General features: G+C 44.1%; 1 non-coding gene and 1 pseudogene across 1 annotated transcript; both read right to left on the bottom strand.

Moving 5' to 3' along the window:
• Positions 1–14,191: 14,191 nt before the first annotated feature.
• On the bottom strand, positions 14,192–14,309 carry LOC126102184 (5S ribosomal RNA; annotated as a pseudogene).
• Positions 14,310–44,838: 30,529 nt separating this feature from the next.
• Trnat-agu (transfer RNA threonine (anticodon AGU)) lies at positions 44,839–44,911 on the bottom strand. Its single transcript has one exon. It is a non-coding gene; the product is annotated as a tRNA-Thr (tRNA).
• Between the last annotated feature and the right edge of the window lie 27,178 nt (positions 44,912–72,089).

Here is a 72,089-nt window from a genome sequence, read left to right as displayed (position 1 = left end):
CAAAGACAGTAATTAAAAAGAAGGGTTGCCAACTTGCTGCCCACGAACACGGAAGCACACTTGATGAAGCTTAGGAAGGTTGTAACCTGTGTACAGTAATTGGACAAAAATACGGGAACACCGCGAGAAATGTATGGTTGAAAACAAATGCAGAACGAGGCCCAGCCTGCAGGTTGCGCCGTTGTATTGGACCACGAATGGCACCTGTACAGTGTGCTGGAAACCTTGCAAGTATCAGTCGTGGTCACAGCAGTATTGTGTAGGAGCTAAGTGAATTCTAATGTGGGCAAATTGTTGGTGCTAGTATGGTGGGTGGTTTCGTAATCAAAGTAGTCGATATGTTTGGCGTTTCAAGAGGCGCCGTATCTAAGATTTAAAGCGCATACTGGTAATTGCGGAAACAGTATCCCCTAAGTCAAAACGCAGACGAAAGTGTATAGTGAGTGATCGTCAGGGACGGTCATACAAAAGCATTGTGACGGAAAGTAAGCGAATGATGTCTGCACCAATCATTTTAGAACTAATTGTCTTATTCACGAATCGCGCCAGCACAAAAACTACACTAAGGGAGCTCCATAAGCTGGGACTTGCATGGCGAACTTTAATTCCTAAACCACTCACCACTGATGGAAAAAATTTGGGAATTTATGGTAAGTTCCTGTGGGACCAAACTGTTGAGATCATCAGTCCCTCGGCTTACACACTGCTTAATCTAACTCAAACTTACTCACACACCCATGCCCGAGGGAGGACTCGAGCCTCCAACGGGGGGACGCCGCGCGAAGCGTGGTAAGGCGCCTCAGACCGCGCGGCTACCACGTGCGGCTCACTGATGGAAATGCCCTTGGCAGTAAAACGTGGTGCCGAAGCCATAAAACGAGGACTATGAAGCAATGGAAGAGAGACATTTGGTCGAATGTTGGATGATGATTTGGGCAGCCATATCTTTCCATTCCATGGTCCCATGGGTACTCTACAAGTGTGCATTACTGTCAAAGATGTAGATGTAGATGTAGATGTAGACCGTGCTGCCACATAAGGCTGCCGTGAGGGGAGGGGGAGGGAGAAGCGGTGAGGAGAAGGTAGCGTCGGCTGCTTGCAGCAATGCTGGCACAACTCACCACCTGTGTTTCGGACTTCCCAGGTTTCACTTGCAGAAGTACAGCCCGCTTAAGTAGGAAATTTTATGTCCTATGCCGCTAATGTTAAATTATCGAATTTTGTGACCCATTATCTTCGAAACTTTACAAGTTACCTACTTTCAATTTTCCATAATTATTGAATGCACCTTTCTACATACATTGAACTAGAACCATTAGAAAAATTGTATTATGGGGCATGTTATCTTTTTTTTCAAACACTCAATTTTTTGACAGAATTTTGTAAATAAATGAACATAAAAACAAAACAACTCAGGATATTTTAATTATTTTAGTTCCATATGTGTTGAACCTCGCACTTGGCATCCTGTGAAACTTCATGTCTCTACCATCAGTACTTTTTTTTAGAAAACGGGTCATTTATTCGAAAAATGCAATTAAGAGATATTGAGGTTTAAAACTTTATTACAAATTCTCATACAGACTTACATTTCTGCGTCTTTTATGCACTAGAATTGCTCTGGCTCATTGTCTGTGTCTACTCCAGTGTCACAACAGCCCAGTGCTTGCCGCCTCCTTTTCTTTCTTGCTTCTTTTGTCATTTGCTGAGCAGCTAACTCTGCTTCATGTACACGAAGCTCATCTAGTTCCCACAGTCCTTTAGCTGTGTTCTGTCCAAATCTTACCCCTAACTTCTTTCATAGTTCCCACCACTAAAAGTTATTACAGCATCAGAAACCGCTAACTTCAGAGTCATAAGGCCAACAAATACATTTTTAAGTAGACAACATTATTGAATGACTCATTCAAATTCTGGGTCTTCCTATGTAAACACTTCTTTAGTAGCTCAGGATTTGCCAAATCTCTAAATAGGTTTCATTGCCTCCATTACTGCCAAAGGAAGAGAATGTTTATATGTAAATTCATGCAGGGTGCCAAAAAACTCAGCTTGTCTATATTTACACCGGTGTTTGTTGGAGGAAGACACAAAGAGTGACATGGCTGTTCATCGGTGTTTTCAAGGTCTCACATATCTGTTACCCACAAATTTGTGTTTCTTGAAGCTATTTTTCCACTTAGTCATTTTATTTACGTATAAAAAGCAATAGAAGTTAGCTTACTACAAAAATAGCCAATAATCACACTACTTTCAACAAAAACTAGTATCACAAATGACTGATTTGTTTATTCGTAATGCAAACTTCTGAGCCGTAGCAGTACGTACAAAACAAAGCAATCCACTGCCTTCTAGACTGTGTTGTTCACAAGATATCACTGCTCAACTGCAGCAGTATATGCATAATAGCAAAATTTGACAGTCACACATCAACATTCTAAATATTATTTGAAGGCCTCACAATTGTCTGATTTTAATGTATTATATACGAAATCGTTCAGGAAAGTCCAAAGTACATTATGAGGTGGAATACAGAAAATATCCCCTTACGTGACACTTTCGTTGGATCGGAAATCATCTTATTTGTTGACATATTCATACTGGAGAGTTTTAGCTACAACTGTTGTATTTATTATTTATGTGCCGAAAACAATGAAAAATGAATGCAGCTGAATGTATGACTTAAAACACTATGAACAGCAAGTAAAAAACACATTTCTGGAATCTGTTTAGGCATTTCATTTATCATCATATCATCATACTATCATATCATAGTATCATATAGTATCATATCATAGTATATCATATTATCATCATCGTATCATCATCATCATCATCATCGTATCATCATCATCATCATCATCGTATCATCATCATCATCATCATCGTATCATCATCATCATCATCATCGTATCATCATCATCATCATCATCGTATCATCATCATCATCATCATCGTATCATCATCATCATCATCATCGTATCATCGTATCATCATCATCGTATCATCGTATCATCGTATCATCATCATCGTATCATCGTATCATCATCATCGTATCATCGTATCATCATCATCGTATCATCGTATCATCATCATCGTATCATCGTATCATCATCATCGTATCATCGTATCATCATCATCGTATCATCATCATCGTATCATCGTATCATCATCATCGTATCATCGTATCATCATCATCGTATCATCATCGTATCATCATCGTATCATCATCATCGTATCATCATCGTATCATCATCATCGTATCATCATCGTATCATCGTATCATCGTATCATCATCGTATCATCGTATCATCATCGTATCATCGTATCATCATCGTATCATCGTATCATCATCGTATCATCGTATTATCATCGTATCATCATCATCATCGTATCATCGTATCATCATCGTATCATCATCATCATCGTATCATCGTATCATCATCATCATCGTATCATCGTATCATCATCGTATCATCGTATCATCATCATCATCATCATCGTATCATCATCATCATCATCGTATCATCATCATCATCATCATCGTATCATCATCATCATCATCGTATCATCATCATATCATCATCGTATCATCATCATCATCATCGTATCATCATCATCATCATCGTATCATCATCATCATCATCGTATCATCATCATCATCATCGTATCATCATCATCATCATCATCGTATCATCATCATCATCATCATCGTATCATCATCATCATCATCGTATCATCATCATCATCATCGTATCATCATCATCATCATCGTATCATCATCATCATCGTATCATCATCATCATCATCATCATCATCATCGTATCATCATCATCATCGTATCATCATCGTATCATCATCATCATCGTATCATCATCATCATCTCATCATCATCATCATCTCATCATCGTATCATCATCTCATCATCGTATCATCATCTCATCATCGTATCATCATCTCATCATCGTATCATCATCATCATCATCGTATCATCATCATCATCATCGTATCATCATCATCATCATCGTATCATCATCATCATCATCGTATCATCATCATCATCATCGTATCATCATCATCATCATCGTATCATCATCATCATCATCATCGTATCATCATCATCATCATCATCGTATCATCATCATCATCGTATCATCATCATCATCGTATCATCATCATCATCGTATCATCATCATCATCATCATCGTATCATCATCATCATCATCATCGTATCATCATCATCATCATCATCGTATCATCATCATCATCATCATCGTATCATCATCATCATCATCATCGTATCATCATCATCATCATCGTATCATCATCATCATCATCGTATCATCATCATCATCATCATCGTATCATCATCATCATCATCATCGTATCATCATCATCATCATCATCGTATCATCATCATCATCATCATCGTATCATCATCATCATCATCATCGTATCATCATCATCATCATCATCGTATCATCATCATCATCATCGTATCATCATCATCATCATCGTATCATCATCATCATCATCGTATCATCATCATCATCGTATCATCATCATCATCGTATCATCATCATCATCGTATCATCATCATCATCATCATCGTATCATCATCATCATCGTATCATCATCATCATCGTATCATCATCATCATCGTATCATCATCATCATCGTATCATCATCATCATCGTATCATCATCATCATCGTATCATCATCATCATCGTATCATCATCATCATCGTATCATCATCATCATCATATCATCATCATCATCATCGTATCATCATCATCATCATCATCATCGTATCATCACTTGAGGACATGGTACAGATGATAATTTCATCGAGGGGTAGTTCCATTATTCCATCTTGTGACCAGTTCTCTTGCTCCGCTGCTCATTCCTCCTGTAACGTTGCCAGTCCTGTGCGGCAACTGAAAGGAAAGTAACAGTAACAAGATTCTGCAATCTTTCTTTCTACATGTCACCAGCGACATTGTTCTCCCTGAAATTGTGTTTTATTTTATACCCTTGGAACCCCAAACACACATAATTGACACCATCAGTAAAGGAACTGCGAAATGATTTTTACCAATCAATTTGTTTCACCAAAAAAGTAGAATGGCAGTACAAACGTTTTTAAATTTTTAACTGAGTTCGTTAATGTTACCGCCAACATAAATGTATTACTTTTCTGATAAAAGTAGTAAATACTGCTTGCAGAAATGTAAGAGTAATTAAAAGTCAGTCTTTTGATGAGATATCGCACCGCCATTTTTGTTTCCTGTTATCCAGTACTTGATTATAGAACAGACAAGACAGCCGGCCGGTGTGGCCGAGCGGTTCTAGGCGCTACAGTCTGGAACCGCGCGACCGCTACGGTCGCAGGTTCGAATCCTGCCTCGCGCATGGATGTGTGTGATGTCCTTAGGTTGGTTAGGTTTAAGTAGTTCTAAGTTATAGGGGACTGATGACCTTGGAAGTTAAGTCCCATAGTGCTCAGAGCCATTTGAACCATTTGAATTTGAACAGACAAGACATGTTCAAAATTTGCATCCTCAAAGTTTTTAATTTAAGTGAAGTCCTCTGATTTCAATTAATTGAATGGTGATCCTTGGTAACATCAATATGTACTCCTCAAATTTTTTTATTTTAATTTTTGTGTTTCGTTACAACAGTGGCGACTCCTCTGGTTTTTTAAGAATAACTGCACTTCTGTTACAAGTACTTGCGGCGAGTTCCTGAAGCAAACTTGCCCCAGTGACTGGAAGAAGTAAACATGAGTAAGTTTTTGTTCTAATGCAAACACCTCAGCAAATGTTTACAGAAGTTATTTACTAGTGCACGCAAGCCTCTCGTAATGCTTCGCATCTAGGGGCAGCTTGACGCTGGCAGTGCTCGGACACAAATGAATGTATTTCAAGTTTACCGATCTTCTCCGCTTCCGGCAGCACTCGCGAAATCGTGGATTTACCGGGGCCAAACAGTACTTCTAAACTTATGGTATCTTATCCTTTACGAAAATATGATCAGAGACTTTTGATATAAGAAGGGCACTCCATACGACTTCTTTCTTTGTCTGTAATCGCCTATAAACTTAGGCGTGTTTTCTTTGGAGTCAACAAACATTTTGCGCATAATTCGCTTGACAGCGCGACCTCAGTACATTACACCTGACAGCTACCTGTCGCGTACTGAAAAGCGCGAATATTCTCACCGAAAGCGAGTAGGAAAGAGCACAAATATTCTCACCGAAAGCGGGTAGGAAAGAGCTTTACGCACGGCCTCCATCTCCAGGAAATTCCGCATGTACGAAAATAATGCGCATCCGCAGTTGCGCTGTTGGAAATTTACGCGCACGCGCAAAGTTGGACACAAAAAAGGCTTCGTGTGGACGCACGTTATAGTTACTTTTATGCTGCGCTTTAAAGGAAGTTGGACGCCCTATCCCGATAATGTTAAATTTAGTGACTTTGCTTCCCTGTATTTCAGGAACCACGGTAGCCATTGACATGAAACTTTTAGGGGCATTAAACTATTTCCTGAGTCTACTGAACTACAATAATTGCATTTCAGCCACTGCTTTCGGAAATACAATTTTTAATTACACAGTTAAAAATATGTGTACTTCTTTTGTACGTTATCCTACATAATTTTAATTATACATAACATTATGTTCTTCTCTTAGTTCAGTAGACTCGGGATACGTGTTTTGTTACTCCCTGAAAATCCGAATACCCTACTCGAAATGGTTTCTGAGGTTTAGAGAAAAATGCAACAGAAAATGTAAATTTTCAGGAACGGCTTCTAAAGTTTCAAAAGACTGTAACTCACTTAATACATGCTTAATTTTTTGTATCTAGTCACGCAGAAGCACCCTGCACCATACTGTATAATGCTTTTGATCTTTTCCCAAGTTTTTTCTTCTTTTCTTCTTGCTAGACTCCTTAGTGGCCAACTGTGCTGCAAACTCTGCTTCATCAATGCTAACCTTGTCCATCCGTTCAAGTTCACTGATGCAGTTTGCTCCAGGATTAATTCCCATATGCTGTAGCACTTTCACCCTGCCAATGTTGCCATCATTAAAAGCAATTGCAGCATCACTGACCTCCCACTTCAGTGTCTTCATTACAACAAAAACATTTTTTGGTAAGCGAGTCCATGTAAGATTAGTGAACGACTCATTGGGATTTTGAGTCTGACCATTCAGACTCTTCTTCATTAATTCAGGATTTGCCAGGTTTTATGATATCCATGGGTGCTGCTGGAATGTAATGTTGAGAGGTGGCATCAGCCCCCTCTCATATTTCTATCTCACTATTTTCCTCTCTAATTGCATGCGGTGAAAAGTTGCCATTCCTTCACACGCGGGCTTCCCACGCAGCGTCTCTCGTCACCCGGGTGGTCCGGTGACAGGCGGGCTCTGCTGATCTTGAAAGGGTAAGCCGACGGGTGTGAGGGAGTCGAGTGAATGCTTTCCAGACGCCGACATTGTAGAATAGCGGCGGAGACACGCTCGGAGGGGCCTGAAGTAGCGGCTGGGCTAGAGGTTCCGTTACTTCGCAGAAACTCAGGGTATAGCTCCGTGACGTAGCAAAATCAGCGCAGAAATTGGCGCCAAGAATCTCCATTGGTGGAATAGTAGTGCTCCAGCAATAGAGTGGAATTTTCCGCCGGTTTTCGAGTTGCTGATTGGAACGGTTAACCACAGCCACTGTCGTGGGGGCGGGAATGTTCTTTGTTCGGTTTTGTACAGGTGCTCTTGTGAGGTAGTCGGCTCTCGCCTTTCGGTCGGAGTAGGTTACAACACTGAGCTCTCGCTGCTCTGGACAGCCTGCCTTCCGTTGGCTGTCTAATATACTTTTATTTGATTGTAACTGTTTAACGAAGTTGCTGAAGTTTCGACTTCAACGTAACTTTCCGAGTCCAGTTGGCAATTGAGCGTTCTGCGTACAAGCGGCCTATGTTGTCTGTCTTGGGCAGTTTTGGCTAAAGTTGCCTGTATCGGAGTTACTGTGTGACTTCGCTTGTGAAAATCAATCACTGTACCATCAGTGATTGTGTGGCGAACCTTCTTCATCTCCCTCAGAGGCGCATTTGTATTGATGGGAAGTCTTTAGTCTGGAACAGTCAGCCCAGGACAATTTGTTTCGGGCTATACTCGCGACATTATCATCACGACGGGATGTCGAAGCAATCAGCCATCGCTTCCAGTACGCCAGATCGTGTCCTTGCAGCTAAGAAGACAGCTTGGTAATGTATGTCCGCAGCACCGGCAAAGCAGGCATTTTTTGCTAGGCGATAATCAGAGCTCAGCAGAGCGCGCCTGTTCGTCTTTTCTAACTTTGTTCTATCTTGGGTGTTCATTGTCTGAGTTCTCACTAATGTAGCAGCAATTAATGTTGGGTTAGCTGTGTGTCTCTCTTAAGATTTGAGTTGCAAGGAATTGGCTCCACATACCACTTCGTCATAAATGTCACAATCTAGTTTAGGGACAACTTCACCTTCACAGCGTTTATTTGAGTATCCAGTTTGAGCCAATTTGGTGTATTGTAAATGTTTCATGTGTTTTTGTTTATTATTTTGTGCTTAGTCTTAATAAATCATATTGTTATTTTGGACAGAACTTTCATTCTGTTAATTGGTAGAGCAACCCTATCATTTGTCACTATGTTAATGAAACCTTCCTTTATTTAACTTATTTATCAAATTAAATTATTGCAGGTGCCAAATTCTTTTTCTACTCCACTTGCAGGGTTTGTTACAGTCAGTTCGCGTATCTTTTTAATCCATGTGCAGCAGCAAAAGACGGAGTTAGGATAGGGGGGCTTAGAGCATCATTTACATATGTAGATTCTAGAAGAATTTAGTGTTAAATACACTGCTAGCCCCGGCACCTCGCAATGTTTACAGCCGTATGAACTGTTTGAGTACTGGGAATTGCAGTAATTGCACCATGAATCAGGTCCAGGAGGACAAAGATAGTGTACTGGTTTTTCATCAGTTGACAGTCTGTGGAAAAAGGTAGCCCACACTGCCTACTTCATTTTCAACAAATCCTCAGTATTATTTCTAATGGCATCCCATAATACTGCTGTAGTTCATCAATCATTTTGTCTGTCAGCCTGCCTCTTATTGTTTTACCACCAGAAAGTTCCTTGTCTCTCGAACTTTGTTTCAACTTCCTTAACCTGGTGCCCATCCTCTTCTGGACATGACCAACACATTCCAGTTTTGTGATAATCGTCTCGCCATAAGGCTGAGCGGCTACAACACTGTTATATCCTTTTGAGTCTCCATCACCTAAGAACTTAGTGTAACACACTCCCCTTTCGTTCCCAGATCGACTAAAAACTTGAGTAGCTGCAGAGGCCTCTATACCACCACTTGTTCCTTCATACTTTCTGTCACAGATATGCCCTTCTTCATTCCCTGATTTACACTTTTAACAATGCTTGGTTAAAATCTGGAAATTATTATCTTTCCAGTACCCACACTGGTCACCATAGCAACAGAATTCTGAGAACTGTAGCTGTGTTTCTGTCAAGTGCCATCAAAAGTTACTGATATGTCAGTCATACCATCATTTATTTCAACAGCTTCGTTTGCAGCACCCTTCATTGACTTACATGCAACTGATTCCACAGTAGCTCCAATAATTGCTTGATAATGCTACTTATAAAACCTTTGTTTCTCGAATTATTGGTCGTACTGACGTAACCTCATAACCTTTAATACGTTCGTGTGCAGACCGACCAGCTGAAGCTTGTAAGTTATGCGAGATATGCTTTGTGCGAAAGCTTAAGGGTGTCGAAACTGCACGAACTACACCGCGAGTGACCATTCACAAGGGTACAACCGATCAGTTAAAACTGTTACTGGTATTATAGTTATGGATGTTGTTGTTGTTGTGGTCTTCAGTCCTGAGACTGGTTTGATGCAGCTCTCCATGCTACTCTATCCTGTGCAAGCTTCTTCATCTCCCAGTACCTACTGCAACCCACATCCTTCTGAATCTGCTTGGTGTATTCATCTCTTGGTCTCCCCCTATGATTTTTACCCTCCACGCTGCCCTCCAATACTAAATTGGTGATCCCTTGATGCCTCAGAACATGTCCTACCAACCGATCCCTTCTTCTGGTCAAGTTGTGCCACAAATTTCTCTTCTCCCCAATCCTCTTCAATACTTCCTCATTAGTTATGTGATCTACCCATCTAATCTTCAGCATTCTTCTGTAGCACCACATTTCGAAAGCTTCTATTCTCTTCTTGTCCAAACTATTTACCGTCCATGTTTCACTTCCATACATGGCTACACTCCATACAAATACTTTCAGAAATGACTTCCTGACACTTAAATCTATACTCGATGTTGACAAATTTCTCGTCTTCAGAAACGCTATCCTTGCCATTGCCAGTCTACATTTTATGTCCTCTCTACTTCGACCATCATCAGTTATTTTGCTCCCCAAATAGCAAAACTCCTTTACTACTTTAAGCGTCTCATTTCCTAATCTAATACCCTCAACATCACCCGACTTAATTCGACTACATTCCATTATCCTCGTTTTGCTTTTGTTGATGTTCATCTTATATCCTCCCTTCAAGACACCATCCATTCCGTTCAACTGCTCTTCCAAGTCCTTTGCTGTCTCTGACAGAATTACAATGTCATCGGCGAACCTCAACGTTTTTATTTCTTCTTCATGGATTTTAATACCTACTCCGAATTTTTCTTTTGTTTCCTTCACTGATTGCTCAATATACAGATTGAATAGCATCGGGGAGAGGCTACAACCCTGTCTTACTCCCTTCCCAACCACTGCTTCCCTTTCATGCCCCTCGACTCTTATAACTGCCATCTGGTTTCTACACAAATTGTAAATAGCCTTTCGCTCCCTGTAAGGTGGCTCGCGGAGTATAGATGTAGATGTATTTTACCCCTGCAACCTTCAGAATTTGAAAGAGAGTATTCCAGTCAACATTGTCAAAAGCTTTCTCTAAGTCTACAAATGCTAGAAACGTAGGTTTGCCTTTTCTTAATCTTTCTTCTAAGATAAGTCGTAAGGTCAGTATTGCCTCATGTGTTCCAGTATTTCTACGGAATCCAAACTGATCTACCCCGAGGTCGGCTTCTACTAGTTTTTCCATTCGTCTGTAAAGAATTCGTGTTAGTATTTTGCAGCTGTGGCTTATTAAACTGATTGTTCGGTAATTTTCACATATGTCCACACCTGCTTTCTTTGGGATTGGAATTATTATATTCTTCTTGAAGTCTGAGGGTATTTCGCCTGTTTCATACATCTTGCTCATCAGATGGTAGAGTTTTGTCAGGACTGGCTCTCCCAAGGCCGTCAGTAGTTCCATTGGAATGTTGTCTACTCCAGGGGCCTTGTTTCGACTCAGGTCTTTCAGTGCTCTGTCAAACTCTTCACGCAGTATCGTATCTCCCATTTCATCTTCATCTACATCCTCTTCCATTTCCATAATATTGTCCTCAAATGCATCGCCCTTGTATAGACCCTCTATATACTCCTTCCACCTTTCTGCTTTCCCTTCATTGCTTAGAACTGGGTTTCCATCTGAGCTCTTGATGTTCATCCAAGTGGTTCTCTTATCTCCAATGGTCTCTTTAATTTTCCTGTAGGCAGTATCTATCTTACCCCTAGTGAGATAAGCCTCTACATCCTTACATTTGTCCTCTAGCCATGCCTGCTTAGCCATTTTGCACTTCCTGCCGATCTCATTTTTGAGACGTTTGTATTCCTTTTTGCCTGCTTCACTTACTGCATTTTTATAGTTTCTCCTTTCATCAATTAAATTCAATATTTCTTCTGTTACCCAAGGATTTCTACTAGCCCTCTTCTTTTTACCTACTTGATCCTCTGCTGCCTACACTACTTCATCCCTCAAAGCTACCCATTCTTCTTCTACTGTGTTTCTTTCCCCCATTCCTGTCAATTGTTCCCTTATGCTCTCCCTGAAACACTCTACAACCTCTGGTTCTTTCAGTTTATCCAGGTCCCATCTCCTTAAATTCCCACCTTTTTGCTGTTTCTTCAGTTTTAATCTACAGGTCATAACCAACAGATTGTGGTCAGAGTCCACATCTGCCCCTGGAAATGTCTTACAATTTAAAACCTGGTTCCTAAATCTCTGTCTTACCATTATATAATCTATCTGATACCTTTTAGTATCTCCAGGGTTCTTCCATGTATACAACCTTCTATCATGATTCTTAAACCAAGTGTTAGCTATGATTAAGTTGTGCTCTGTGCAAAATTCTACCAGGCAGCTTCCTCTTTCATTCCTTACTCCCATTCCATATTCACCTACTACGTTTCCTTCTCTCCCTTTTCCTACACTCGAATTCCAGTCACCCATGACTATTAAATTTTCGTCTCCCTTCACTATCTGAATAATTTCTTGTATTTCGTCATACTTTTCTTCAATTTCTTCGTCATCTGCAGAGCTAGTTGGCATATAAACTTGTACTACTGTAGTAGGTGTGGGCTTCGTATCTATCTTGGCCACAATAATGCGTTCACTATGCTGTTTGTAGTAGCTTACCCGCATTCCTATTTTCCTATTCATTATTAAACCTACTCCTGCATTACCCTTATTTGACTTTGTGTTTATAACCCTGTAGTCACCTGACCAGAAGTCTTGTTCCTCCTGCCACCGAACTTCACTAATTCCCACTATATCTAACTTTAACCTATCAATTTCCCTTTTTTAAATTTTCTAACCTACCTGCCCGATTAAGGGATCTGACATTCCACGCTCCGATCCGTAGGACGCCAGTTTTCTTTCTCCTGATAACGACATCCTCTTGAGTAGTCCCCGCCCGGAGATCCGAATGGGGGACTATTTTACCTCCGGAATATTTTACCCAAGAGGACGCCATCATCACTTAATCATACAGTAAAGCTGCATGCCCTCGGGAAAAATTACGGCCGTAGTTTCCCCTTGCTTTCAGCCGTTCGCAGGACCAGCACAGCAAGGCCGTTTTGGTTATTGTTACAAGGCCAGATCAATCAATCATCCAGACTGTTGCCCTTTGGAACTTCTGAAAAGGCTGCTGCCCCTCTTCAGGAACCACACGTTTGTCTGGCCTCTCAACAGATACCCCTCCGTTGTGGTTGTACCTACGGTACGGCTATCTGTATCGATGAGGCACGCAAGCCTCCCCACCAACGGCAAGGTCCATGGTTCATGGGGGGGAGGTAGTTATGGATAAGCGGTACTTTTCGGTATTTGTTTGGTCTCGGTTACAAGAGATGTTTATTATTGTTTAGTAATACACGGATAAAAAACCGAAATATCAGTTAGCCGTAGCATCAGTGCTAAAATATCTTTTTTTAAAAAAACAGTAATTTTGTCCGTAAATTCCCCATTGCTTTGAAATATTGCGTTATTATAGAAAATGGGAGAAATAATCAGTGCTATTTTAATAACAATGTCGACAGAGATGGGGAGCAATCACATGGCATAAGAGTTGATACAGTATCGCTGAGACAATAATGTACATGCTATCATTTGGCGTAGCCTGTTGGATATTACGCGACTACACGCAGTGAGAGTTCTTCACCCCATCAGGTCTTTACGGCAGTTTCTCGTTGTTGTCGTCGGATATTAGCTGTGTTAGAGTGGCGCTGTCGCTAGTCTAGAAATACACGCATTTTACGAAGTGCCACAACAGATTTGCGGCGTATTGTAAAGAGAAAACTTTAAACTTAACAGTTAATTCATAACTTACAATACAAATAGACAGTATATGATCTGTATGCTGTTATCTACTTGTAGCTTTTGAAAACGCACAGATTAACGTGAAAACTGCAGTTCTTCGCGCTCAGTTTTCACCCTTTAGCACTGACTATTCGTAATGCTCGAATGGGCATCCTCGATTTTGAGCAGAGTTTCAAAAAATTAGAATCAATATGCGAATAGTGATTTTGTGTAGTATTAGCCACTTATCTCCTCCTTTCGTCCGAACAGGCCTTAGAAGACCCAACGGTACCGACGGCCGCCGTGTCTTCCTCAACCCACAGGCGTCACTGGATTCCGATATGGATATGGAGGGGCATGTAGTCAGCACACCGCTCTCCTAGCCGCATGTCAGTTTACGAGACCGGAGCCGCTACTTTTCAATCAAGTAGCTCCTCAGTTTGCCTCACAAGGGCTGAGTGCACCCCGCAGCGCTCGGCAGACCGGATGGTCACCCATCCAAGTGCTAGCCCAGCCCATCAGTGCTTAACTTCGGTGATCTGACGGGAACCGGTGTTACCACTGCGGCAAGGCTGCTGGCACCCACTTATCACTTTTCGAGAAAAGCAGTGAACGGTTGACAGACAGTTTTTTTTATTTGCTTATTTAATTTAATGTGTCTTGAAACTGAGGAAGTAAAAATTTTTCTTTGTTCGATTTCTACTTTTTTTACAGGAAATAATAGGAGTAAAAATCGAAAACCTGTTAATTCCGAGCGACTTTGACATGTTAAACTGGCGTAAAAAAACAATATAACCAAAAACCGATTGTTTCAGCTATAACCGTCATCCATGGCTGTTGTGAGATTACAACCTTAAATAAAAAAAAAAAAAAAGAAAAACCCGAGAGAAAGCTATGGGTAAAATATTGGCTAATGCAGGGATAGAAATTCATCCACGCTCTGTTACTGAAACAGCTGGTAGCGATGAATGTCTTAATTATATAAGAATGGACGAATCATACATTTTGAAACTGTTTGTAACACTGTCACATGGAGGCTACAAAAGCACTAGTTCAAAATAGTCTGTCACACTAGTCACACATCAACACAAGGGGATCACAGTAGACAATGGAATGAAGACATTTGTGATCGTCCGTCCCCTACTTCTCGTAACTGAGTTATACCTAACCTCCCTCAATTGGTTTCTTCTATTTAGGTCGTGGGTTTTAACCCTTGTGCCATGAACTGTGCATAATAATGACAAGTGGGTAGATTTAAATGCTAAGCATAACAAGAATCGTAAAATGTTAGGATGCCAACTAATTGTTTTTATTTCACCAATCGCAAAACTAGTAAAACGATTTCTAGAGCCACTCTATCGTAAATATTCATAACAAGATTCCCAGTCAATCATTAGTTTCCAAGCACCGCTAAAGTTAAAAATCCTTCACACGATCTTAGAATCAACATGAGACGGCATAAATTTGTTTTACGAGGCAACTTTAACAATTACAAATCCGCCTGTACGCAGAGCTAGCTTCACACACTAGTTCGCGAGTTACTACCTCGAAAACCGATCTTAGTCTGCCTTTGATTAACACTGTCGCACAAGCGCGACATTTCAACAAACTCTCCCGTCTTTACACGAGAGCATATTTTATACACATATTCACACATTACCTCCTCAGAAACCGAACGGAGACTAGTAGCAAGCTGTCTTGGCAGTTTGGCGCCATGTCTTGTTGGTGAATTCCACAATTTCTCTGTCCTTGAACGATACGGCTCTCGCACGCACGGCCGTTCTCACGCTGTGTGACCATATGGCGTGTCGTTCGATGCATCTTGCGATCCTACCTACTCTTTGGCCTCCCATGACAAAATCTTCCTGTACAGAGCATTAAAACATAGCAACTAAATTTAATAAACATAGGCAGGGACTTCGCATAAGCGCCACATACTGATCATCATCAAACCATTCGTAACGAATAAGAATACATGATACAGGCTGTAAGCCGCTAGGAGAAGGTGGCAGCTACATTACGATTTCTAGCCAGTGGCAGAAGTTGAGTGGACCTCAAATTCAGTGCTGCTGTATGCTCATAATTGTTAACTAAAATGGTTCCTGATACCTATAATCTGATTTAGAGTTGACTGATGAAATATCATGCTAACGCAAAAAGACCATGTAAACGTTACATTAACTGTAAGTTAAGACACTCATTTCAAATTCGAAAACGAAAGACTACACACGGTGTTGGCGCACATCATCTAATAAACAAAACACGAGATACGTAAGAAGTGAAGTATTTAGCAACTGAAAAAATCCCACACTTAGCTACTTGTACCCGAGGGCTTGGATATAAAATGGACTTTTTTAACACTTAAACAACAATGAAGCAAGTATATTTTATTCAAGTTTATTGAATGTAGATATTTAGGTTTTTAGATTTCATTTCCAATAAGTGTCGTAAATAAAACGTAAAAACACAAATGCAGGTCGACAAACATTTATTCTCTCTATGTGCCACAAAAGCCGTTATCGCTTTGTTATAAATGAAAAGAAGTGCTTCGTTTCGTGCATTTGTTTTTCTGTACTCCTCGCACGACGTGTCACACAGACATCTGCAGCCTTTAAATTTCTCCATAAACTCTGTCCTCAAAGTTTCATCCACCTCGTATCCTGTCAGCCATACAAGAACAGAATTTAATCCCGCGCGTAGTGTCGAAAGAACATTTGTCGGCACGACAGTGATACACATGGCCCAGTTTGAGGAAAATTCGTCGGTTGGTCAGTCAAAACGTCTACACATGACCAATGTGATGGTGGATTGGCGCGTGTGTACTGTCCTACAGGGACCAAGCTAAAGACGAGGGTTCTACTTCCGGCTCTCGATGGAAAGCGCTATAATTTTTGAATTTGCTGAAAGTGGTGCTGTAAGTTTTATTCGTCACCACGAAAAACAGTTACATATTTGCACGCCTATTGTACGCTAGGGATACATATTTAAATGTCGCCACATTGCCGTACCTCAGCTCTAGAGGAGTTGGCTGAAGTGTAAGGCAGCAATACACTGTGATATGATACAGTGATTTGATGGCGAAGACACTCCCAGGATAACTGAACAAACCGAATTATGAAAAACAAGTATCGAATGCGACCTATTAAGGAGGGTATGAAACAGACGTGCGAAATCCATGGTATGAAGTGATAACTGCCGCGAATCACAAGAGAAGTGGAGGCCCTGGTGTTCGAAAATGGTCACATCACAAATGTTATGGTGGAAAAACTGAAAATCAGTTATATATCGTTTTGAACATTGTTGGGTTCCACTAAGGCTCATTACCATAACAAAAAAGCCGTCGATCTTAAATAGCAGCAGAAATGTTGCAGCTGCATCAGGCCAATCTAAATGACTACTTTAGCCATTTCATCACCACAGACATGTGCTTATTTTAGTCTCAGTATGAAGTTATGTTACTACTACCTACAATGAGGGTGGTTGTGTGTTATCATTATCTTAGATTTCCCAAGGATGAATGAAAAAAAATATAGTGACAGGAAATGAATACGGAGGGGTTTCATAGTAAATATAAACAAAAATGTGAACTCCATCCAGAGGCCCTGGTGGGCCCATCGGTACCTACCGACCGCCACGTCATCCTTTGCAAGTGGCGTCATTGCATGGGGTCAGCACGCCGCTCTCCGGACCGTTGTCAGTTTTCGTGAGCCGCTACGACGCGATGTACGAGTAGTAGCTCCTCCGTCGGCATCACGAGACTGTTCACAGCGTTCTAGTAGTCCCACTATAACTGAGTCAGCTGCAGTGGGCTGGGCGCTGCAGGCAGGTCTACCTTAACCAACCACGAAACGCGAATTTGTTAACCACTCTATGGCAACGCCTCAATTTTGTCATAGCTCAGTAGAAGTCTACTGTTTGCCTGCGGGTGTTAGTGCTTCGCAGCTGGAAGCTGACAACAGCGCTGCGAGCTGTCACAAATCTATTATAGGGAAAATTCCTTGGCAGTGCCGGCAATCGAAACCGGGTACTCTACATTGCACTCAGCCACACTAAGCAATCATCTACGGAGACGGACGATAATAGTAATGTGAAAGCATTAATCGCTAAATTGCTTACGTTTCTGCTTCGAATTCGATATTTTCAGAACACTTTGTCGCACTAGGAAGCCATTACGCAATACTGCCGCAGCATAAATTATTAAAACAGCTCTGGCTATAGTAGCGATGTCGTGACATTAAAAATGTGCATAGCGCTTACAGATAATCCTTACAACGCACCGCAGTCATCTGGCTTTCAGAGTCACTGTTACTTTGCCGTGAAAATTCCTGGTTTGCTCATCTGAATGCTCGTGCCATAGATATTGCTACGAGTATTATTATTCGTTCTTTATTGGTTTTCGGCCTTGTCGCCATGTAACCACCTTCTATGTTCACATTTACATAAAACACACACAGAAAATGTCAATATTAACTAACGTGCAAGTCATATAATAACAATGATTGTGTCAAGTTTTACAATCCATGCTCTGTTATTACCGATACTTGACAAGTATCAACGTCTTCGTTGGCAAAGCTCTTTGCAACCGACGCGTGTTTCACACAGCGCCATACTGTTGTCAACTGTAGTGCTGACTTGACCGACGAATTGCTTCTTTTAAATGTATCTCGAGTATCGCGCACGTTCCGCCTCGTTTCTGGTGAGTACGGTTATGTAATCTCCACATACTTTTATCCTTTTTATTGTCGTGGGCCTTCAGAAACCAAGGCCAATCTAATCACTCGTTTCATGTGTTAGTTGTAACTTAAAATTTGTGTTGATTGTAGTGTCATGTTTGTTGCGGGGGGGGGGGGGGGTGAGGGATGAGGGATGGAAGAGAACACATTATTTTTTACGGAAATAGTAGTTCTGGATGCTCGAGTGGTTTGCGGAACTAACGTTGAGCTTGTGTAGAATTAGCTGGCATTGCTTTCATAATAAACACAACGCAGATTGCAGAGCGCAATCAGACAAGGGCTAAACAAGAGGTTTCATGTACGTTTACTTGGACAGCGTACCAAAAAATTTATTTCGATGATCGTCACATTAGGAAGACGACCATCTAGAAAAGCCCTTGTGCTTTGGACGGTTATCAACATTAAGGCTTTGTAAACTGCAGCTGTAGCAGATAATTTGATACAGCATTTCTTTCTGTCGATGTTTTCTACGTAACTGATTAACAGGCATAGCTGTTCAGCGATTGTGCTGTGAAAAGTATTCGTCTAAGAAAGTGCAGCAGCGTAGATGACCGTAAGGGAAGTAAACACGTCCATTTCTTGTTTTAAAAGACGAGATGCACGTAACTAAGAGATGTATCTTAGTTTGTGATACAATACAGGCTGTCGGATTCGTCAATACGACTGTCAATAGCATGTGTTTATACGAGATGTTCTGTAAACCTTGCTTTCGATAAAGTGTCCGTCATGTTTAACGACTATTTGTAATATCTTCCTTCTTTAGTTGGCACGTGTTCATGTATTTGTTCGAATATATTGCGATCGTCTATATGAATGTTAAATGTATCTTACAGCGTAATGTAAATTGGGGTCTAGTGAAGCAGGGGATACAACCCGTCGGCTTTGACCAATGACGGCATACCTTAGTCATAGATAGTAATGTCTTCACTTCGAGGCATAGATGGTTAAACAGTTCTGTGTTCCAATAAGCGCTGTCATTAAAATAATTGAAAGTGAATCTAAAAGCGATCGCCTGGTATTCGTTAAATTATTAATCGTGTGATTTAATGAAGTTAATTGTTTCTTATTCAGACGGTACTTAATATTTTTCGTATGATCTTGAGGTAATTTGGAGTAGGCCTATTAGTTCTTTATTGTAGAACAATTTTTAGTGTCTTATTTTCGTTTATAGGACTGGATTTGTCTATCCCAATGAATCTTGACGATTTGAGAGAAGCCATGGGCGAAGACATGTTGACCACAATTTGCTTCTTGCAAGTGTGTGGTCTCGTTGCTCAATACGCCCGATGTCGTGAGTGCGGCGAATATATGCGCCTCACCAGTGCCGTACTCACGACTTATTTGTATGGCGGTGCAGCAGAGACCGGTTATGGCAATCTTTTAGGAGGGGAACGTGGTTCGAGAAATCTAAGCTCGGCTTGAGAGACAATGAAAATCACATACTGTTGGTGTTTAAGATATCCTGTGTGGCTGTGTGTGCATGAATGTCGTGAGAGTAAGCGTCCGGTAGTAGACTGGTACTCGTTGTGTAGGGAAGTTTGTGGGAATATATGAAATATAGGGGGCCGTTGGGGGGGGGGGGGGGGGAGTGGGTCTGGTGTTATGGTCGAAATTGACGAACGCATTTTGGGAAAAGTACAATAGGCGGGAACCTCCGGTGGGATTATGGGTGTGGGGGGGGGGGGGGCAGTAGTTTCAGGTCAGCATTGTGACGATGTAGTGTTCAGAATAGTACCAAATAGAAGTAAGGAAGTTTTGGTTAGGTTAATTGAAGATCAGGTTGCAGAGGGTTCTAGTGTTATTTCAGACGAGTTTTCTTCATATAGGGATTTAGGGGATAGGGGTTATCGACATCTAGTAGTAAACCACAACATTGAATTTAGATCTCTATCGCCAGGCGCCTGCACTAACAGCATAGAGGGGTACTGGTCAGCGATAAAATCTCTTGTAGGGAAAGGGAAACGTCAGATTTCGACTCTTCAAAGCCACCTAGATGAGTATTCGTGGAGATAAAGTATTCCGCGGACATATTGCCCGTTTAAGTGTTTTATTAAACACGTTGGCAAAATGTACCGTCCCAAACATCTCAGTTAATTTCAGAGAATGGAGGTGGGGAGGAAGGGAAGGGGAGTTGGTGAGTGAGAGTGAGAGATTTCGTAATGTTGTGTTTGTTGTGAGTGTGGGTATGTGATTCTCGTTACTGTCTAGGCGAGCTTCCGTTATTCCTCGATATTTCTCTGTGGTAAGTTCACTTTTCCATTTGCTTCTTTCACTGTATTTCACTATTTTGCCATATTTCACTGTTTTATTCCACCAATATGTGTATTTTCGTGTTGTGAAGTACATAACAAATTTGACAGCTGTCGATCTTGTTTAGTTTTCCAGCTCTAGTGTCAGTAAGACATTTTCGAATGTGTACTTGCGAAACCCCCGACACAACTAAAATTTGTATCCCGTGTTTCATTTAGGGTTTACTGAAGCGGAGGATACATCGTTCAAGTGGACAACAGGACAGCAATGCTACGTAAAACTAAGAAATCGACGTACGCTAAACTAGTATCCCGTACTGCACTTCAAGAGAGTTTAGAGATACTACTGACATACATGTAAAGTGATGTATTCTTTGCTAGTAATATATTTCATTCATTTCTTCCCATTGTATTTTGCGGAGAAATACTAAGATATAAATACCCGATGTCGCGGAAATACTTCTGGCCCTTATATATGTGAAGTACAGTTTCTCTCTCTCGCATTACTTTGTTTCTGAACATTCTTCTCAGCTCTTTCATCTTTGTAACACATGCTCTCTGGCGAATTCTGACGTCATTGGTCAAAGCCGACGGGTTGTATCCCCTGCTAAACTAGAGCCCAATTATTTTAGCTATAACTGGTAAACAGAAAACAACTAAAATGGGGCAATAGTCAGAATAGTTCAAAAAGAAGCCACTTTGTTAACTTAGTGACTAAAATCTTAACCACGCAAACAAAAGATGTCGTACCATTTTCGTATGAGTCTTAAATGTTACAACAAATTATTAATGCTGATATGATGTAAAACGGAAGAGCGAAATGCCTAAATAGAAGAGGCAATCGCAGTCGAAGAGATTACGTGTAACTGAGATTTCTGGCAACAAACAGGTCATTCCATTGCTTGAACACACAAAACACAACAAAAATGTTATTGAAACGTGTAAAGTACTTATATCTGCACTGCACTGATACAGTCAGGTAATTAACGTAAATAATGTGGTTGTTTTAAGACTACTGCAAAAATTGAGGCTGAGACATGTTACGCTCAAAGACGAACTGATAACATGAAGAGTGCACATTAGCGCTGCGTGACTGCTTCATGAAGCTCTGCCAACACACGAATGGCGAATAATGTAAAACCGTCAATGCTCGATCCCCACCCGCTCAGTATGCATTGAGAATATTTTTAGGGCCATCAGTACTGCTCGTCAACATTTGTGCTGTTGACAATACGCGCCCTCAGGCGGGTCAATATAATGACTGATTGATAATATTATTGAACGTGTGAAGCCCCCTTTTCTTACGTGTAAAGCGAAGCAATGATGGCCGTTTCGAGGAACGAAGGGAAACATACGCTCTGTCAACAGTTTAAGTGGTTGAGCTGCTGATATAATGACAACCTCGTGATAGGCATTGTATCCGAGGAGACAGCGGTCAATAACTTGCGGCAGAACTATTCATTATGCTCACGTTGTTCACAGCGATTAAAGCTAAGCGAGCAAACTCGAGAGAAATCAGGGCGGAAAGCAAACTGTAATTTCTCGCTTTCATTGGTTATGTGGAACTATCGTCACACTGGCTTCAGCGAGGCCCACGAGAAAGACAGGCCGTGGTGTGTACGTCACGAAGGAAGCTCGATCGCGCAACTCAACAGACAGAATGCGTTTCTAAACCTGTTAACTCGCAACTGGGTGTTTATGTACTAACGAGAATTGCTTCTGGAATCTGGTATTATAAAGGCTTACTATCACTACCCGCACAACAAAATTTAAAATCAGTTCTCGACATTAATGGTATGAAGGCTTGTTTGTAGCATTTTGTCTCTTTTACATAATAGTCATTACATAAAAGATGTGGTGCCTTGTGCAACTGATAATCGTTTGACATGGTTTTAATTTTATTGTACCGCAGTACAGCCGTAACGAACTGAGTAGGCCTATGCACTTTCTATCATTTTAGGACTAATAACAGTAAGATTCCATAATAGTGGATTCCAGTAGTAGATGCAATTCTCGTTTGTACACACGCACCCAGTAACGAGTTAACAGATGTAGAAACGCAGTTTGCTGAGTTGAGCGAACGAGCTCAGGCTACCTTCGTGACGTACGCGCCACGGCCTGTCTTCTCGGGCTACAGGAGCTGACACGTTACACGTTGCAGGCCACACAGGCACGCCACATAGAAATAACGTACGTTGTTCAAATGTAAGGAAACTTTTGTGTACATACCTCCACCGATTGCTAGTTGCAGGCAGTTGCGCTGTCCAAAAGTGTGTGAATACCACTCCTGTCCGTCACTGGAATTTTCTGAAGTGAATGAGCAGCTGGAAGTGATAAGAAGTTCCGTAACACAATCTTCGAGAATACCTTCATTATTCCAAGCTTCAATTACTCGCTTCGTATGCATCACAGCAGCTCTCCCAGTTATTTTTCTTATTTTCGCGAGCAACATATCCTTTCACTTGTGCTCAAGTAAGTTGAATAGGGTTAAAGTGCAGTGATAAGGTGGTAGTCTTACGACAATGCCCATATTTATAAACTACCTCGTCGATAACGTAAGTTGGAAACTGTGGCTTGTGATGGTGACAAGTTGTAATAATTCTACCTTTTTTCAATGAATCGTCCTCAGTAACTGTGTTGTCTAACCACTGAATGGCTTCCTTTCGAGAGGACGGGGGTGGAGTCCCAGGCCTTTTAAACTGACTGGTATGGGGCATTGACAATAATTACTGACCGATGTTTTAAGCCTGGTAACAATGTATTTTGGAACCAATTAAAAAAATGTTTCATGATCAGTTTCTTCATGGTACAGATGTTTTCTTATATCTAAAAAGCAGTTGACAGCTGGGTATAAATCCGTGGTAGGTATCAGTATGCAGCAGAATAATTCTACCACTTTTATCCCTGCATCCCTCCTTTCACTCTCGTATTTCTCTTAACTAATCGAAGCACTGTCATTTCACTAACCTTAATGCCGGCCGGGGTGGTCGTGCGGTTCTAGGCGCTACAGTCTGGAACCGCGTGACCGCTACGGTCGCAGGTTCGAATCATGCCTTGGGCATGGATGTGTGTGATGTCCTTAGGTGAGTTAGGTTTAAGTAGTTCTAAGTTCTAGGGGACTGATGACCTTAGAAGTCCCATAGTGCTTAGAGCCATTTCAACCATTTTTGAACAAACCTTAACCGCGGCTGTTGTTCGCGTAACTACTGTGGAAACCGGTAAGAGAGGGTCCCCATTTTTCGCTTCCCTCTCAAACTATTCCCGCACATTGCACACGAGTTGTCGCCATTGCCCTTTAAACGCAATTCCTTGCCCGGCTTTTTTTTCTAATGTTTGCTTCCCGGATCCTATATCTGCCCCCTTTCTTTCGGATTTCATAAGACATGATAAACCACACAAAAACACACACACACGACGATGGTAACTGGATCGCATGTTTAAAGATCTCTTCAAAATGCGTCCTTTTCAGTACGGTTTATTGTGGTGTAGTGACAGGAAGTCAGACATCGATATATAAAAACGTTACCTTTTACACGTTTAAATGATACAGTACCTAACTGATTAGTTTCTACTGTATCTCACAGTGATGTTTTGGACAATAAAGAAATGTAATGCATAAATCATAAGTGAAATGAAGCAGAACAAATTTCCGTTGATCAAATGAATTTGGGGAAGACACGTCAGTATGTTTTTGCTTTTTTTTCTGTAATTTTGAAACATTATTACTCCTCATAAATCCGAGAAATCCGATGCAATAGGCTTTGTGGGCGCAGAATGTGAAATATTATCTTTCAGGTTCTAGTGACACTTCATGGACGAGATTGTTGTGGTAGGTCAAGGAACAAAATACTAATCTTTTCCCATCACGTTCACACAGCTGCAAGTAATCACTCAACAAGAGGAGCATTTTCTTCATACTTAATGGATTTGAAAGTCGCTGTCCAGGCATAACTTCAGTACGACACAAATGTCAAAAATATACTACAAAATCGCCTTTGAGGATATGAACAGTCGCCAGTGGCAGTTCCCTGTATGGGAACTGTGTAGTTGTAAGTTAGAATTTTGCTATCGGCAGCATTTTCCATATGTGCCAACAAATTGAAATGTTGCTCGAACATTCCACGCGTGTAGTACCTGTTCATAGTATCCAACGGGCATAATATTTCGGCGATCAGACATGTCGCCATCGTCGGGTGCGCTGACCAACTGAGCTCCTGAGGGCGGGCGGCATTCTTAAATCGCCTCCCCTCACGAGGCGTTCTCTCCGCGGTCCGCACCCGCGCGTCTGCGGTCGGTGTGAGACGCTGGCATCGGCGTCTGTGGTGGCGTCGGTGTAATTGCCTCGTCCGCCCTAGTCGCCCGTTTGTTTCCTTTGCTGAACCTTTTTTAATTAGACTCAATTCTGGTTCCCATGCCCTGCTGAGGTTGTAGCTGCAATCTCGGTTGATGAGTCCGTCCCTGGTACGAATCTCGATAGCCTCTCTAACGACACTGTCCCAGTATTTAGATGTCTGTGCTGAGACCCTGGTATGTTGGTAGTCCATTTCGTGATTTTCGGACAAAGTGCTCTGCGACAGCCGACTTGTTGGGGTACCCAAGTCGAGTGTGCCTCTGATGTTCTTGGTAACGTTCTTCGATGGTGCGCACGGTCTGTCCCATATAAGTCTCCCACATTGATACGGAATCTGTTATATGCCGGCCTCCCGCAGACCGAGATCGTCTTTGACACTTCGCAATAATGCTCGCATTATATTTGGTGGGCAAAAGACAGTTCTTACTCGGTGTTTCCTCAATATTCGTCCTATTTTCCCCGATAGTACGCTAGTGTACGGTATATAGGCAGTGGCTATCTCTTTCTCCGTGATTTCTTCCGTCTCCACACGCCTGTGGTCGTGAATTTCTGTATGGAGTATTTAGAGGCGGAAGCTTTGGCGTCATCCAAATGAAAACCTACTTATATTCTACGTTATGTGGATGACACGTTCGTGATCTGGCCCCATGTAAGGGACAAGCTCCTAGACTTCCTTACACACCTGAACTCCATACATCCGAACATCAAATCCACTAAGTAGACTGAAGTAGAAGGAAGATTACCATTCCTGGACGTCATGGTCAAAAGAAGAGCGGATGGCACCCTGGGCCACGGAGTCTACAGGAAGAAAACGCACACCGACCTGTATTTGCAAGCGGATAGCTGCCACCACCCTGCGCAGAGGAATGGGGTGCTAAAAACACCGGTGCACAGGGCGCGCGCCATCTCTGACGCAGTGTATGCCCCAAGAGCTGGAACACCTCAAAACTGTATTGCGGAAAAACGGGTACTCGGAATGGCAGATCAGACGCGCTCTCCCTCCCACCTCTACAGTACAGCGTGTGGAGACTGGAGAAGTCACACAGTAATAGCAATTTGATTAATAAGTGAAATAGCTAATTTAAGCTTGCTTCGAACAAGGCTAAGGGTTCGTTAAATAAATAAAAACAATACCTCAAAGTTAATGCTTTAATCCAGTTAATAAAGTTAATACAGTATGCCTAATACTGTCAGTCAGAAAAAATGTAAATAGCGGGTTTTAATTGGGTCTTACGCCCTAAAAACATTTAAGTATTTGAAAATGACTAATACAGTACTATATTAATACAGTACTACAGTACTAAACTAGCACTAAGATTTCGATACTGAAAATTTAACATTGTGTATGTATTTAATTCTCTCTTTTATAAAGATTTTTAATATTGCTCTAAATGCCATTATTAGGGCTAGAGTGCAAATGTTGACAGTCTTACTGGATTACTGAATATGAAGTCGTTTATGACTGCTCGGATATCCAATTCATCCAAAACATCTCGTTGGGCATGAAGAACAGCCGAGTTTTTCAATCGCTTCTGTCCCATTGTTGATCTGAGATATGACTTCAGACGTGTAAGGGCGCTAAATGACCATTCTGCTGTTGCAGTCGTTATTGGAACTACTTGTAGAAGCTTAATGCACTTCTTCACATGCCGGCCGGAGTGGCCGAGCGGTTAAAGGTGCTACAGTCTGGAACCGCACGACCGCTACGGTCGCAGGTTCCAATCCTGCCTCGGGCATGGATGTGTGTGATGTCCTTAGGTTAGTTAGGTTTAATTAGTTCTAAGTTCTAGGGGACTTACGACCACAGCAGTTGAGTCCCATAGTGCTCAGAGCCATTTTTGAACTTCTTAACATACCGTTTCTCCAACTGCAGGCTCTTGGGTAATGTACTTTCTTACATCACGCATGTTTTTTAAGACCAGTTTTTTACTAGCGATATCGGCTGACATATTAAAGTGCAAGCGCAGTCTCTCAATGTCTAGATCATTTTTGAGAAACGATTGATTTTTCCAAATTTGTTTCACTTCTGTTTACTAAAAGCAAGCATTCGTCTTAAACTGCAATGACCTGTGAGAGTCCAGTTGAAACAAAACGCTCAGTAATGTAAGATTGCATCGTTTCACAAACTTCAATGTAAATAGCTTTGTAGTATTCCTTTGAGGTTTTGAAAGTGTGCGGTGTGCTGGCTTCGTTGTTTTCATACTTCTTTGGTATACTTAGATTCCGAGGAAGGGAAGGATCATCAACTTGTGAAGGTTTTTCTTTTAAACACAATAACCTAAAGTTGTTAAAAACTAACACGCCTTCCATTCAGTATACAAATCAAGCCCTCATATTTTTTCCAGCTCAGAAACACTTAAATTAGGACATTGAATTTTTTCGTTGACATCCTCTACAAGGTTCATTGCATGGCAATAAAGATGTAAAAAGAAATGTCTTGAGTTGTAACATTGACTCATGGTAGCCTGCACATTTGTAACGTGCCTCTGTTTTGTCCTCTGCAGAAAATGTTTCATAAAACTCTAGAAGTTTTTCAATATGCACAAGATACTAGAAGCTCGCATAGTCCATCGAATCGGGCAAAGGGGTAGAAGACCAGCTTGGTCGTTGGCGCTCTCACAGCGTATGCTTTTGGAAAGTCCCAGCCTTTTGTTGGTTTCCCTTACGGTGTTGATTAAGTCCTTGGCTAAAGCCATAATATCCCTCATAGACGTAAGATGGCGTACACTGTTTACAACTGCCAAGCCTAAACTGTGAGCAGTGCAGTGCACATAACGTGCTTTTGGTTGTATACGCAGAACTTTTTTAGTGCTTTTAACTTACCTCTCATATTCGAGGCATCATCATTGCACTGTCCTCTTAAGTTAACCATTGACAAATCAAGACGAGCAAAAATGTCTTTTAAAATACTAAACAGAGTTTGTGATTCAGTGTTGGGATTCTCGTATAAGCCAATAAAGTTTTCTTTGATGATTAAGGAATTATCGACAGTACGAATACAAAATGACACTCGGCCGTGAATCGAAGAATCACTTGTTTCGTCAACCATAATAAAAATTATTCAGTCTTCTTGATTGAAGCCAATACCTTCCTCAACACAGACTTACCTAGTAGATCAGTCATCTCGTTTTGAATATCGTGGGACCTCCATTTATACCCCAAACGGCCTAACCAGTCTTTAAACTCAGGTATGTCATTATTTCGGAGTTCCTGCAATTGAAAAAAAAATGGTTTACATTTTCATGCTCTCTAATTGGCATAGAAATTGCACGGTAGTAAAATTTATCTAAAGAGCTAAACGGCCTTTCTTTATATCACTAACTGTTCATTCAATTGGGAGGTCACACTTCGGTTAGTGATAGAATTTAGTTTCAGATCACCTTCTTTACGCGTAAACGTATTTTTATGAAGACGGAATTTTTCCAAAACCTTTTTCCAGTTAGAAAACCCTACGGAAGTAAATGCATCTTCTTTTTTGAAGAAATTGTAATAGATCTTTAGCATCTGCCTCTTTGCAGGTTTTGCGAGAAAAACACTTTCGGTAGATGCTTCATATTCTAGCCATGTATATTTGATCAACCAAGACTTCTGAAATGATCTTCCCTTACCGGATTGTGAACAGTTATCACCTAAAGATGACGAAGGAATTGACAGCACAATAATTATTGGAGGCTGACTTGCAGTATCATCAACTGCGAAGCGCGCCTTTTTGGTAACAAATTTATCGATTGCAAAGTTAATTCACAATACACGAAGATACTAAAGTAAACGAATAAAATAGTCATATAAAATAGTTGGCTAGACACGAAAGTCGGAACACTAAACACGTCTGCAGCATGCACTGAACGAAACTATCCACACTGAATGACTGCGACATCAGGGTGGGCTTTGTATAGGCGCGGCCTCGAAATGTCCTGAGAGCCAAGGGGACGCGATGCAGAGGGTTCCATGCGCTTCTGCTCGAGTCCTTTTGATGTCGCCGCGGCCGCAGTGCTGGCCCGCCGGCGCCAGATTTCACCCGAAGGTTCGCGCACCGGCACAAATTAATTCTAAGTGTGCCCGCAGCACTGTAACATCATCATGATTCACACCACTCGTTTTCAGTTAACCTGCTTACTACCGTAATAATCATTTAACTGGTTACTGAATGTATTTTACAAGGTAACTATCGTCAAACAAGGAAAATAAAAAATTCCAACATAATTTTGTGATTTTACAAAGTGCGAGGGGGCCCACAAAAAAACCGGACTCCAAAGGCGTTGCCACTCGTAGACGTAGTGCAGGGTTCTCAGGCTAGATGGTGTTAGTAGAGACCTTAATAAAACAGCTGTGCAGACGGCGTCAGTGTAGAGCTGATCGTGCAAGTGTGGTATTGTGTTTCTCTGACTGTTGGCAGGTTACCTCTGCGAAGTCGTTATGGCAACTTTAAAAGAACAAAGAGTGTATGTGTGAAATTTTGTTTCCTGCTTAAAAAAAACTGCAACGGAGACACACCAAATGCTTCAGGAAGCTTTCCAGGAGGACGCTATGAACCGCACACAGGTTTTCGAGTGGTTTGGGTGCTTTAAACGTGGTGAGATGTGTGTTGAAGACCAAGCTCGTTCTGGACGCCCTTCGACATCGCGAAATGAGAACAACATTGAAAAGGTCCGCCAAAAGATCAACAAGGATCGTCGCCAAACGATCGACCAAATTTCAGCAGAGACAGGAATCAGTTGGAGCTCGTGCCAGCGGATTTTGAGTGAGGATTTGCACATGAGACGTGTTGCTGCTAAATTTGTTCCGCGCCTTGTCACACAGGAGCAAAAAACCATCCGTATGAATGTGTGTCAGGAGTTGAAAAAAGAGTTTGCACGTGATCCAAACTTCTTGAACAAAGTCATTACAGGGGATGAGAGTTGGTGTTACGGGTATGACCCAGAAACCAAGCAAGCGTCAACCCAGTGGAGGACTCCCAATTCTCCCAGACAAAAAAAAAAAGCAAGGCAAGTGAGGTCAAATGTGAAGACGATGATCATTGTCTTTTTTGATGTTCGTGGAATTGTACATCGGGAATTCGTACCCCCTGGCCAGACTGTTAACCAGGACTTTTACTTGGATGTTTTAAGGAGTCTGCGAGAGGATGTGAGGAGGAAACGCCCGGAACTTTGGCGATCAGGTGACTGGTTTCTGCATCACGACAACGCTCCAGCACACACGGCCTTACGAGTGACCCACTGTTTGGCATCTCAGAGGTGGTCTGTCGTTACCCACGCTCCGTATTCACCGGACCTAGCCCCGTGCGACTTTTTCCTATTTCCACGAATGAAAAAAAAAAAAAACGCTAAAAGGGGAGCGTTATGACGATGTGGAGGTGGTAAAAACAGCTTCGCAAAGGGCACTGGACAATATCAAACTTGAAGAGTTCCAAACATGCTTCCAACAGTGGGAAAAGAGACTTGACAAGTGCATCGCATGTAATGGAGAGTGCCGGCCGGTGTGGCCGTGCGGTTAAAGGCGCTTCAGTCTGGAACCGCGTGACCGCTACGGTCGCAGGTTCGAATCCTGCCTCGGGCATGGATGTGTGTGATGTCCTTAGGTTAGTTAGGTTTAAGTAGTTCTAAGTTCTAGGGGACTAATGACCACAGATGTTAAGTCCCATAATGCTCAGAGCCATTTGAACCATTTTGTAATGGAGAGTATTTTGAAGGTGACTGAAGTAATTTTGTAAAAACTTTCATCAATAAATTTTTTATGACAAAAATCCGGTTTCTTTTGGGTCCCCCCTTGTATACTATAACCAATAATTTTCTTACATTATTGGGGGGAGGGGGGGGGGCGGCTCCGCCTCTCGAAACGAATTTTTGACGGGGCTCAGTCCCCATGGAGTCGGTGCCTGTGGTCAAGAAAGTATTTAAGGCGACCAAGCGCCATTATCAACACCTCACTGAGTTTAGACGAGGTCGTGTAATAGGGCTAGAGAAGCAGGATGTTTTTTCTGCCATACTGCAGAGAGACTTAGCAGGAATGTAGCTGGTGTACATGATGGTTGGCAGCGGTGGTCATCGGAATATACGGTCGCACGAAGACCGGTCTCCGGACAACCACGTGGCGTTACCGAGAGGGAAGAACATAATTTTCGGTTTATGCCTTTGGCACATCCTACAGCATCTGGAGCAGCAATTTGAGCAGCAGTTGGCACCGCAGTAACACAACACACTATTGCAAATTGGTTACTCCAAGGACAGCTCTAAGTCAGACGCCATGTAGCATGTACTCCACTGACGCCAAACCAGCATTGGTGCCGAAACTACTGACACCAGCCCACAAAGTAAACCACATGGGGGCAGCTATGGCTTGCCTGAAGCTGTACCATGCTGACGCAGAGTTTCTGAACCGGATCATCACAGGGGGGGTTGCACACAATACCTAGAATCCAAGCAGGACTTTCCTTTCCTGTTGGAGAAGACGTTTTCAGACTGATAGAGGCAGAGATAGTTAGATCGTGGTACCAATCCCAGGTGGCAGACTTCTGTAATATAGGGATACAGAAGTTTGTATGACAGACGCCTATATTACACTGGTATGTTAAAAAAACGCTAAACATTTTGTCTTTTCCAATAAATATTTCAGTTAAATTGTTTCGCTTCTGTTCAGGAGCCTAGGGAAACTTTATTTATGCGCCTCCTGAAAAGGTACAAATGCTGTATACTCAACGACTAGCGAAAATAATGTTTTTTTTTAGAGGCATTTTGCAAACGTTTGTGATAGTTGCGGTATAGTGTTTTGGGAAATTAATGTACGGGCACTGAGCTTCAAATCCGGTAAGTATGAAGAAAAAAAGTGATTTTCTGAGTACACGTGACAGTCGCTATGTTTACTGCGTCACTGTTCGAAGCCGATGGATTGTATCGAAGTATGCACTTCATCCAGTCTTCTTCTGTCAAACACAGTGCACTTCTACGTAGCACAACTCGTAAGGGTTTCAACGAGAGATTTCGTATAAACAAATTATCTCTGAAAGCAGACATTAAGACATATTAATGATCGAAATATTGGGTGTAAGACTGTATCGAACTCTGTGCTTTGGGTAGTTAGTGATACACTTTCTAATTCGCCGTTGCTATAGCAAACATTTCACTTCAGCCACGATTTTCTTGATCATTTCCTGTACAGGTGATTAACAATCGTGTATTCAGAGACTATTTATACTCCCAAATTCTGTCATAATAAACGTAGTTCAATAGTATAGACACCTAGTACGTGTTACGTCAATTTTCTATTTTTTAAAAGATGGCGGTGGTATTAAACAGAAGAATACTTTACTTCGTATAGGTGATTCGCTATTTCGTCTGGCAGTCCGTTTTATTTTCACTTAAGCATACGGTGATACCGCCATCACATAAGTGTTATCGGTTGAACCAGTCATGGGCGAATCCTGTATACCGGTAAGTAGCTATGTTTCATACTTACATGACTTTTTGGTTTATAATTTTGGGTAACCTACGAGTTTCTCGATACATATATGCAATGAAACGCGTTACAGGAATGGAAACTGAATTTATCGCTAACATTGTAATGTTGAGGTTACGCATGAATATGTTGACTGTGTTCTTGAGATACCCCTCGTAGTTATTCCACCTTCAAATCAATTATCTTGTAAATAAGTACTTGAAGCGCTAGTTGGAATAACGAAAGTTGATTGGGTCTGGTGGTGTGGTGTGGTTTCTGCTTTAACGAGGGGGAGCTTGTTATGGAAGAATTAGTGACAACCCCTTGGACATTAAATGCCCACTGCCGGTTCGTGCTTGGGAACAACGCCTTAAATAGCGCCTGCTGCCTAGTGTTGAGGACCCTCTGCGCACAATAATTGTGTGACTCATACTGTATGTGCAATTAAAATCCACGCGGTAGCCATTCCGACGTGGATGGCATTATTATGTGCTCTTCCCGTAGATCCCTCTGAGAACACAGCGATCACAGTTCCGTTGACTGAGTTGCTAGCTCCCAAACTGCACGTCTTCTTGGGGCATGAGGACTCCCAGCTGCGGCCGTTAGTCGTGCGAGGTAAACTTCGTTGTGACTCAGTGGTGTTCGTGAATAGAGACTTTGATCAGAGTAGCTGGCATCGGGGCCGATGTTTTCACTCATTGAATATATGAAACTGAACTAATACAATGGCCGTTCTGATTAGACCATCTCAGCAGACAAATCTAGACGTTTAAGCACGGACAATTTCACTCCCACTGCTTGTGCTACCCTGGCTGTACCCCGTGCGAAGAGGGCAAACGAGAAGGCGGGGAGCTAAACCATTTAGTCAATAACTGGTGTGTACAACAGATGGAAGTACTTTTACGGCGACAAAATGTTTATATTCTGTGAAACAAGTAGAAGACAAATTTGGACAAATTTCCTCTGTGTGGAAAATCGTAATGGATTGCTATTAAGGCTGCATCTGTTGCACAATCTCAAGTTCTTCAGGCATGTGAACGACTGGATGATATACCAGTGATTATGAAACTGTGAGTTTGGTGCAAGAAGTCCTTTCACAGAGGTCTTAGCGCTAAAGACAGACGAGGGGCTAGGAGCTAATCTCGAATGGTGAGAAGTACAGTTTGTCAGACATAAACAAAAGTCCCAGGGGTAACCGAGCTGATACACTTCATTTTTAGCCGTCGAAGGAAATGTACTCACAGAAAATTTGAGATCAAGGGTGACATGTTTTGCAATCTATCTACATTCGATGGTACTGTGTGATATATTTCTTCGGAACTATTGTAAAACACCTTAAGTAAATTAAAATATATATATATATATATATATATATATATATATTAACAAGATTCGGGGACGATGGTGCCAGGTTGCCCAACTGTTAGCATCAAATGGTAGAAAGTAGAGGAGGGACTCATGTCTTACTCTGCAAGAAATACATCGCAAGAATGTGTTTGATCCTTCAGGTGTGAGGTGCGTGTGTGTGAATGAGAATTTGGATACGCAAAGTGATCAATTAGACATTGTACGCTATAACATCAGCGTTTCATTTCAGCTGTTACTAAATTGAGATTTTTTTCTTGTCTGTTCCAGGTGAATAAAATTAGCTAAGCTCTTAGCAGGCAATCAAAAAATGCCCAACTTCATTCTCACAGGTAAGCAACATCACGTCATAAACTTATTTTGTCCTGTAGTACTATGCTTTGTCTAATGCTGCGAATTCTTATTGTTCGTAAGTCCAATTTACAACGGGTAAAGAAACTTGTGGAACGAATATCGCAATGATTCCAAACATTTCATGAAGACACTGTAAATCTGGGATTATTTTATAAAGTAATGATAATTTGTTCTCCTGCTGTGGTAACAAAAATGAAAAAAGAAAAATCAATGAAATGATCGTACGGCATTATTGACTGGCAGACTCCATATGGGGTTATTTGGCCGCTTGCTGCAAGTCCATTTGGCGCCTTTGTAATGATTAAATGAAATGATCAGGACAAAACCAATTCCCAAGCGAAGATCTTCCTCTTACCCAGATATCGAACCCAAGACCATGTGGTCTGGAGGCAGCAACGATAACCTCTAGATCGAGAGTTGCGGACAACAATAAAATTTAAAATTTCATGTTTCCTCACTGCAACTAACAGTAATGTACACGTCTTACACTTATTGGTGCATTGATTGTTTATTGGGCCGTAACTTAAAAAGTCCTCTAAATGAAACCATAAGTCACGAATTAACGTTGATATGGATTGCAAGTAAGTCTCAATTATGCTATATTTCGGTCATGTAATAGCCATGCGGCAGGCTTTGTGACAGCTTAGTGGCTCTGATGGGTGAATCATCCGATAGTCTGAAGACTGTAATCTGTTTTTAACTCCTTGGATAGCGGAAATCGTCAGTTTCTCATAATTGTCCATCAGAATGTCGAGAATGTGGAGTGTAAGAGAATCTGATAACATAGTCCTCTTAGGTTTCCAGCGATCTTCATTAGACGCCTTCGAAGGGGTTCATACCACTCCTATCTATTACCTGTGCAGTTTGTTATGACATCCAAACATTTATTACACGCCGTTGCAAATGGCACGTAACCAACTTTACAGGCTATCGCTCACCACTGATATTCTCTTTCAGTTGTTCTCAACCTTCTCATCTTTCTATGAGAAGATCGGCGACATATTCCGTGGAAGGCACCATTCCCTACGATCCTAAAATTTTAAAACTTTTGCCGATATCAAGACTGTTCTTTGATGGTTTGGTTTTGACACGTTTATTGACTTTACGTTAGTTTGCTGACAAAATGGTTCTTAGTGAACCACCCCCCCCTCCCTTTCACAATATTTTATTACCATACTTACGCAGACTAACGGCTAGAGCTGGACAGACATCAGTACGTATTCGATAACTTAAGACTGAAAATAAAGTACTTCTATTTGCTTTGACAAACCCGGTTACTGATCAAAATTCCGAAGGTGATGAGAAACCTAAGTTACAGTGATGAAAGCTCAAATAATACACTCCTGGAAATGGAAAAAAGAACACATTGACACCGGTGTGTCAGACCCACCATACTTGCTCCGGACACTGCGAGAGGGCTGTACAAGCAATGATCACACGCACGGCACAGCGGATACACCAGGAACCGCGGTGTTGGCCGTCGAATGGCGCTAGCTGCGCAGCATTTGTGCACCGCCGCCGTCAGTGTCAGCCAGTTTGCCGTGGCATACGGAGCTCCATCGCAGTCTTTAACACTGGTAGCATGCCGCGACAGCGCGGACGTGAACCGTATGTGCAGTTGACGGACTTTGAGCGAGGGCGTATAGTGGGCATGCGGGAGGCCGGGTGGACGTACCGCCGAATTGCTCAACACGTGGGGCGTGAGGTCTCCACAGTACATCGATGTTGTCGCCAGTGGTCGGCGGAAGGTGCACGTGCCCGTCGACCTGGGACCGGACCGCAGCGACGCACGGATGCACGCCAAGACCGTAGGATCCTACACAGTGCCGTAGGGGACCGCACCGCCACTTCCCAGCAAATTAGGGACACTGTTGCTCCTGGGGTATCGGCGAGGACCATTCGCAACCGTCTGCATGAAGCTGGGCTACGGTCCCGCACACCGTTAGGCCGTCTTCCGCTCACGCCTCAACATCGTGCAGCCCGCCTCCAGTGGTGTCGCGACAGGCGTGAATGGAGGGACGAATGGAGACGTGTCGTCTTCAGCGATGAGAGTCGCTTCTGCCTTGGTGCCAATGATGGTCGTATGCGTGTTTGGCGCCGTGCAGGTGAGCGCCACAATCAGGACTGCATACGACCGAGGCACACAGGGCCAACACCCGGCATCATGGTGTGGGGAGCGATCTCCTACACTGGCCGTACACCACTGGTGATCGTCGAGGGAACACTGAATAGTGCACGGTACATCCAAACCGTCATCGAACCCATCGTTCTACCATTCCTAGACCGGCAAGGGAACTTGCTGTTCCAACAAGACAATGCACGTCCGCATGTATCCCGTGCCACCCAACGTGCTCTAGAAGGTGTAAGTCAACTACCCTGGCCAGCAAGATCTCCGGATCTGTCCCCCATTGAGCATGTTTGGGACTGGATGAAGCGTCGTCTCACGCGGTCTGCACGTCCAGCACGAACGCTGGTCCAACTGAGGCGCCAGGTGGAAATGGCATGGCAAGCCGTTCCACAGGACTACATCCAGCATCTCTACGATCGTCTCCATGGGAGAATAGCAGCCTGCATTGCTGCGAAAGGTGGATATACACTGTACTAGTGCCGACATTGTGCATGCTCTGTTGCCTGTGTCTATGTGCCTGTGGTTCTGTCAGTGTGATCATGTGATGTATCTGACCCCAGGAATGTGTCAATAAAGTTTCCCCTTCCTGGGACAATTAATTCACGGTGTTCTTATTTAAATTTCCAGGAGTGTAGTATGAAGATGTACGTAATCTTAAGGGAATGTTCACTTTTTTCATTGATCGCCCCCACGTCGAGCAGGTATTTACGTAGTTATCACTTTGCTAGGCCCACAGTGGTAGTTAATTTGGGGTTTATACCTTTTCAAGGTTAGGAGTGTAACAGTCCAAATTTTTGTAACGTACATTTATTTAGGAAATTTGACTTGTTTGTAATTCCCAGTTAGTAAAATAAAAAGGCTATGTAAAAAAGAAGTGGCAGCTGCTAAAGTGTAATTAAGAGTTTTCTAACGAACCCATAATAATTTCGCGGGACACTACGGACAAGCCGGCCGGAGTGGCCGAGCGGTTCTAGGCGCTACAGTCAGGAACCGCGCGACCGCTACGGTCGCAGGTTCGAATCCTGCCTCGGGCGTGGATGTGTGTGATGTCCTTAGGTTAATTAGGTTTAAGTAGTTCTAAGTTCTAGGGGACTCAGAGCCATTTGAACCATTTGAACTACGGACAGTAAAAGATGGCTGTCAACTGTGTTTTTATGTATCAGAAATAAAAACAGAAAGGACTGAACTACAGACAGTCCGTTGCATAATGACAACTACCGATTTATGGTGGGTAGTAAAGTAGTACAGTAAACGAAGTGATCGTACTAATTAGTAAATGAAGAATCGGGTGAATCACCTGAAACTTTCACTGCAAATATTGTGGAAATAAAAAGTGCTCTTGGTGCGCGATTTTCACAGAATGGAGTGTAGGTCAGGGGCTTATATTGTTAGCCACTAGAGACTGTAATAACACTTATAAAGTATATTTTTTGGCAAAAATAAGATTTAAACAGAACAATTCCTGTTGACATTAACAAACTAAAAGGAGGGTAAATTAGAATGACAGTGGTGTTTGTTGCAGTGCGAGTCGTGTACGACGTATTGTATTTTGAAAAGTTCCCACTCACACTTGTAAGATACCTGTGATGGCACACACTAAAGAACAACACAAGTGCGTCCACTAGTTATGTGGATTCTGACCAGTAACAAGACAACTATCACAGGCTGTGTTCAAAATTGTCACCGGCATTGGCAATTCACGCTTCCAGTTTGGTTTGGAACTACTGCTGTACGCATGCTAGCATTTCAGCGGAAATATGAGAGTAGGCTACAGTAATGCGTCGTTGCATATCAGCGGGTGTAGTTGGAAAATTGGGAATTTGTGGTAAGTTTCTATGGGACCATACTGTTGAGGGTATCGGTCCCGCGGCTTACACACTACTTATCCTAACTTAAACTAACTTACGCTAAGGACAACACACACCACCATGCCCGAGGGAGGACTCGAACCTCCGACGGGGGGAAGCCGCAGCAACAATTGCAAGGCGCCCATGATCCCCCGGTTCTGTTGTAGTTATGTCTTTGTAGACAGCTTCTTTTACATTTCCCCAGAGAAAAAAAATCTAAAAGCGTTGAATGCGGGGAACAGGCCGGCCATGGTATAGGTCCTCTGCGTCTAACCCAACGATTTGGAAAAAATTAGTGAAGATACGCGGTAGTCCTTCATGCACTGTGGCCTTTGACACCCATCATGTTGGTACCCTAGTTCCCTCTAGCATGCAGAGGAACGTCGTCAATCATCCGTGTAAGATGGTCTGTTAGGAGACTGCGATACTTTAGCGCGTTAGTGTTCGTCTCTCTATTGTTCACTGTCCCACACGACACGTTTACACTGTATTAACGCTGAAAGTCCTCCTGACGAACCCAACGGGAAGTGTCAACAGAGCAAATAGTGCATGTTTCGGCGATTTAGCTGGCTGTGATTGGTAAATGTGGCGTCATCAGTAAACAGGATGCATGATACATCAGGAGTATCCGTCTTTATGCCCATGTACATTAGTTAACACGGTTCTCATAATAGTTTCCATGCAACTCTTCATGGAGAGAGATGTGATAGGGATGGAACCTTTGCCGATGGAGAATTCATAGGAGACTTGTCAGACTCATGCCACTTCCTCGTGCGCTTGCGCGGAGCAAACGTACTGATTAACAGCGGGAAGAACATTAATTTTAATCCTCTTCTATGGCCAATTGTTTCCTTCTGTTACGTTGTGTAGGTGTTACACTACCATATTCACGTAACTGTTTGAAGAGACTGAAAAATAATTGTCGAGATGATTGATGTGTAATGGGATATCTTGCCACATGCGCCGTACGAGAACGAACTGCATTCTTCCAACGCTCTCCATACATGAGGAACAAGTCGGCTTTACTGCATTAGTAAATCCCACTAACGACCTACTGATTGGACTGTCACACACTGAGCAGCAAGTCGTAGTGCACTCTAGGAACACTCAGCACACTGTAAGCAAACATAGCAACATAGTACCTAGCGACTACGCAGGTTGAATGCACAAAGTACCGTGGAAACTTTTCAAAATATGACTTCTCGTAAACGACCCGCGCTGCTTTCCTGCAACAAACACCACTGACGTTCTAATTTACCCTACATTAGTTTGTTCATGTCGATAAGCATTGTTCTATTGGGAAAAGTGTGTTTACTTTCTAAGTATTATTACAATCTGTTTGTTGGCTAACAATAAGAGCCCTCAACTACCGCGAGGTGTAGGACACCTTCCCAAGGTTCGCGCGGCTCCCCCCGTCGGAGGTTAGAGTCCTGCCTCGGGCATGGGTGTGTTGCCCTTCGCTTACGTTAAAGTTAGATTAAGTAATGTGTAAGCCTAGAGGACCAATGTCCTCAGCAGTTTGATACTCTAAGAACTTACCACCACCGCCCTTGACTACAAATTCATTCTGTGGAAACGAGGCATCAACAGAACTTCGCATTTCCTCTATATTTGAGGTGCAACTTTTAGGTGATTTAGCCTGCATAAATTCAATCAAAGGAAAGAATAATAATTTCGTATTTATTCATAATTAGTGGAGGAAAGCCGGAGTTGAGTTGACGAAGGAAACTACTTCAGCTGCTTTCCTTCTAATATTACAATACATGTTCTCACAAATTTAACTAATCAAATGAATGACCACTTGGCTCTAATAGGGCAAGAAAAGAAAGTTAAAAGATGATCTCTTCCCTAAGTTCTGTTCCCCACTTCACACACATCACTGTTAGTTTAGTCCCAATTTATCGAACTTGATTCCTTTCGATGTGCATCCAATGCTTTACATTGTTCCGTAACCTTACCGTAGCTGATCCGATTGTTAGCAGCAAACAGCGTGATGCCGCAGCAAGTATCGCGCTCGCCTGGTTTGCCAGCAGAATGCTACCACTGTCTGTCTATGCAGTCCATCGATGCCACTGGATGAATTCTGCAGTACCACTCAGTGCAAAAAAGCAAACTTTAGACTGTACAGTTTACCGAAAACTTTCTAACCTCGGATAAAATGAGCAGCTGCTCTCTGGGAGCCAGTTTACATACAAAGTTTTCTCCCTCCAACGTCCAATTGGAGTGACCAAGTAGAATAAAAACTGAAGAGTTTAGAATTTGACGTCAGAATTACGAAGTTTCGCTCTCCTTTAACTGATCTCAGAGCAGTGCGCTATTCCCGTACTCATGATCAATAGCTAGACAGATGCGAGACGCTTACAATCAAAACCATTCACGATAACAGCAGCATAAGGAATAGGTTTCCAAATATATGAGTGTCTCGAAGACTTCTTCTGTAAAAGAACACAGTACGTTGTCCTCGAAGGCTATTGTCCATCAGAGACAAAGAAGTTCCCCAAGGAAGTGTGATAGGACCACTGTTATTTTCTGTATGCATAAATGATCTGGCAGACAGGGTAGGTAGCAATATGCTGCTGTTTGCTGAAGATACTGCGGTATATCGAAATGCGTCGAAGTTGAATGACTTGAGGAGGATACAAGATGATTTAGACGAAATTTCTATTTGGTGTAATGAATGACAGCTAGCTCTTAATGTGGAAAAATGTTAATGCGGATGAGTAGGAAAAACAACCCTGTAATCGGTTCGAACAACAGGCAAACGTTACAGAGAAGCTTCGGGAACACACATGGGATTCCCTGGAGAAAAGACAGTTTTTTCGAAGAATACTGTTAAGAAAATTTATAGAACCTCTTTTTGAAGCTGGCTACTGCCATTACATATATTTCGCGTAAGAACCACTAAGATAAGAACGGAGAAATTATCACTTGTACGGAAGCATGCAGTCGTTTCTCTTTCCCTCTGTTTGTGAGTGGAACAGGAAAGGAAATGATCAGTAGTGCTAGAGGCTATCCTCCGCCACGCACCGTATGGTGGCTTGTGGAGTATATACGTAAAGTAGAACCCCCCGCCAGTACGTCCAGCACAGAGGAGCCAGTGACTGACCCTTGCCTAAGGCAGAATGTGCGCCCAAAATCACCCCTCGAGATCCACGTGCCAGTGTCTGATTTCTCTACTACAAGAATCCAGCCAAATACCGAATGGGTAAACTAAAGTGCTTCTCCTATTTTACGTGCCTGGGAAAGATGCTATCAGGTCTGAAAGCCCTGCTGTCCACATTCCTTAGTCTTATGCCTTACTCTCAAACAGCGTTGCCTTGCGTCCAGTCGACCAGCTCCCCATAACTGAAGGTTCAAGTTTAATTACTTGGCGTCCCTGTCGCCAATGGCCATTTCCTACTTCCAAGGAAAAGCTGCTCCGCTGACTCGGTGGGTCCGGGGGTTTGAATAGGCCCGAGGTATTCTTGCCTGTCGAAAGAGGCGATTAAAAGGATTCTCACACGTGTCGGCCTTTATGTGATGGTCCGTTGTACGGTTTGACCTCCATTTGTCAAAATTTTCCCGAAGAGCGAGCCAATTGTGGAAGGGCGCCTTACATAGTCCATAGTGTCCATCATGTACTGAGACCTCTCGCATCCTTCGTCGATGTGGATTTGCACTTCTGCTCATTCTTCAGCTGTTGGGCGAGGTCACCCTCCTGGGTGCGTTTTCCTCCATCCTCTGTGCAGTATTGTTTTCTGTGCTGTTGACGATAATGGACTTCTTAGCTCGGTTGCGCCTGCTAACCAGCACTATAGCCAGTCTGTTGTGGTGGAGCCGCCATGTACCCTGTTGATTGTAGCACCCTGACCACACAGGGATAGCTCTGCTGATGGGTGCGCCATTAACTCCCCATGTATGCCAAGGAGTAGATGTCCATCATCCTGGGGCATTGGGACTCCTGGCAATGGTCATCCCGCCAGGTGGCCTTTGCTGCATCTGGGTGGCATCTATGTAGCAGGGCCCCTGATCAGAGTGGGTGGCATCAGGGTGGATGACACACCATGAAGCATAGTATGTCATCTCTTGCTGGTGCTTAAACACCAGCACACTCTACACAATCAAGGTTTAACTTCAATGCTAAGAAATATGATCCTAAATCGCCCCCCCCCCTCCCCCCGGCCACGCCATGGGAGGAATGCCAGGCTAAGGATGGGAGTGAAGCTCATTCACCCCAGTACCTCATATGTATGAGAGTTAATGGGGAATATTTCTTGTCAATGAAACTTCAATTTTTTGTGGAGCATGTAGAGGACAAGTTTGCTGAGGTTCAGGGCTTGTCCAAAATGTGAGCATGGTCGGTCTTAATCAAAACAGCATCCTCTGCCCAGTCACAGGCACTACTCTCCTGTGACAAGCTGGGGGATGTTTGTTTCCATCACGCCCCATAAGAGCTTAAATATGGTCCAGGGTATTTCTTAGGGGCCTTCTTTTGCAGTCTATGATTTGCGCGCCAATTTAGAATGGCGAGGTGTCCATTTCATCCGCCGCCTCCACCAGGTTCCGAGGGATAATCTGGTTGCCAATGGTGCCTTCATCTTGGTCTTAGTGTGTCACATCACCCAAAAAGGTCAAGGTGATGGTCTACTGCTGTGACATAAAACCATATATCCCTCCCCCGATGCAGTGCGTTAAGTGCTGGAAGTTCGGCCGTATGTCATCCTGCTGTACTTCCAGCATCGCCTGTCAGGATTATGGACGTCTTTCACATCCCAATACTCCTTGTGCCTTGCCTATGATCAGTATCAACTGCAGAGAGCACCATTGGCCTTGCTCGCCAGACTGCAGGATTCTCCAGGAAGGAAGAAAAGTGATGGAATAAAAGACCTGGATCGACAGACCTACACTGAGGCTAAGAGAAAATATGAGAGCCTACATCCTTTGCATACGATGTCAACCTACACCGCCACTATGACAACTGTTCTACCATCTTCCGTTCGGCCACATACGGTTGGCTCTCAGAGCCGTCAGACTACACCTGCCCCCTTGATGGTGGGGGCACAGCCACTGATGTTGCTCCTGCACAACCTACTTCAGGAGCAACACCCCCTCCCCCTCCCCAATCATTGGGGACTTCAGTCCCCACTTGTCAGCTAGAGAAGTGTAAGTGTTATTCAGCTCCTCTCGCCAGGAAGGGATCCCTTGGGTCACTCCCATCCCAGGTTCTTACCTGTGGCAAAGCTGATACCTGCCAGTGGCTGAAGCAACCACAGGTAGTTGGTTGTAGGGTTCCACGGTCCTCCTCGTTCCCTGGGACTGAATCAGTGACGCCCTCCCAGCTGGAGTAGCGAGAGGAACCTAAAATGAAAAGATCCCCAAGAACCAATGCACTGCAGTGGCACCCACACCACCACTATCTACAAGCTCTGTGCCTGAGGATGAGGTGGAGATTCTGGCATCTGCTGAGAATCTAGATCTCTCTGGGCCCTCAAACGCAATGGATGTCGATCGCACAGGTACTCATCTGGTGGCAGCAGGTGACCCTGAGGCGCAGACTACCTCATTGAGTGTTTCATGCCTTCTCAGTCTCGCGATCATGTAATCCTCCAGTGGAATTGCGGCAGTTTTTTCCCGCACCTGGCTGAGCTATGGCAACTGTTACACTTTACACCTCTTTCTGCATTGCCCTCCAGGAAACTGATTTCCGGTAATGCGGACCCCTGCCCTCTGCAGCTATAAGGCATATTACAGGAATTGTCGTGACTATAGTAGAGGCTCAGGTGGAGTTTGCGTCTAGGTCCTGAACTCAGTATGTAGTGAACATGTGCCTGTTCAGGCACCTCTTGAAGCTGTGGCTGTCAGGATGAGGACGGCGCAGGAAATAATTGTCTGCAACGTATATCTTTCTCCAGATGGTGCAGTACCCTTGAATGTATTGGCTGCACTGATTGATCAACTCTTTAAACCCTTCCTACTTACAGGAGATTTTAATGTATATAACACCTTGGGGGGTCGCGCCATGCTTACTGACCAAGTAGGGAGGTCGAAAATGTACTATCATAACTCGACTTCTGCTTCTTAAATATAGGTTCCCCCACACATTTCAGTGCGGCACATGGCATATATTCGGCCATTGATCTCTCAGTGTGCAGTCCTGGCCTTCTCCCATGTATCCACTGGAGAACACATGAAGACCATTGTGGTAGTGACCACTTCCCCCATCTTCCTGTCACGCCCCCAGCGTCATTCCCATGGACACCTACCCAGATGGGATTTAAACAAGGCAGCCTGGGAAGCCTTCACCTCTGCTGTCACCGCTGAATCTCCCCTATATGGTGACATCGATGTTGTTGTTGAGCAGGTCACTACAGCGATCGTTTCTGCGATGGAAAACGCGATCCCTCGTTCTGTAGGGTGCCCCTGGCGAAAGACAGTCTCTTGGTGGTCGCCGGAAGTCGTTGAGGCAATTAAAGAGCATCGGCGAGCTCTACAGCGACACCCTTCCCTAGAGCACTTCATAGCTTTTAAGCGGCTCCATGCCCACGTTTGCCAGCTTATGAAACAACGGAAACACAAGTGATAGTATAGATCTTAAATTAAATTTTCCCTGAGACATTTGTCTCTAATTTGTCTGCGATAACGTTGGAACCTGAAGAAGTGAATTAAAATTTGTGCTGCAGCTGGGACTTGAACCCGGGTCTTTTTGCTTACTAGGCAGATATGCTGACCATTACACCACCACAGCATTACGGTCAACATCGCTGTATGAACTATCCAAGGTGTGAACTAGAGATCGTGTTGGGGCGGGTATTTGACTTTGGTAATTCCTGCAGCTATGTTGACCATAAAAACACAAGTGTTGGGAGAGGTACGTGTCGACCTTCCCAACTATGAACGAAAATCAGACATCTTTCTGGGTACTAGACCCCAACAGGTGTCCCTGGCGTTAACATCAATGGTGTATTATCTGCTGACGCAAACGTGATTGCCGAGCGCTTTGCTGAGTACTGTGCTAGAGCCTCTGCGTTGGAGAACTAACCCCCCCCCCCCTCCCCCCAGCCTTTTGCACCCTCAGATGGCGGATGGAAAGATAAGTCCTCTTATTCACTACACGCCACAGCGAACGCTATAACCCCCCATTTACAGAGTGGGAGCTCCTCAGCGCCCTTGCACATTGCCGTGACACAGCTTCTGGGCCGGATCGGATCTACAGTCAGATGATTAAACATCTCTCATTTGACTACAAGCTACATCTCCTCATCATGTTCAACGGGATCTGATGCGATGGCATCTTTCCATCGCAATGGCGAGAGAGCACCATCTTTCCAGTGCTCAAACCAGGTCAAAACTCGCTTGATGTGGATAGTTACTGGCATGTCAGCCTCACGAACTTTCTTTGTAAGCTGCTGGAACGTATGGTGTGTCGGCAGTTGGGTTGGGTCCTGGAGTCACGTGGCCTACTGGATCAATGTCAGGGCGAATCCCGCCAGGGTCACTCTACCACTGATAATCTTGTCCGTCGAGTCTGCCATCTGAACAGCCTTTTCCAGATGCCAACATTTGGTTGCCGTCCTTTTTGACTTACGTAAAGCATACGACACGACCTGGCGACATCATATCCTTGCCACATTGTATGAGTGGGTAAAAGAGGTGCCGTGCCTGTTAAAAGAGATCGGGAATGGCAGAGCCTCCCCTTTCGCCGCATAGCGTGGATTTTGCTCACAACAATCAGTGTGACTTTCCCTCATCTAAAAGGGAGGACTGGGGTTGAATTTCATACGGGTCACCACATAAGAGTTGTCGGCGCATCAGGAAGAATTAGGGCCTGGCGCAAAGATCATCCATCTGACTACATAAAAAAATAACCACCACGATCAAACTAACTAATCATTAGATTTACAGTTTTATCATCATAAGAGGAGCATTTTCAGTAGGGGGCCTTGTAATGCTAGCATTTTCTTGATATCTCTATAAATGGGGTTCACACTTTTCATTAAAAGTCTGATTAAAAGCGCAACAATTTATGATAAATCGAAATTCCACTTGTACAAACGAAGTATAATTATTGCATATACATATTTTGTTACCTATGGATGTTAATACAAGACTGGGGGCATATGGGGATACGGCCTAAATTGAGCAGTCAACCACAATACTAGCGCTCGAAATGGACAAGGAAGGGTGGGAGCTGACCATTCAGAAAAGAATTTACTCTGATTAGTGAAAGGTAAGAGCCTGGATCCAATAGCTAATACGTAAATATATTGAAAAGGCAAACTATGAACTACTTGTGGATGCGCGTTATTAAAGTGCCCTCTTGTCTGTAAACTAATAAAATTCATAAAACTCATCCTTCAACAGCTTGATTTACGAATACAAATAACAAGAAACTCGGACCATGCTACTTCTGGTTCAGTTTAGATATCGTATGCAGAACTACTCGCCATGTGTCCACACGTGGGTGAAAAAGAAGGGAAAACCTAACACACAAAAGCTGTTATGAAATGTTCACTAACTAATATCACAGAGTATTGGAGAAGGAATGAAGGCGAAGTAGTTACGAGGGGGGGGGGGGGTTGAATTATACCGAACGTAATGACTGAGAGTCCCACGTATACTTAGCATACTGCAACCGACTAAGTTCTGACACCAAGTCCAAGAACAGAATTGCAAAACGAGGAAGAAATAAAAGCAATGACGCGCAAATCCTCCCGAAATTGATCACCTGACACTTTAATACGTATTCGCGACGCAATCCACTTCTGAACCTAGTAAGAGCACACATCCTTACCGGCTTGCAACAATCTTCTTCTGGATCTCGCCACCGACTTCTCACGACTGCTAACCGCCTACCGGCCATTGCTCCAGTGGAGCCGGGCCTTGTGGAGGTGGGAATAGGCACACTTTCCGCTAGCCAATCAGGGGGCATGGATCTGTCGCCGAACTAGCTGCCGTTCAAGCAGATGTTCCTGACTTGGCGGAATGACTCGTAATTGGATAGAATTTAGTCAGGGAGTCGTCAGGGAGGCCTCTTTACAGAGCCAAACATGCAGGAGAAACTTGAGTTTTAGGTTGGTACTACTACTTAGAAGAATGAGGACTAATTGGGCTTCTCACAGTCGTTCAAACTACTGGCCCATGCTTCCAAGCTAAAAGGTCAGCACGGGAAAAGGAAAGCCAACATAGCGAGCTGATGGAGACTGCTGAATATGAAAATAAAATAAAAGTACCTTGCTCTAATCCTCTCTCCAGTTTCATTATGCTGTCATACAGAAAAAATCAGCAGAATAGCAGGCATGCTATTGCTGTATTAGTAATGATAATAATAGGACTGCAATATAGTAACTTGTAAATAAGTGAAAGAAGTGCAAGGTAGATGCACGTCTTTCATGAGGTCTCCGAGGCTTGCTCCGGATTTTTGTCCAAAACTTCCTGTCGCTTCCGTAGTTTCCGTGTCGGTGCCTTCCATAGTTCCACCCCCCCTCCCCCCCGTATTCAGTAGAATGGCGTTCCACAGGGTTCCGTATTGAGTGTGTGTCTATTTTTAGTGGCTATTAACAGTCTGGCAGTAGCTGTAGGGCCGTCGGTCTCACCTTCTCTGTATGCGAATGATTCATGCATTTCGTACTGCTCCTCAAGTACTGGTGTTGCTGAGCGGCGCCTGCAGGGGGTCATTCACAAGGCGCAGTCATGGGCTCTAGCTCATGGCTTCCAGTTTTCAGCGGCGAAGTCGTGTGTCATGCATTTCTGTCGGCGTCGCACCGTTCATCCAGAAACAGATCTTTACCTTAATGACGATCCACTCACTGTAGTGGAGACATTTCTTGGGACTAGCTTTTCACGCCCGATTGACTTGGCTACCTCACCTTCGCCAGGTTAAGCAGAAGTGCTGGCAGCACCTCAATGCCCTCCACTGCCTGAGCGTTTACTCGACCCAGTGCATCACTGTGGCATTCGCCTAGCGACGGGAGCTTTTTGAACGAGTCTGGTGACCAGTGTCCTGGTGGAGGCCGGAGTCCCTCCATTAAAGGTTAGGTGTGCACAATTGCTCGCCAGTTACATTGCACACGTTCGTAGTTCTCGTGCGCATCTGAATTACCGTCTCCTTTTCCCAACCACGGCGGTTCATATCTCACATCGGTATCCTACGTCAGGGCTTATGATTGCGGTTTGCGTCTGGCCCCTTCAGTCTGAACTCGAGTCCTTCCCGTTACCACCTCTCCTAGAGGTCGATTCACGTACACTTCTATGGTGTACACCTAGGGCGCAGATTCTTCTGAACCATACCCATGGCCATAATGACTCAGTTAACCCTGCGGCTCCCCGCTATCACTTGCTCTCGATTCTCGACATGTACTGGGGCCATGAATTGCTTTACCCCCCCTGCGGGTCCGGGGATTAGAATAGGCCCGCGGTATTCCTGCCTGTCGTAAGAGGCGACTAAAAGGAGTCCATCCCCCTCACGGGGGTAGTTAGCGCCTGCGTCCGGAGACGGACGGTTCCACGACCTATAATTGTGGTCTTTTTGGTTTTTCACTTCTCGTTTCTTCCTTCCTTTTGTTGGTTCCTTTCTCCGCTCTTCTCCACCTCACTGTCTTCCTTACTCTTTCCCTTGACTTCTCCTTGCCTTCTCATTGCCTTCTTCTCCTTGCCTTCTCATTGCCTTCTCATTGCCTTCTCATTGCCTTCTCATTGCCTTCTCCTTGCCTTCTTCTCCTTGCCTTCTCATTGCCTTCTTCTCCTTGCCGTCTTTGGTCTCCGCCTCGGCGTTTGAGACAGTCTGTCCTCTTTTTCCCCTCTCTCTCTTCTTTTTCCTCTTCTTCCTTCCTCCCTGTGCGTGCCTGAAGGCCGACCCACGCGTTCGCACGCGTAGCCGGTGACGGGGTAACGCGTAAGTCCCCGCCCTGGGTAGACATGTAAGGCACGCGCGTACCCCCTGGTAAAGGCCAGGCCCGGGGAGGGGTGATTGCCTGAGCTGATACCTTCTGACCATGCCGATTGGTCCCTCCGTCTGTTTCTCGGGAGGTGTGACCTGAGGTGTAAACATTCACCTAAGGCGGGAGTGCCCTCTGAGAGGGTCCCCACAAGGAAGGAGCGCGCCATCGGAGACGCTGGCAATCATGGGGGATTCCTCCGCAATGGATTCTACTCCATCTCTCTCGACTTCTGCCCAAAAACGGAAACGTGACCAGCCACCAGTGACAAAAGTCCTACCGCCTGCCCCACAGTTCCTCGTCGTTTCTCGATCTGAGGACGGAAAGGATTTTTCCTCTGTCAACCCTTTCGTTATCCAGAAGGGCGTAGATGCCATAGCCGGATCTGTCAAATCTTGTACCAGGTTGCGTAACGGTACCTTATTACTAGAAACTGAGAGTGCCTTTCAGGCACAAAAACTGCTTCGGGCCACACTCCTGTACACGTTCCCTGTCCGGGTGGAGGCCCACCGAACTTTGAATTCGTCTCGTGGTGTAGTCTATACTAGCTCCCTCGACGGATTGACTGACGAGGAGCTTCAATCTTTCCTCGCTGAGCAGGGCGTGACGGCTGTCCATAGGGTCATGAAAAAGGTCAACAATGACCTTGTGCCGACCCGGACACTTTTCTTGACCTTCGATAGTGTTAAGCTGCCATCGCGCATCAAGGCGGGCTACGAGGTTATTTCTGTTCGCCCCTATGTCCCGACACCTACGCGCTGCTACCAGTGTCAGCGTTTCAATCACACTCGACAGTCTTGTTCCAATGCGGCTAAATGAGTCACTTGTGGCAGGGATGCCCATGAGGGTGACTGTCCACCTCCGTCTCCTCGTTGTGTGAACTGTCAGGGTGATCATGCCGCATCCTCCCGCGACTGTCCTGTCTATAAGGAAGAACGCTGTATCCAAGAAATTCGGGTCAAAGAGAAAGTGTCCACCTCTGCTGCTCGCAAGCTATTGACTAGTAGGAAGCCCGCGCTGCTCTCAGCGGGGAAATACAGTACTGTCCTCGCCTCTCCTCGGACTACCAGGGAGGTAGCAACCCAGACGTGCGATCTGACCTTCAGCACCACGGTCGTCCGTTCGGCCAGTGCTAAGATCGCGCGGTCGACGTCTCCTCTTCCTCCCATCACCCCACAGACACCAGCCCCTTCATCAGCTTCTGCTAAGACGAAGACCCCGAAGTCAGATGCACGGGCCTTCAAGAAGGAACCATCCCGTGCAGACTTCCTACGTTCCTCGACCTCCCAGCCTTCGACCGGTACTTCCACCAAACGTCCTTCCAAAAAAGCTCATAGGAAGCACAGTTCTCCTTCTCCGCCACGGCGCATTTCTTCTCCTGCGCCACCCAGCGGTTGCCGCCCCAGGCCGTCATCCGTTTCGCCTGGCCGCACCGCTGGTAGCCGTACATCTGGCCGTTCACCGGCGGAGGAAGCTCCCCCTCCCGGCCATCCTCCCGAGATGGCCGATGAACCTATGGACCCAAAGGACGATGACTGTCCGCCTACTGATAGCGGCGGCGGTGCTCGCTCGAAGCCATGCCCTCAGCGGCCTTCGAGGTGACCCCTTTTTTCATCTTCCTTTTCTTACGATGGCACTTATTCACTGGAATATTCGCAGCATTCGCTCCAACCGAGAGGACTTGAAGTTGCTGCTCCGCTTGCACCGTCCGCTCGTCGTAGCCCTCCAGGAAACGAAGCTACGCCCATGCGATCAAATTGCCTTGGCACACTACACCTCTGTGCGTTTTGACCTACCCCCTGTGGTAGGTATCCCAGCTCATGTTGCTGGTCCGGGATGATATTTACTACGATCCCATCACGTTGCACACCGGCCTGCAGGCAGTTGCCATCCGCATTACTCTCCCCACTTTTACGTTTTCCTTTTGTACCATTTACGCTCCATCGTCATCTGCCGTTACCAGGGCAGACATGATGCAACTTATTGCTCAGCTACCTGCACCATTTTTGTTAACTGGAGACTTCAATGCCCACCATCCCCTTTGGGGCTCTCCAGCATCCTGCCCAAGGGGCTCCTTGTTAGCAGACCTTTTCAACCAGCTCAATCTTGTCTGCCTCAATACTGGCGCCCCTACTTTTCTTTCGGACACATCTCACACCTATTCCCATTTAGACCTCTCTATATGTACTCCTCAACTTGCACGCCGGTTTGAGTGGTATGCACTTGCTGATACATATTCGAGCGACCACTTCCCATATGTTATCCATCTCCTGCAGCATACTCCCTCTCCGTGCTCCTCTCGTTGGACCATCTCCAAGGCAGACAGGGGGCTCTTCTCTTCCAGGGCGACCTTTCAGGATCAAACCTTCCCAAGCTGCGATCGTCAGGTCGCACACCTCACAGAAGTCATTCTCGCTGCTGCTGAATATTCCATCCCTCACCCTACTTCTTCTCCACGTCGCGTACCGGTCCCCTGGTGGACCACAGCATGTAGAGACGCTTTACGTGCTCGTCGACGTGCTTTACGCACATTTAAACGCCACCCTACAGTGGCGAATTGTATCAATTATAAACGATTACGTGCTCAGTGTCGTCGTATTATCAAAGAAAGCAAGAAAGCCAGCTGGGCTGCTTTCACAAGCACCTTCAACAGTTTTACTCCTTCTTCTGTTGTCTGGGGTAGCCTGCGCCGGCTATCTGGCACTAAGGTCCACTCACCAGTTTCTGGCTTGAAGGTCGCGAATGACGTCCTTGTGGCCCCTGAGGCTGTCTCCAATGCCTTCGGCCGCTTTTTCGCAGAGGTTTCGAGCTCCGCTCATTACCACCCTGCCTTCCTCCCCCGCAAACAGGCAGAGGAGGCTAGGCCACCTAACTTCCGCTCCTCGAATTGTGAAAGTTATAATGCCCCATTCACCATGCGGGAACTCGAAAACGCACTTCGCCGATCACGGTCCTCCGCTCCAGGGCCTGATTCTATTCATATTCAGATGCTGAAGAACCTTTCTCCTGCGGGTAAAGGTTTTCTTCTTCGTACATACAATCGCATCTGGATTGAGGGACATGTTCCCGCATGCTGGCGCGAATCTATTGTTGTCCCGATTCCTAAGCCGGGGAAGGACAAGCACTTGCCTTCCAGTTATCGACCTATCTCGCTTACCAGCTGTGTCTGTAAAGTGATGGAGCGCATGGTTAACTCTCGATTGGTTTGGCTGCTCGAGTCTCGACGCCTACTTACCAATGTACAATGTGGATTTCGTAGGCGCCGCTCTGCTGTTGACCATCTGGTTACCTTGTCGACCTTCATTATGAATAACTTCTTGCGGAAGCGCCCGACCGCGGCTGTGTTCTTTGATTTGGAGAAGGCTTACGACACCTGTTGGAGGGCGGGCATTCTCCGCACCATGCATACATGGGGCCTTCGCGGTCGCCTCCCTCTTTTTATTCGTTCCTTTTTAATGGATCGACAGTTCAGGGTACGTGTGGGTTCTGTCCTGTCAGACACCTTTCGCCAGGAGAATGGGGTGCCACAGGGCTCAGTTTTGAGCGTCGCTCTCTTCGCCGTCGCGATCAATCCAATAATGGATTGCCTCCCAGCTGATGTATCAGGCTCCCTTTTCGTGGACGATTTTACCATCTATTGCAGCGCGCAGTGTCCACCTGTCCTGGAGCGCTGTCTTCAGCGTTCTCTTGACCGTCTTTCCTCCTGGAGTGTCGCCAATGGCTTCCGTTTTTCTGCCGAGGAGACTGTCTGTATTAACTTCTGGCGCTACAAAGAGTTTCTCCCACCGTCCTTACGACTCGGTCCCGTTGCTCTCCCAATCGTGGAGACAACCAAATTTTTAGGCCTTACATTTGACAGGAAACTTAGCTGGTCTCCACATGTGTCATATTTGGCCGCCCGTTGTACCCGTTCTTTAAATGTCCTCCGTGTTCTCAGTGGTATGTCGTGGGGAGCGGATCGAACCGTCCTACTTCGTCTATATCGGTCGATCGTCCGCTCCAAGCTGGATTATGGGAGCTTCGTATACTCCTCTGCACGGCCATCCATCTTACGCCGCCTCAACTCCATACAACATCGGGGCTTACGACTTGCGATCGGAGCATTTTATACTAGTCCCGTAGAGAGTCTTCATGCTGACGCTGGCGAATTGCCACTCACCTACCGGCGCGATATACTGCTTTGTCGGTATGCCTGTCGGCTACTGTCAATGCCCGACCATCCGTCTTATCGTTCCTTTTTTGACGACTCTCTCGACCGTCAATACGGGTTGTATGTCTCTGCCCTGCTACCCCCTGGAGTTCGCTTTCGTCGCCTCCTTCAACACCTTAATTTTTCACTCCCTGCAACCTTTCGAGTGGGCGAGAGCCACACGCCACCTTGGCTCCAGGCTCAGGTCCGCGTTCACCTTGACCTCAGCTCGCTCCCAAAAGAGGTTACCCCTGGTTCGGTCTACCACTCCCGTTTTTTGGAACTTCGTTCGAAGTTCATCAACATGACTTTCATTTATACAGATGGCTCTAAGACCAATGACGGGGTCGGATGTTCATTTATTGTCGGGGCACAAATTTTCAAATACCGGCTCCATGGCCATTGTTCGGTCTTCACAGCTGAGCTCTTTGCCCTCTACCAGGCTGTTCTTTACATCTGCCGCCACCGACATTCTGCTTATGTCATCTGCTCCGACTCCCTGAGCGCCATCCAGAGCCTCAGTGATCCGTACCCGGTTCACCCTTTCGTACACCGGATCCAACGCTCTCTTCAGCAGCTGGTGGACGTCGGTTCTCCGGTTAGCTTTATGTGGGTTCCTGGCCATGTCGGTATCCCTGGGAACGAAGCTGCAGATGCTGCGGCCAAGGCTGCGGTCCTCCAGCCTCGGACAGCTTCTTGTTGTGTCCCTTCGTCCGATTTTAGCAGGGTCATTTGTCGGCGCATTGTGTCGCTGTGGCATGCCGATTGGGCTGCACTTACAGACAACAAGCTTCGGGCCTTAAAACCTCTTCCCGTGGCTTGGACGTCCTCCTCACGCCCTTCTCGGCGGGAGGAGGTAGTTTTGGCCCGGTTAAGAATTGGACACTGCCGGTTCAGCCATCGCCATCTGCTGACGGCTGCGCCAGCGCCGTTCTGCCCATGTGGGCACTTGCTGACGGTTCGACACGTTTTAATGTCCTGTCCATATTTTAACACACTGCGTCTAGATCTTAACCTGCCAAGTACTTTCGATGCCATTTTAGCGGATGACCCACGAGCAGCTGCTCGTGTTCTTCGTTTTATCAATTTGACAAACCTCTCTCAGGACATTTGATGATGCTGTTTTTTAATCCTATGCCTGTCAGTCTGTCTTTTATCGTGTTTTCCCTTTTAGTTGTTGTTGTCCACTTGTGCCTCGCAGTGCATTCTTAGAGTAGTCAGGGCGCTAATGACCATTGAAGTTGTGCGCCCTAAAACCACAAAAAAAAAAAGAATTGCTTTACACTGACGGGTTGTTGGCTGATGCTCATGTAGGCTTCGCATATGTTCATGGAGGACATATTGAGCAGCACTCCTTGCCAGATGGCTGCAGTGTTTCCACTGCAGAGCTGGCGGCCATATCTCATGCCCTTGAGCACATGCACTCATGCCCTGGCGAGTCATTTCTTCAGTGTGCTGACTCCTTGAGCAGCCTACAAGCTATCGACCAGTGCTACCCTCGCCATCGTATGGTAGCGTCCATTCAGGCGTCTATCTATGACCTGGAACGCTCTGGTCGTTCGGTGGTGTTTGCATGGACCGCAGGACACGTCGGAATCTCAGGCAACGAACTTGCTGACAGGCTGGCCAAACAGGCTATGCTGAAACCACTTCTGGAGATGGGCATCTCCGAAACTGATTTGCGTTCTGTCTTACACAGCAGGGTTTTTTGGCATTGGGAGACGGAATGGCGTAACAGTAGCCACAACAAACTGCGTGTCATTAAGGGGACTACGAATGTGTGGATGTCTTCCAAGTGGTCGTGTCTCAGGGAATCAGTTGTGCTCTGCTGGCTCCGCATTGGCCGTACGTGGCTAACGCATGGTTACCTCCTCCGTCGCGAGGACCCACCTCGGTGTCACTATGGCTCACAAATGACGGTCGTCTACCTCTTGCTGAACTGCCAACTTTTAGTCGCTCGGCGGCGCACTTTTAACTTTGCCAGCACCTTACCTTCGGTGTTGGGCGACAGTGCCTCAACAGCAGCTTTAGTTTTACATTTTATTTATAAGTGTGGGTTTTATCATTTTATCAAAGTTTTAGCGCATGTCCCTTGTCCCTCTGTGTCCTCCACACTAGCGCTTTTAGGGTGGACGGTTTAATGTGTTGCAGAGTGTCTGGCTTCTCCTTGTTATTCTCATTGTCAGCCAGCGAAGGTAATATGCTCTCTTGTTTTGATCTCTTCTACACTCCTGGAAATGGAAAAAAGAACACATTGACAGCGGTGTGTCAGACCCACCATACTTGCTCCGGACACTGCGAGAGGGCTGTACAAGCAATGATCACACGCACGGCACAGCGGACACACCAGGAACCGCGGTGTTGGCCGTCGAATGGCGCTAGCTGCGCAGCATTTGTGCACCGCCGCCGTCAGTGTCAGCCAGTTTGCCGTGGCATACGGAGCTCCATCGCAGTCTTTAACACTGGTAGCATGCCGCGACAGCGTGGACGTGAACCGTATGTGCAGTTGACGGACTTTGAGCGAGGGCGTATAGTGGGCATGCGGGAGGCCGGGTGGACGTACCGCCGAATTGCTCAACACGTGGGGCGTGAGGTCTCCACAGTACATCGATGTTGTCGCCAGTGGTCGGCGGAAGGTGCACGTGCCCGTCGACCTGGGACCGGACCGCAGCGACGCACGGATGCACGCCAAGACCGTAGGATCCTACGCAGTGCCGTAGGGGACCGCACCGCCACTTCCCAGCAAATTAGGGACACTGTTGCTCCTGGGGTATCGGCGAGGACCATTCGCAACCGTCTCCATGAAGCTGGGCTACGGTCCTGCACACCGTTAGGCCGTCTTCCGCTCACGCCCCAACATCGTGCAGGCCGCCTCCAGTGGTGTCGCGACAGGCGTGAATGGAGGGACGAATGGAGACGTGTCGTCTTCAGCGATGAGAGTCTCTTCTGCCTTGGTGCCAATGATGGTCGTATGCGTGTTTAGCGCCGTGCAGGTGAGCGCCACAATCAGGACTGCATACGACCGAGGCACACAGGGCCAACACCCGGCATCATGGTGTGGGGAGCGATCTCCTACACTGGCCGTACACCACTGGTGATCGTCGAGGGGACACTGAATAGTGCACGGTACCCTGGCCAGCAAGATCTCCGGATCTGTCCCCCATTGAGCATGTTTGGGACTGGATGAAGCGTCGTCTCACGCGGTCTGCACGTCCAGCACGAACGCTGGTCCAACTGAGGCGCCAGGTGGAAATGGCATGGAAAGCCGTTCCACAGGACTACATCCAGCGTCTCTACTATCGTCTCCATGGGAGAATAGCAGCCTGCATTGCTGCGAAAGGTGGATATACACTGTACTAGTGCCGACATTGTGCATGCTCTGTTGCCTGTGTCTATGTGCCTGTGGTTCTGTCAGTGTGATCATGTGATGTATCTGACCCCAGGAATGTGTCAATAAAGTTTCCCCTTCCTGGGACAATGAATTCACGGTGTTCTTATTTCAAATTCCAGGAGTGTATATGTTTCGGGCGTCTCTCTGTGGTTTTCTTGTCCGATTTTGTCCATTTTACTGATAGTTGCCCTATTCTTGTGGTTTTCTCCTTTCTTCCAGCTGTGTTTTGTATGTCTCTTCTGTTTCACTCCCACCCTTATGGAATTATTTTAATCGGAACGAGGGATCGATGACGTAGCAGTTTGGTCCCTCCCCCTCTTTTAAACCAACCAACCAACCAGCTTCTGCCTGGCAGCTCAACGCCGCGCTGCCGGCAAGCCTCCCGGAAGACATTAGATTATGAATTTCTCACACACATGCACTACCGTAATATTCTGAATGCAAGAGAAGCTGTGGAATGAAATTAACTAAAGAAATCATGACATCTGAACCTAATAATCCCTCATTGATTGACAAAATACAAATTTGATACTAAAAAGAAAAAAAATATTGTGTATAAATCTAGAATTAAAATGGGAGGATGATGCCCAAACCAGGCTGATGCTTCAATTATAGTATAACTAACATTAAAATATTATTCAGCAAGTTTTTCTGAAACAGTTAAAAATTTCATTGTACATTGGTTAAAAACAAAAGAAAATAGTATACTCACTATAATAAATACATAAGGCGGCTGTCTTGGCGTTGGTTATTACTTGCAGACAGAGCAGTGGTATTCAGACTTCCAGTGAGGAGCTTCAATGCATGAGTAGCTGTGGATGTGTCAGAAGGCAGGATATCAAGGTTGTATCTGTGCTGCAGCAAATGGGGCCAGCCCTCTAACGGTGGCGATTGAGTTATTGCTTATGCTCAGAAGTCTTCAGCAGTTTACCGGCTGCTGTTTTTTCATCATTGACATCATACTGAGAAACCTTCAGCATGACATATCTTCATCCACAATATTGTCATTTTAGACTAATGAAATGCTGTTTTAATAGCAAAATAACTCGAGCTGGCCATTAAAAATTGCGACAACAGGGACGTATAGGAAATAACGAAAATTTTCTTGGTGTGATACGTAGTGCAGTATGAAATACACGTGGTTAAGTTTGTCGGTAGTACGGTGGTATACAGAGAGAAATTTAGTACACAGAGCTAGCACCTCTGGTGGCAACAATGTGTCTAACCCAGCTGGGCATCGAAATGAACTGAGCTTGGCTGACACGGATACTTCATTCAGCGTTGCTTCAGCTCCCTGCCAGAGTTGCTGGTGAGTGGTTATGGCTGTTCTCGGGAATGGACCTAGAACATACGTTCCCAGTGGATGAGTGATTCAGAAAATGTACTGACTAGGGCATCAGCCGAAAACCCGCTGTATCGCGATAGGTGAGAAGAGCATGAGCAATATGCGGTCTTGCGTTATCTTGTGAAGAGATGTCACGGAAACTCGAAACAGGATACAGCGTCGTCGTTGGCTTTCCGACCGTGGGCTTTGTGACTGTATATATACTTCACCTTGGTGTTTCCGATCACAAATATTTTAGCCTTGGTTTTTATAACTGCCAAAGGAGCCGCAACAGTGGGGAGGCTCTCCCGACCGTCTTGTGATGTCATCCCGTCACATTTTGTCCAGGCTTGGGATAGGCATTCACGTAGTATATAGGCGTGTTTAAATGTTTTAACAATTCTTACCCTTTTCTGTACACTATTACTGCAGCAAATGATGAAACTTTGTCTCATTATATGAATTTTGTTTCTCATTCAGTATTCTGTAAGAAAGCCAGAGATTTTGAGCATCTTATGTTCCCCGAGTCGTTATATAGTCTTACGTCATATAATCTTTTCTCAAGATTTATATGTGCTTTTGAAGAGGCATGCTAATGAAATCTCTTTTAAAGTATAGCATATAGTGTTCCCTCCTTCAGCTAATGTTCGGATGTTTGTTTATTCAGGAGTTTGTTTTCCTATGCCAACTTTAACGTTCGTGGTCTTCTTCTGCAGGTTAAAAACGTTCCACATTTCAGCTGGTATACTAAGATTTTCCGTCCACTGATTGACTGCACAATATGTAAATGTTATGCTTCTTTCCTTCACTGGACATTTCCTCCGTTGTTACCATCCACAGTTAAAAACGCTGTTTGGTGGAAGGTGTGCCACTGTAGCACACATGCGGCAAAACAATCTGACTTCTCTTTATCTGTATTCCTACCTTAATCGTAGTTCTTGTATTTTCTTCCACAGACATTGGTTGAAGTGAAAATTGCAACCAGAAAGGGATGTTTGAGAACAGTGTTCATAGCTTTAATTGTAGCCTTCAAAGCCTAGCAGTGCCGTTTTTTGGTGAGCAGAATGGTCTTTAATACGCATTTTGACTTTTATTTGGGATCGGCCAGTCTTGTTCTTCTGGTCAGTGAAATTATTTTGCAACATCCTTGACTATTTAATACCGCCCACAGATCTCGTGATGGAAAGACCACACATACCTGCCAAGAAAGTGATTTGTAGAAGACATGCATTGGCGGCCCGTGCCTTTTGGACCTTTCCATTCATATCTGGCTTTGTTTGCAAACGATTGCTTTCGTCTCAACCTGACCATTATTTTGTTTTGGTTAGCGACCGCACCGATACCTTTGTGGACATAGAACAGAGGCTGGGTGAACGCCCCAGGGGTGTCCCTACGGATATGGGCACCAGATGGCATTGACAGCCTTGTTCTCAGGCGACTATTGGTTGGTGTGGGGGATGGGGGTCGGCTCGAGGGTCTCGTGTGACTAATACATTGCAAATGCTTTTAGAAAGGACATTTTTGGCTTCTTTTTTAGCACGAGAAATGAGGCAGCTAAACAGCATCTGTGAAAATTTAGAAATCATTAGATTTGTGATACAAAGGCAAACCCAGACGAATTTTACAAAACTCCAGGAGAGAGAAGAAAGACTTACTTCTATTGTGGAAGAACTTTCGTTGAGGCCGTGTGCCATGACCTGCTTTAGATGTCTGTTGGATGGTCACTGAAGACTTTTTCTGAGTGTAACCATTGACTGCCAGTCACTCATTGCCATACGTGCCTAGCCTAGGTCCATCCTTAGTGCTATACTGCACATTGAACAAACGTCACTCCTGCTTTTGTCCAGGTTGCGTAACACAATGGCCGATACCATAAACTGATAGAATGTGCCTGGTAACGACATGTACTAAAAGACTCCTGTAAGCTCTTAAGTAGAATGTCGCCTAATGATGTTAAATTTATTTCAAAATAGTAACTAACACCCAGTAGAATTATTATTATTATTATTATTATTCTTTCTTTTCTCAGACGTTATGTCTGGTCAAAAATGGAAAGTGACGCGGACCTTGATCAAGCGTGACTTCCTTTTAACTGTACGGTATATGTTATATTGCATTTAGAAACTTTCGGGTAATTGAACATGTATCAATGTCGTCGTCGTCGTCGTCGTCCGTCGTCGTCGTCATCGTCATCGATTACAGTAATACACATTTAGCAAAACAAAGAAATATGTGAAATTATACACAGTACACAAGTTTTAAAACGGCTCAGACTACACTCTGATGTTGATGGACTTCAAATGGCTCTGAGCACTATGGAACTTAACATCTATGGTCATCAGTCCCCTAGAACTTAGAACTACTTAAACCTAACTAACCTAAGGACAGCACACAACACCCAGCCATCACGAGGCAGAGAAAATCCCTGACCCCGCCGGGAATCGAACCCGGGAACCCGGGCGTGGGAAGCGAGAACGCTACCGCACGACCACGAGATGCAGGCTGATGGACTTGATCCAGCGGAGTGCCTCGTGGGATGCTTGATGGAGCTTCTCAATGCCACCAGGGAAGCGTCTGATTGGACATTCATTCACAGTGTGGCTCATTGTTTGGGTGTCACCACAGTCACACACACACTGCCACTTGAAAAGCCCCATTTGTGCATGTTGTATTTGCACCCACCCTCTTCAGTCAGATATCTGTTTAATTGCACCGACACCTCCCTTGGTTGGTGGAAGCCTGGAACTGGAACTGTTGGATTGTCTAAAAGTTCGTGGTTTCGGGTTCTTGTAGCTTGCCACTCTCGTTTCCACTCTGTGTCCTGGTCGAATCCTGTGGATAGCATTTGGACTCCCATTTCATATGCTGGTCTTCTAGATTTGAGGCTTTTTCTGGGCAGTGATAGCAAATCGTCATGAAGAGGGATCGAGTTGTTTCCAGAAACTTGCTGACAGAGATTGTAAAGAGCAGCCTTTTGACGGAGGTCTGGTGGACAGATGTTTTAAAGCACTGGTAGCCAGCAAGTAGGTGTAGATCGGACTGTACCACTAATTACTCTCATATGCTGAGAATAACGCTGAGAAAATGGGATAAAATGTGCATATTAACTTTCCAAACTTTGTGTGTCACAGATGTATCCCAATTTTCAGAATCAGATTTGTAAAGGGCAACTGTAATTAGTCATAATCAAGAAAGACATTCTGCGGAAAGAAAATGGTATTATGACATGGTGTGTTTCTACAGGTAGAGCACCTAATCCTTCGAATTGCAAATGCTGCAATCAGATGTGCAATACTTACCATTTTAATGAATGTAATGTAAATTAGCTTACGCTGAATAGTACAATAAAATTATGAGAACGTAGCTTCCCAAAGAACTAGGACAACAAATAGCGCTAAATGGGAGGGGGAGAGGGGGTTGCTTACAAAAGATCTACTGTAGATACCGTTACAGGTACTGTGAATGCTTTAATTTTACCGTGACTCAAATTTTTACATGACAGTAAGAGCTATGAAATTTCAGGGGGATCCCGTGATGGTGCTACGGAAGCTCACCATACCCGTCAGTCAGGGCAGCATCAGTGGGCTGATGCCACTGAGTCGGCAGACCAGTCGGAAAGTGGTGAGAAGGACCTTTCTCTAACGCTCTTAGAGCGCGAGTACAGCTACATAGGCCTCAAATCGTGGTGGCAGAACATGGAGCAAAAAATAAAACAGTGTGCGCGTGACGACGGACAAATGCATTACGATCACAATGGTGTTGCGAACTGCGAGTCGGCTCCAAACGAAGACATATTAGAACCGCAGGACGATCGGTCGCAGGAGCTGATAGGTCAGGAGCGAGATGCTGAAGTGAGCGTGCAGATCGCAGAGCCTGAGCTAGAGGACCCTGCCCCCAGTGGCCGGAAGTCGATGCAGGCCACGCCAGAGGCTCTGTTTCTGGCAGAGAAGCTGCAGCAGCTGGCGGACACCACGAGGAAAATGGCGCAGCACCTCCTCAGCCCAGAAGCGTCACGATCCAGACGTGTCGCCACGGCGGACTCAGAAGCGCTGGGTGCCACCTCAGACATGGAGTGTCGTGCAGAAAGCAGCGACGTTGAACTGATGCGGCAGAAGATACTGCTGCTGGACGAGGTGGTGGAAGAGCTTTCGCAGTACAGACTGTCGCCTCTCGCTCTCGACATGACGGAAAGGTAATTTACAAATAATATTGTTGTTGTAGTCTTCAGTCCAGAGACTGGTTTGATGCCGCTCTCCATGCTACTCTATCCTGTGCTAGCTTCTTCATCTCCCAGTACCTACTGCAACCTACATCCTTCTCAATCTGCTTGGTCTTCCTCTGCAATTTTTACCCTCCACGCTGCCCTTCAATACTAAATTGGTGTTCCCTTGATGCCTCAGAATATGTCCTACCAACCGATCCCTTCTCCTAGTCAAGTTGTGCAACAAATTCCTATTCTCCCCAATCCTATTCAGTACCTCCTCATTAGTTATGTGATCTACCCATCTAATCTTCAGCATTCTTCTGTAGCACCACATTTCGAAAGGTTCTATTCTCCTCTTGTTCAAACTACTTATCGTCCATGTTTCACTTCCATACATGGCTACACTCCATACAAATAATTTCAGAAACGACTTCCTGACAAATCTATACTCGATGTTAACAAATTTCTTTTCTTCAGAAACGCTTTCCTTGCCATTGCCAGTCTACATTTTATATCCTCTCTACTTCGACCATCATCAGCTATTTCGCTCCCCGAATAGCTAAACTCCTTTACTACTTTAAGTGTCTCATTTCCCAATCTAATTCCCTCAGCATCACCCGACTTAACTCGACTACATTACGTTATCCTCCTTTTGCTTTTGTTGATGTTCATCGTATATCCTCCTTTCAAGACACTGTCCATTCCGATCAACTGCTCTTCCAAGTCCTTTGCTGTCTCTGACAGAATTACAATGTCATCGGCGAACCTCAAAGTTTATATTTCTTCTCCATGGATTTTAATACCTACTCCGAATATTTCTTTTGTTTCCTTTACTGCTTGCTCAATATACAGATTGAATAACATCGGGGAGAGGCTACAACACTGTCGCACTCCCTTCGCAACCACTGCTTCCCTTTCATGTCCCTCGACTCTTATAACTGCCATCTGGTTCCTATACCCTATACAAATTGTAAATAGCCTTTCGCTTCCTGTATTTTACGCCTGCCACTTTCAGAATTTGAAAGAGAGTATTCCAATCAACATTGTCAAAAGCTTTCTCCAAATCTACAAATGCTGGAAACTTAGGTTTGCCTTTCCTTAATCTATTTTCGAAGATAAGTCGTAGGGCCAGTATTGCCTCACGTGTTCCAACATTTCTACGGAATCTAAACTGATCTACCCCGAGGTCGGCTTCTACCTGTTTTCCATTCGTCTGTAAAGAAGTGGTGTTAGTATTTTGCAGCCGTGGCTTATTAAACTGATAGTTCGGTAGTTTTCACATCTGTCAACACCTGCTTTCTTTGGGATTGGAATTATTATATTCTTCTTCAAGTCTGAGGGTATTTCGCCTGTCTCATACATCTTGCTCACCAGATGGTAGTGTTTTGTTACGCCTGGCTCTCCCAAGGCTGTCAGTAGTTCTAATGGAATGTTGTCTACTTCCGGGTTTTTCAGTGCTTTGTCAAACTCTTCACGCAGTATCATATCTCCCATTTCATTTTCATCTACATCTTCTTCCATTTCCATAATATTGTCCTCAAGAACATCGCACTTGTACAGACCCTCTACATACTCCTTCCACCTTTCTTCTTTCTCTTCTTCGCTTAGAAATTGTTTTCCATCTGAGCTCTATATATTCATGCAAGTGGTTCCCTTTTCTCCAAAGGTCTCTTTAATTTTACTGTAGGTAGTATCTATCTTACCCCTTGTGATATTCGCCTGTACATCCTTACATTTGTCCTCTAGCCATCCTTGCTTAGCCATTGGACTTCCTGTCGATCTCATTTTTGAGACGTTTGTATTCCTTTTTGCCTGCTTCATTTACTGCATTTTTGTATTTTCTCCTTTGATCAATTAAATTCAATCTCTTCTGTTACCCAAGGATTTCTATTAGCCCTCATCTTTTTACCTACTTGATCGTTTGCCGCCTTCACTATTTCATCTCTCAAAGCTACCCATTCTTCTTCTGTATTTCTTTCTCCCGCTCTTGCCAATCGTTCCCTAATGCTCTCCCTGAAACTCTCTACAACCTCTGGTTCTTTCGGTTTATCCAGGTCCTATCTCCTCAATTTCCCTACCTTTTTGCAGTTTCTTCAGTTTTAATCTGCAGTTCATAACCAATAGATTGTGGTCAGAGTCCACAGCTGCCCCTGGAAATGTCTTACAATTTAAAACCTGGTTCCTGAATCTGTCTTACCATTGTATAATCTTGATGATTCTTTGATGATTCTTAAAGCAAGTGTTAGCTATGATTAAGTTATGCTCTTTCCAAAATGAGATTTTCAGTCTGCAGCAGACTGTGCACTGATATGAAACTTCCTGGCAGATTAAAACTGTGTGCCGAACCGAGACTCTATCTCGGGACCTTTGCCTTTCGCGGGCGAGTCGTGCGTGGGTAGCTCAGTTGGTAGAGCACTTGCCCGATAAAGGCAGAGGTCCCGAATTAGAGTCTCGGTCCGGCACACAGTTTTAATCTGCCAGGAAGTTTCTGTGCAAAATTCTACCAGTCAGCTTCCTCCAGCTTACTCCCATTCCATACTCACCTATTACGTTCCTTCTCCTACTTTCGACTTCGTCACCCAAGAGTACTAAATTTTCGTCTCCGTTCACTATCTGAATAATTTCTTTTATCTTCTCATACACATCATCAATCTCGTCGTCATCTGCGGAGCTAGTTGGCATATAAACTTGTACTACTGTAGTAGGAGTGGTCTTCGTATCTATCTTGGCCATAATAATGCGTTCACTATGCTGTTGGTAGTAGCTTACCCGCATTACAATTTTCCTATTTATTATTAAACCCACTCCAGATTTACCCCTATTTGATATTTTATTTATAACCCTATATTCACCTGACCAGAAGTCTTGTTCCTCCTGCCACCGAACTTCACTAATTCCCACTATATCTAACTTTAACCTATCCATTTCCCGTTTTAAATTTTCTAACCTACCTGCCCGAGTAAGGGATCTGACATTCCAAGCTCAGATCCGTAGAACGCCAGTTTTCTTTCTCCTGATAACGACGTCCTCCTGAGTAGTCCCCGCCCGGAGATACGAATGGGGGACTATTTTACCTCCGGAATATTTTACCATGCAGTAAAGCTGCATGCCCTCCGGAAAAATTACGGCTGTAGTTTTCCCTTGCTTTCAGCCGTTCGCAGTACCAGCACAGCAAGGCCGTTTGGGTGTTACAAGGCCAGATGAGTCAATCATCCAGACTGTTGTCCCTGCAACTACTGAAAAGGCTGCTGACCCCTTCAGGAACCACACATTTGTCTGGCCTCTCAGCAGATACCCCTCCGTTGTGGTTGCACCTACGGTACGGCTATCTGTATCGCTGTGGCACGGAAGCCTCCCCATCAACGACAATGTCCATGGTTCATGGGGGTTACAAATAATCGTTTTTTTTATAATTTTACAAATCGTATTATTCAAAAAAATAGCGGTAAGACTTCCACTAGATGTCATGGTCTTGAGCCTGAAGACTGGTTTGATGCAAGTTTCCACGCTACACTATGTTTTGAAAGCGTCTTCACGTCTGAATAACTAGTGCGACCGGACCGACGTCCGCTTGAACCTGCTTGCTGTATTCAAGCGGTAGTGTTGAGCTACATTATTTATCCCCCACACTTACGTCCATTACCAACCAATTCCTTGATGCTTCAGGATATTTACTATCAACCGATCCCATCTCTTAGGCAAATTGCCCCTTATTTTTTTCCTCTGTTCGATTCAATGTCTCCTCATTAGTTACTTGAGCTACCTGTCTTAAACATTCTTCCCTAACACCACGTTGCAAGAGGTTCGCTTCTTGCCTGAAGTGCTTATCATCCACGTTTCAGTTCTGTACAAGGTCACACTCCATACAAATACCTTTCATAAACGACTTCCTAATACAGATTCGTTAAATGCTGACAAATACCTGTTTTCTAGGAACGTTTTTCTTTCTGTAACCAGTCTGCATTTTTTATATCCGTTACTTTGGCCATTATCAGTTATTTTGCGGCCTAAGTAGCAACTCACTGTCTCATTTCCTACTCTGATTCTCTCAGCATCGCCTGATTTAATTAGGATACATACCATTACCCTTGTTTTTCTTACGTTGACGTTGTTCTTGTTATCTTGTTTTCAGCATGAAACTGTTTTTCCAAGTCCTGTAGCATCTGACCGAATTAGAATGTCACTGGCAAATCTCAGCGTTTATTTATTCTCTGTGAACTTTTATTCCTACTCCAAATTTTCCTTGAGATTCCTGCTTACTCGATATACAAATTGAATAACATCTGGGATTGGCTACAGTTTAGTGTCACTGACTTATCAACCACTGATTCCCTTTCATGTTCTTAAACTCTCATAAATGCAGTTTTTTTCTTTTTTTTGGTGCAAGATATAAATAAACTTTCACTCCGTGTATTTTATCACATCTCGGCAAAGTCAGTGGTTCCTGGGGGAGAGGGGGTGGATTAGTAGATAGACGAAATGTTCATCAATGTCTGTAGCTTTGTAGATTTTGAGAAAACTTTTGATAACGGTAAATTAAATATGCGTACGAATTGTGGAGGAACACGTTTAAAATACAGGAGGCGAAAGCGTATCTACTACTAGTACCAAAACATGGTGCAAAATGACAAGAAAGATCAGTAATAGTTGAGAATGGGAGAGAGAGAGAGAGAGAGAGAGAGAGAGAGAGAGAGAGAGAGAGAGAGAGAGAGAGATATGGTCTTACCCTATCGCCAATGTTAAATTTTTACGTAGTGCAAGAAGTACATAAAACAAAGAAGAAATTGGGTAGGAGAATGACAGCTCATGGAGAAGAAAAACCACCTTAGAGGTCTGTCTGTGGCATTGTCTATCAAACGGCAAAGAACTTGCAAGAGCTCTTGAACAGAGGAACTGTCTTTAAAAAGAGGACTATGTAAATGGAGCGGAGGCTAATGAAGTAGGATGATGCTGAGGAATTAGATTGGAAAAAGAGACCAAAAGTAGTAGGTGAGTTCCTCTATTTGGGCGGCAAGATACTTGAAGAGAGGTTAAAAAATGGACAATATAAAGAATACAAGACTGAATATGAATTTTAACATCGAAAACTGTTGGGAAGTCTCTTCTGAAGACAATTCTCTAGAATGGAGGCTTCTCCGGAATTGAAATTTGGTGCTACAGCATAATGCTGTAGATTAGGTAGGTACATTCCGATAATCATTGAAGAGGTGTTGAATCGATATGGCGAACAAATCTGTGGCACAGTTTGACTAAAAGAAGACACCAGTTAAATAGGACACACCATGTGAACAAAAGGAATAGTAAATTTGGTATTAGAAGTGAGAGATACCAATTGTAGAGGATGGCCAAAACTTGGCTACTGTACAACGTTAAAGTGGATGTCGGTTGCAGCAGATACAAAGATTAGATTAGATTAGATTAGTACTTGTTGCATAGATCATGAATACGACACTTCCTAATGATGCGGAGCGTGTCAGGTTAATAAAAGGTGTCTGTACAAGATATTACATTACACAAAATATTACATGACACTTAATATTTTTAATTTCCCTCTGCATATTTTAAAGCATTAATCAGTGTATTACCCCAGCCTTACGGTAGTTATTACATGTAACAGATATAATCTTACGAATCCCCTGCTTTGGAAAGTTTGCTCCTTCCACCCTCCCTCCCCCTCTCACTTTCTCTGCCTCCAGCCATTTATTCGTGTATGTGAATCCCAACCAAAACTGTTGTTTATGTATAATTTTACCACTGTAGCCAACAATTATAGTAATTAAAGTTTAAAACGCCTCCTGATTATATAAACTAACATGAACTTAAGCTATATTAACTTGAGAAAATCGGGTTTATATACCACCTGAAATATTTATTGAATGCATGTATTCAACACCTCAAAACGAAGATTCCAAAATCCTTTAAAACTTACTCTCTTAATAATGTTGCTATGTTGGATATTCTTCGTACTTTGTGATAATATTTCTCTTCTGCTATATGATCCTTGAACCTAATAGTTTCCAGACGCCATATTTGTTTACAAATTAACAGTACACATGTGATAAGACAGTGAAAGGAGCCTGTGACCACTGGAGGTACTCTATTTTACTTATTTATTTTTACGGTTAGATATAGGTTCAGTATTTTGTCAAAAGAAATCCAAAACCATCTTCTGAAATAGTGTTCTGTTTCTCCACTATACAGTGCTATAAATTCTCCAAAAAATCGACACGCACGCACGTACACTCGCGTACGCACGTCATAGTAACAAATGTAAATCCATCTGATAGTGGAGGTTTAAACCTTTGAAACGCGTTGTGGAAATAAACAGCGACTGATGACAGGAAACTTGTTGCTGCGTATGTCAATAACAGTAACCATAAGGCCTAATATACAATGTTCACACTTAAATTATTCATTTATGGCAAGAAGTCATGTGATACCAACTAACAATGTCCGTAGTTTCTCCCAGATAGAACTTTGTGGCAGAACGTTTGGAGATGGCTAGATCGGTCATAGCGGTGCCGAGGAGGGGGGGGGGGGGGGGGAAACCAGTCGAACTCAGTATGAAAATAAAACGGGACGTGTCAGTGCAGCAACAGACTATCAGGTCTCAGTATCTCTTGCAGTCGCCAATCCAAGTTAAAGTAGTTCATATTAGTGGACAGCACAGTTGACTGCTTTCATTACTGTCGTTTGTTTCCCGATTATTATTATTTAGGAATAGCTTGGCAATTTTTACACAGGCTGTGTTTTGCTTCAATACACATCTATGAAAAATATGTACATCCTTTTTGCTTTAGATAAGGAGTTGCTTACTGTTAGATATTCAAATTAAACAAACATATGTACTGCTTGGTAATTATAGCAAAATAATTAATCTCTTTCTACAGGTTTGTGGGAGAGTCTCCTCAATCACCATGCCTGAGGAATGAACGTGCCATTACATGTAACAATGCTGTTGTTGAAAGCAGTAACAGTGAAGGCGAAGGCTTGCAAGAGGAGCTCGCATTGGGTAATTTGGCCAGTTTTCTCGCAGAAGATACGCAAAACACAGTGGCCTATGACACTGAAAGCTTTACTACTCAGTCTAGTTATGCTCCTGTCGTAGAAGAAGAATTGTCGAGTGCTGGAGTTAAAACTAAAGAGCATTCAGGTAAAGCAGAGGTCCTTCTATCAACAATAGTAGACGACCCTCCACCGCAACACTTTCCAGCTGATGGGACAGCAGATGGAACAAGAACGAGCCCCGTTCTGCTGCCACAGCAGAAGCCTTTAACTGACTCTCCTGGCCCGTATTCGGACGCTTGTAGCTCAAACATGTTGCCACAGGAACGTCGCTTCAGCACATGTCACGGGAAAGAGGCAGCTGGTGCAACTCAGCAAATCCGATCAGGAGTCTCGAAACAGGATCGCCTAGACAGGGTGACTGCAACAGCGCAGCGCCTCCTCAGATATCCTATACTGGTGCATGCTCTGAACGCAGAAGAAATGGACACAGCTGAAGGTGAAGTAGTGGAATGTCAGCCGATACCTTGGCGGGTAGTACAAAGCGACGTGGTGACCTCTGTTGCACCATCCCAACAAGAACCTCAGACGAATTTCTCTGGATCCCATTTGGGCTCTAGCACCTCCGACCTCTTGTCACAGGAACTACGGTTCAACACCTGCCAAGGTAGTGAGCGATCTTGTAAAGCGGGTGGCACTGCCTATCAAGGCCAAGAGGTGGCGTCGCAACCAAGTGGCATAGATGGAATGATTGCATTGGTGCAGCGCCTTCTCAGGCTTAAGATCATGGGACATGCTCAAACCCCTGGAAAAACGAACGCAGTTGCAGTGGAAAATCATTCGATGCCTTGGCAGTTCGTACAGAGCGGCGTAGCGACTGCTATTTCACCATCCCAGTGAAACGTATCACCATTCGTACAGACATGGTCAATGGACCAGAGAGATCCCATCATATATATGGATGTGAATAATGCAATTCTGAAGAAAACCGGCAGTTTGCGACCCAGTCACTTGTGTGAAGGATATTTATCTGGGCTAATTAAAAATCTTCTGTAGTACATTTTGTGGAGGGTCTGAACTGGTGTGATGTTGAAGACTCTGTAAACACTTATACGAGTTTCCGAATTCGTATTTTCTGCAGTCGGTTTAACGGACTTCGTGAGCATTTCGAACAACACCGTGAATGGTCGATACTTTTTTCGAAGATCGTCAATGACAGCGTGATCACTGAATCGTCGTTAACTAGCAAAACCTTTCAATCTGTCGTTATGCGTTCGTCGGCTATGCATACATCAAGGGGGAGCCTCACACTCTCAGCATCGGAAGATTACGACACTGACACTTGAAGGGAAATTAAATTGTCGGCAGGATGCGCCTGGAGGAATGTAACAGTATGACACAGTGTGCCTATAATTCAGTAAATAAATCGTTTTTCATACGTTTGTACGAACTAGGAGTGCATCAGCGGATAGACTTTCCTTGCTATCAACAGTTCAGCACTCAAGTGGAAGGTGCAATTTCTTGGAAAGAAGAAAGAAAATCTGCTCACTGGCGGTCTTCGATGAAATCATAAACTCCTTGAAACTCAATTGATAAAATATTGTTTGTGAACTGGTACAAATATTTACTGAGTGTTCAACAACGTACTGCAGTTGATTGCCCTCAGATCCGATTGCTGGCATTTTTAAGTCCTCAGGCACTCGTACAATTTTTTCACTAGACCTGGTTTAAGAAAAATTTTTAAAAACTGTTCGAAGTGATACATAGGTCGCACACCTGACCAGGTTCCTCCTGTTATCATCTAGTGCTCACATCGGAGTGCCCCGACCAATATGACCACATCTCTTTTATAGTCATCAATCTGTCTTTCAGAAATGCACAAAAATGTTGTCTTACTCTCGACAAGAATATTAAAAGCTCTTATGTGGTGTCCATAGGACACTTAGTTTCACGTTTATTTGCACATTATGTGATTAATCAATCTTAGCATTGCCTGTTATCAACTACATAAAACTAAGAAATTGCAAATCTACAGATAGTTACGCTGATTTATCATATGTTGGCATTATATTTTTCAAATTTCGTTGAATTAAATTATTTTTAATCATAGTAATCAGTATCCTGGCTTATTATTCAAACTGTATTTTGTTTGTAAAAAATTCTACTACTGTTTTTTGACACCGCTCGTAAAGTGCTGTTACTGTCCGGTTTCTTGTTTCTATCACCAAAGGTGCTGGAGGACATTAATATTCAAAGGCTGAAGGTAGGTCCGCCTCGATAATAGCCCTTACTTGTATACATATACTAGTCCACTTACAGAGTGGGTCTTTAAATATGCTTTCTTCGCTTCGTTCTTTTTTTTTCATACGTTGGTTCTGCCTTTTCATGACTTTATTTCGACTTTATTCTTGCAGCGTCTGTGATTTTGTGACATGCACAGATTTCAAACTGCTGCTTAGATGAGGTAAATAGCGCTCAGAAAACATCAATTGTCCTTCTGACAGTTTTTGGGTGGATTCCCTTGTGGAGTATTCCATAGCTGTTAAGTTCGTAAGTGAGCAGCTGTAACCTCTCACATCCAAACAGCTTAAGTATTCCTGAGAATTGCTTCTCAGTGCTTCGTTTCTTGTCATTCTCAGCAGCTTACAAAATTTTTGCAAGAGTTGAAAACTGGTTTTCCACATCATTTGAAAAGGTTTATCAGGTATTGATAGTTAAATAAATGAGTCTCTTAAAAAGTATCTGCAAACTAAGCATGAAACCCTCAAAGCACCTGAAAATTTAGTGCGTCGTTCACTGGATAAAATTCTTGTGAAACAATAAGGTATAAAAATAAGATTGATAGGGAAAGCTGGTAGTTCGATGGATATGCAGGT

The sequence above is a fragment of the Schistocerca cancellata genome, chromosome 9, assembly GCF_023864275.1.
Source record: "Schistocerca cancellata isolate TAMUIC-IGC-003103 chromosome 9, iqSchCanc2.1, whole genome shotgun sequence".
Classification (NCBI taxonomy): Eukaryota; Metazoa; Arthropoda; class Insecta; order Orthoptera; family Acrididae; genus Schistocerca; species Schistocerca cancellata.
This window is presented reverse-complemented; position numbering and strand designations above follow the sequence as displayed.